The sequence below is a fragment of the Dreissena polymorpha genome, chromosome 2, assembly GCF_020536995.1.
Source record: "Dreissena polymorpha isolate Duluth1 chromosome 2, UMN_Dpol_1.0, whole genome shotgun sequence".
In the NCBI taxonomy this organism is placed as follows: Eukaryota; Metazoa; Mollusca; class Bivalvia; order Myida; family Dreissenidae; genus Dreissena; species Dreissena polymorpha.
The window spans coordinates 1,865,978-1,938,066 of record NC_068356.1 but is presented as its reverse complement, the minus strand read 5'-3'; the positions used below and the strand labels follow the sequence as shown (position 1 = coordinate 1,938,066).

Here is a 72,089-nt window from a genome sequence, read left to right as displayed (position 1 = left end):
GGCATGATGTCTTTCCAGTATTTACATTTTCATCGGTTAGATAAACAATTTTTGTCTGCTCTAAAAAGATAAAGTATCATAACTTCGCTGCATTGATTCAACTTGGTGTACCGCGCATTGTTAAAATGCAGGAGTGTAATATGTCAATAACTAAATGCAAGGACAGATCATTTTAGCTATCAGTAATCTGAAGTTAACGTGTACCTCTCTGTAAGAGTAAACTTCTTAAGAAAGAAAAAATAAACATATTTAACATCGTGTTTCAAAAGTAAATATATATATATATATATATATATATATATATATATATATATATATATATATATATATATATATATATATATATATATATATATATATAAATATATATGTATATGTATGTATATAAATATATATGTATATGTATGTATGTATATATACATACATACATATACATATAAACAAATTAAGAAGCAAAAAACACATATGATTTAAAAGTGCAATATATGTAATACTATTACTGACGGAACTATCTTATCTTATCCACAGAATGAGGTCTAATACCACCACTACCACCACCCTCCTGAAACAAACAAAAAATAAAACAGCATCGTCAGTTTGAATTAAATGTTTATGCGTGGTACTATGTCCGAAACAATATTAACAACACAGGTGTCTCATAACTCTGGAAATTTAAGGCATAAGGTTATCCGGAGAACATTAGAGAACAGGTACAGGAGCACGTTGGTTATAAATGATATAGAAAGGAAAACATCGACTGTTCTGATTAAACAAAATTGATTGATTAACAATGTACACAAATCGTTATTTAACATACGGTTAAACTGTTTGTGTTTATTTTTTCGTATTAATGAAGGTTAGAATCTTGTTTGACACAAATGCAAAGAACATGGGGTAGAGTTGCCACAAATTGACTGACCCCTGGTTTTCCAGATCGAATCAATACTTGACACTACTATATTTTCATCAGCTCATTGGAATTTGTAATTAATTTTTTTATTACATGGTATGCTCGAATTATTAATGCCATAAAGAAATTGACTTCGTTTTTCAATCATATGTAAAGGCTTAAAGGCTCATAAAAGGTGACGATCCGTAATTATTACCGATTTTTAAATAGATTTTGCATATTTTATTTATGAAGGTTATCAAAAAACAATGTATATATGCTATTGGACATTACCATAAAAAATGAGCAATACAACTTGTTTTGAGCTCAAAATACAGTGTCCTCCAAGTCAATTGTGTTTACAAACAATCAGTTTATTTACATCACTGTTTACTCGGGGAAGAGCCACGCTCCGGTGACTTAGGTCACCAAAAATATATCGTTGATTTCAACGTTTTCCGGTATCACTCACCAAGTAGGTCTCTTCTTAATGGTTAAAACGTTTGTATTGATCTAATACCTTACTTTCTGCTGGTTAAAAGTTGTTTAAAATAGAATTTAAATAGAATTTTCTTTCAACTATTTTTAGCATACGTCTCCACTTTAAGGCTACACACCACGTTAGTTGCACAGTTGTATATATTCTTCCAATTATGAAACGGGTATATTTTCCATACTTCTTGACAACGTTGCGCCTAAGCTGTGTTATTATCATTTTTTATCCAAGAGTAACTGAAATCCGGTAAAAAAATAGGCCAGTCTTTATGCATAATAATTGGATTTGTCACCTTTTATGAGCCTTAAATACAATTTGTATTATTTATTTTATGATTAATTTAGAATGTCATTTTTAATAGTTGATATTATATTTTTGTCTATCCTTGACTTTTCTTTCTCATAAAGATTATTTTAGAAATCACGTGTTTATTTATATCGATTTAATCTGCGAAGATAAGGAGGAGAAATATCGTGGGAAGCACAAAGGCTCACCATAAGCAGAGGAGATATAAACTCAGGAAACATCAACACACTCGTTGGTTTTATGTTCCTTTCTAAACACTCATCAACATTATTTGACTTTTGGAATTTACATAAGGATTAAAGGGAGTGTATCCGTATGAAGTGATTCCAAGATATCGTTTAAAAAAATACTGTCACATTATTCTTGTTTCCAACATGTAATGTGTCCAATACAATTATTGCATTAAAATGAATACATTTAATCCTTAATCAGCCTCTGTGATGGGAAAACATGTACGTTTTGCTAATAAGTGCACTGACATGCATATTTGTATTCACATGTAAAGAAAAGGTAGAGCTAAATCTGAGGGGAAATAAATTTATGTATCGGAAAAAAATTATTTTACTAAGACCGTCCTGTTTCTCTTTGAACATGTATGTTCATATTTGTTTGTACTGATCATTCGTCTAAATGTATAGCAGTACCGGTCTGTTTTTGTCTATCTGTTAATGGATGTCTGCCTGTTTATTAAGTTTGTCTATTCCATTTTTATGAGCTTGTAAGGTAAAGTTTGTCGTTTTATTTTAAACATTTGCACCACATATTCTTTGTATCAGCACATATATCTTTCCAGCAAAAGAGAAACGATATGAAAAAGAAACGCATGAGAGGCAAATATATGCATATTAAGGCTATTCGCTTGTTCAGACATTCCAGCTGAACACATAGATGGGATAAAAAGTTTAAATGTTTTTTTAAAATATCATATTGTCCCGAGCTGTTTATTATACAAAGGCTCTACAGGCAAAGCAGTCCCAGTCTTATTATTGATTTTCTATATGCGATGTTTGGTAACATATTATATATTAAATGGAACATATTTCGAAAACTGTCAATCGGCTGTATCAGCTTAATTGTACAACTCTCCTTACTTTACTTACATATCTGTACTTACGCATCTGTTTCATTCGTTATGTGGGATTTGGCCTTTTTTTGGTACCGCTATTTTAATCACGTTCATGAATTTGCTTCACTTTCGGTTTGTATGCAAGGTAATTTTATCCGTGATATACCCAGTTGGAAACATAATTATACCATACTAAACGAACCGTCACCTAGTCTTTCGAATATTACAACAACAGACGTTTGGTTTGAATTATTATGACGTACCCTTTGGGTCAAAAGTACATAAACGCCAACAGCTAAAAATAAATATCACCGCGGTGACATAATTGTCACCGCGGTGACAATTGTGTCACTGCTGTAATAAATTTATCACTGCGGTGATATATTTGTAACTGCGGTGATACTTTGTCTGACCCAAAGAGCTTGATAAGAGTTAAACTAAATTGACAAATGAAATAACGTCTTGCAAAACGGCAAATCGGCGAATATTTTAATGGAAGCTTTATTTGTAGTAACTTATAAATTGTCACTTTATGTTTAAATAACTATAACTTCATAAAAAATGTAATCTAGGTGACAATTTAGGAAACCTTATCATTTTCCGTTGTCTTTTATTTATTATTTTGTTTGTGTTTTTGTTTTCAAGATCTTTGTATGAACAATAATACATTTGTAGACCACACTCGTAAAAAAATAAAGTTTGACATGATTTTGATATATGAGAGTCGGTTTGTCACTGGGAAAATGATTGGTTGAAAACTGAGCCAAACAAATAAATGAAACAGCAGGCATAAAAATATACCAACAGTCATTATTTGTCAACGCTGTGACAAAATTGTTACCGCAGTGACAAAAAAGATATCATCGTGGTGACAAAATTGTTAACCCGGTGACACACCACGGTGATATCTATTTTTAGCTGTTGGCGTATTTGTACTTTTGACACAAATGGTACCGCATAAATTATTGCAATCATCAACAAATGAAGTTTGTAGCAACAAAGCTACGTGCAATAAATCAAAGAGACACGCATTTAGTGTTTATTGCTAAAACATCGCTAGTATTACTACGTAATATATTGCAAAATGTTTTTTTATATATTGATATAATGATGCAGCCAAATTCAATTCCAAGTGAAACAATTTTACGATTAAGATTTGAATTGAATGTCTTGCTCATTAAAATTAAACCGAATGTTTATGTCATTGTAAGCAAGTGAATATTGTACATGTTTAGTAAATACCCCCACTCTGGATCCAACCGGCTTTTTATTGCATAAGGAAGCCTCTGGTATAACGTAGGCGCCATTTTGTTTTCGGACTTCTTTCAAGCAAAATGGCCGCGCCCATCGACAGTTGTAAATTAAAGGAAAACAAAGTGCAAATCATGCCCAATACTTAGGAACGCGATACATAAAGTATGCAGTGCAGTTAGGCTATAGATTGCCTCGATTTAAGACCAAAGTTATGAACGCTCTGTCCTGAATTGGAGAGGAACAAGGACAATTTGGATATCTAAGTTCTGTAGTAGCGGCACCTTGTAATAGCTATAACTTTGTTTTTTAACTTCTAACCATGGTTTGAGTTGTCGTCAGCAGTATTTCTATGAAACTAACAATACAGATTTGTGTTTCATAGCTATAGTGCTTACGACATAAAACACACACAATCATCTTCGAAGTCAAGTTTCTTGGAGCAAGTTTGTGGTAAGCATTTATCCAATATTGTTAATACTTTTTGTCAACACAGCTAGATGCACATTAACTTTTCATGGCCAGTTTCCAAGACTTGCCATTCAACCATCTCAAGTATTCTAATTGTCTGGTCAAAAGTACAAGTCCGTGGTCATCGTATGTTGTAAAACTAACATAATATCATGTGTTTAAACTTTGTTTTTTTAAGTATTCATTACATTTTCATAAATTAACACACATTTTAAAATTGTTTGGGCAATTAATTATGTTTTGTAAGCTTCTTAGACAACCCTATTGCCGAGCTGGACGACACAAGAGTTGAAATTTAATGTCCCTGTCCAACCAGATTGGTTTAACTTGGAAGTAAATTAGTTAAGGTACTGTAATTCAGTGCATCTCAATTATTCTTATGAAAAAAAGCAAAGAATTTAGGTTATTTTTACAGGTCTTCTTTGGAACCAAATATTGCCCATTAAAAAAATCAGCTCAATATTAGTGGTGTCAAAAAGTTGGTCTATCCAATAATACAACCCCAGTAATCCAGCTAGGATTTGAAAAGGGCGGGGGGCTTATTATTCAAAAGGGCACTTTCGACGCGCAGTATTTTGTCAAAAGGGCACTTTTGACGCGCAGTATTTTGTGAAAAGGGCACGTACGAGCGCGCGGGTGTTTCTGAAATGCTTCCTATTGCATGTTAATTTATATGTTATAAATAATTGTATTATTCCCATTAATATTAAACCATTCAAATATAATGTCTACAATGAGGATTAAAGTAATAACAATGTAATAAGAGATTTATGAATAATCATATGTAAAAAAAAAATAAAAAAAAAAATTATTTTTTTTGGGGGGGAGGGGGTGGGGGCAGGGCGAAGGTTCGGGAGGGTAGGGCTCGGCGCCCTTCGATTAAGGCCTAGCTCGAACACTGCAACCCCTACTAGGATATTGTTTAATCAAATTTAATATAAAAATAGCGTACGTGTTCATTTAGCTACAATGACATAACATTTTCATATTACTGAGTACTCCTCAGAACAAAATTTGTCAATGATTTTGTAGCAGCACAAATGAAACTAAAAAACACACTTGATTACATGTACTTTCTTTTGATACAAATGCATTCTTACTAGTACGTTAAACTGACATGTGATATTTGCACTGATCCGAGAATTAAAATGTGAACACGTGTAAAATAATATGAGTTAACTTAGAAAAAATAGTTGCTATTGTTCTTTTAGTTTTTCCTTTAAATCTTTTGAGTTAATAAATGTTGCACCGAGTTACTTATTTAGTTTTAAAGGTATTTAGAAATTATCTAAGTTAAATTATTAATGCAATATTTTGTGAACTATGCATAAACTTTTTAAGAAAGCCGCCCATGCAATGTAAAAGCAATACAATGGAAGAAAACAGCTTATTTTTAGTATAAATATGTAATATTTTCTAAACTCTAAGAGAAAATTTACAAAGGGAATTTAAATTACTGATATTGTTATGACATTTGGGTTTCTAATAACAAATTAATCAGCCCTCTGTCCACTATTGTTTATTGGAAAATCCAGACAGAATCTATAAGAACCCCAGAATGAAACTTAAAGCGTGTAACAAGTCCATTTACCCGAATAGACTACATTAGTACATGTATTGTTAAACTTGGTTGTGAGAGTATTACATAAAAAAATATCAGAGAATAATAGAATAAATAAACCAATAAATATTTGTAAAAAAACAACAACTGTATTTTAAATTTACAGTCATTTCTTTGTTCTTTACAAAATTAATATCAACCTCTTGTAAATTTTACAATTACGGGACACATTATCTTCAAGAGAAATTCCAATACATCACCATATCATCTCAGATTTAAGGCAGATAATCTATTGTTTTTTTAACAGCTTGCGAGTAACTCACAGTCTGTTCTGGTTTTATGCTGTTTGCTTCCCATCAGTATCTAACGAATGGAGATGAAGCCTTAAAAACTTGAATTTAATATAAATAATAGTGAATAAAATTTATACAGTACCTAATTAGTAGCAATAGGCCTTATATGGTATACTTGTGGTAGAAATAATGCATTTTGTATAATACAACACACCTGTCGATAATACCCGAAAGGGGAGTTAGACAGTATATATAGATAGATACATTACTTAATCAATATAGCTTCCCATACAGTTCAATACAATGTTCAATTTAATACACAATGCAAAGTTGGAATATGACATCAAGCTTGGAATAATCTTTTCAATAATGTATAATATGCTGTTATAATTTGAAAGTGAAATAGACACTTGCATATAAAAACTGATTTTACATAAAAACTAATTGTTAAATTTGATTTTGTAGATACTCAAAAAATGATACAGTTTATAAATGCAGTCAAAATGATAAAATATGCAATTACTATAAATAATAAAGTAAGAGAAACGCGCTTTGGTACTAAAAAACGAATGAATATTACAATAATACATTCTGAATATGTAATTAACAGTTTTGTCTAAGAAAATCACCAATTCTTTTCATATCAATGTACATGATTCTGGCATTGTTTGTGCAACTGTAAATAATATTCTATGCAGTGAAGTAAATTTTTCATTTTGAGAGCATAAATTGTTGAATTTGGCACAGTAAATTGATATAAAATGTCCATCTAAGTCAAATTAAGTTTTAGATTTATGTTAGAAGATTCTAGAAAACCAGCCCAGGTACTCACAAAATTTAAAGGTATTAATTACGTTTATGAAATTAACATTAATATGTGTTCCTTTGTAAAAAAAACTTATTTTTTTATGAACTGTTGAAACATTTAAATCTAAGTATGATCTCGGATACTGGAAATTTTAATCATTGAAGTTTTTAACACAAAGTGAATATCATTTCAACATTTATGAGTTTCTTGATGATGTACGTCCTGTATTTAATCTTACACACAATTACCGGTGTATATTTTTGTTAGTAATGATTTCTGTGATAATTGTGAATAAGTAACATTTATATTTACCGTTTGCATTTATTGATTCATTGGAACAATATAGACATACATTGCGCTTTGATGGTTATGTTCATTTAAGCCCAAAAAGTATGGTAATTAAAACTTAAATAATACAGAAAGAAAGCACTATAAAACTGTTCTACTTTAAGAGATGTTAATTTTTTATATTATATTTAATCATTCTAGAAGCACATACCAGTATATATTTAAAATATTATCAGAAAAATGTCAAAATATAGTGCTACATTTATTAGTAAAACAAGCAAATCCTGTTGCATAGAGCTGTTTATTGTTTTTGTAACGATTTTCAATATACATATAGTGTGATAATAGCATTTCTTATATAATATGCAATATAAAATTGCAAAGATATTAAATATAAATATCATGTTTTTACCAGGCATTTATTTTCTTACAATGGATAAAGAAGTAGCGATATTGATAGATGCAAAATAGAATAACATTGTCCACTTTTTACCTAAATTAGTTGGACTACACATAGTGTAACACATATGTATGCATTAAGGAAGTCATCATAATCAGAACTGATTAGTACCCAACATAAACATTATGAATACACTATAAACACCTTGATATTGACCTGATTGCAAAAAAAACACATTAAAATGTGACATCCGTCAATTTTTTTTATAGTTTTTAAATACTCCACTTAACATGACATTGTCTTTCGCATTAAAATACATCTTTTTTAGACTATTTTCACAAAACGTGACCAGGAAACATCAGGTATTTCTTATTCAATTTCAAGAAAATTAATTTTGGATTGATCAAATGTGAAAGGTCAAGCAACTGTGTCATGTTTAAGGATAAAACATAGCATGTACTTGATTGAAAGATGTTGCCCAATTCTAGCAGGGACCTATACATACCTGTTTGTATAGTCCCTGTTCTTATTATATACTTTAAATTGCATGTTTATATAATGTATGTAATAGTGAATAAAAACAAACAAGTACCTTAAACATAGTTGTGAATAAATTCTTTAATGGTTCAGAGTGAAAATGGTTCTAATTGGCATCTCTCAGTCATTTAACCAGCCATACAATTACTACAACAACTATTTTGGTTCCCTGAAAACAAGACACTGCTGTTACTGTAGCCAAAATGATTAACCAAATGTAAGCGCAAGCATGTGGAATTGTTTTGAATGCATGAGAACATTTCAATGTCCATTCCTTTCCTGTTTTTCAAAATGTCACCGTTGTTATAATAACACAGTCAAGGTACTTGCAGGTTTACCGTTGCAACCTGCTCTACAGATTTCTTGCATGTACTTTTCAAGTGTTGTAGGTGGTTGCATATGAATAACTCTTGCAATCGAAGGCGCGTTTAGACCCATAACTAAGGCAACTGTTTCAAGCACTAAACAAACATTTGGATTTTTCTTTCTAAGCTCAGAAATAATGTGAGCTTTCATACTGTCCTTGTAGTTTTTGAGAAATTGTGCTACAATTCAATCTTCTGGTTGTGTACTGGATTCAGGACATTATGCACGATTTCCTAGTTCATAGCAAAGTAGTTAAAAGCAATAGCCTAGAGATTCCAAATTATCACAGTACATAATTTATGGTGACTATAAACTCAATATGTTGCTCTTTTAATTCAGGCAGCTCTTCATGCATTATCATATCATACTTTTCATATTTGTGAATATTTGGCATTCTTTCTTATTTTTCCGTAAAAAAAAATCTAGGGCAGTCAGGGTTGGCTAATACTTTTGTCGTGTTCTTGAATTGGAGGCTTTCAATAAGGTTTTCTATAGCATTTGGTGTTGCTGTCGCTGTAAGTGCCAAGTGAGGTATTTTGGGAAGCAAAAATGTCAGGTCTCCAAGTCTGTTGAACGCTTTGCAGAAATCTGAACCCCTGTAAAAACAAGACACATTACAAATATGATGTTGTTCTGTCGTAATTCCAGCAATCCATATTTAATTTATTTTATAACACGGTTTTTGAATGAACTGGAAAATGCAATCAGAAAATTCAACTTTTTTCATTCTTTAAACAAGAAATGTGTCCATAGTTACTCAGAAATCTATGAATAATAAACAGTCAGATATATTTATGAATAGTCGCTAGGTGTGGAATTAGCAAATTGCTTATTGTCATCACAGGAGTTTGAAATTCTATCAATATAGCTAATCTAATGGCTAAATAAAAATATATACCCCTATATAGTATGAAGACTTTAGTCTTTATACTATATAGAGGTATAAAAAAATATTTAGCCATTAGATTAGCAATATTGATAGAATTTCAAACTCCTGTGTTGTCATTCAACACAATATAACAATCGTGGTAAAGATCGCGAAAACATCTTACTACCTGAAAAATAATGCTTTTTCCTGAGCCAGTTAGAAGAACTGCGATCGTATCTTTCAAATCATAAAGACTCTTTAGGGCTTTCAATTGGTAGTCGCTAAAACTAAACTCTATCTTCAGCTTGCTCGTCGCATATTCTAGATCAGACTTGAAATCCATTTTAACTCTGAAATGTTAACAATACCATGCAATATACCGTTTGCCGTAAAAGTCAACTTATCATTTATTATGTAATTATATATAATTCAATTGCTTGTTTTTGCATAAAAAAATAATAAGAAAATGATTTGGAATGGTAATAATGCGTTTACCCTCTATGTATTGCATCACTATTTTTATGCGTAGTATATCGCCTTATAACGCAGGCGGATCACGCGTTGGGTGTATCAAAGCCAAGATGGCTGGTAGTTAGGTACGAGTCTACTCTTTACGGAGAATCCGGAGATGGACGAAGTGTTACGATTGTAAATACCCCGAAATTCGATAAACTCTAGACGATAGGAGCAACCTATGTAGATATATAACCAGGCACAAAGTCCAATGGAGATAGATAACAGGTATGTAACTGTAATGCTCATCGTTGATTTGTTAATCTATAGATCAGCATACAACAGATGGTTTTTGTTATATTTACATTTTTTTCAAACTTAAATGTTATAGTAATTCTATAAACACAATGTGTTCATATTTCAATAAACCAATTATTTTCTTGAATATAAAAGTTCATTTTTAACAAACATTTGGTGTGAGTCGAAAGTATTGCGCTTTGGGGAGGAACGTCGAGAATGTCACCAATATATCCTCCGGAAAAAGTATTTGGGCAGATGGATGAATTATCACGGACTACATTATAAAGCGGTAAAATAGTTTGTTCTTTTACATTATTTAAATAAAATGTACACGTTCACGCCCGGACGATTAAACATACTTTATCTCATAATAAATTCGTGTTGTATGGTTGTTAACAAGTTACGCTTCGTTATAGATTTTTTTAAATAAAATTTATGTAAAATTAATGTTAACACTATTTATATGTGATTAAATTAGTACCATACGGTAATATATAATTAACCTAAAATTCGTAAGGACGATATGCTAATAAAATATGAATATATCACGGTTTTGTACACAATACTGGTATATAATGTTTAATAATATACCCTTTATAGCCATTCAGTATATTTGATATTATTCACATTAAATATACATATCGTTGATTTGGAAATGATCTTTGTAAATCGGACCTTACGACACGGAATATGTGGGACGCACGAAGCATTGAAGCGAAAATTTCATTCAATGAAAATAGAAAGCGCGACAACTCATATAAAAAAACTGAAACATTTCAAAGTTGTTAACCGTATTTTGGTAATGTTAGTATTATATAACTATTTATATCATCCTATCAGCTGCCGTCATTCATACCACCTGACCGGCTAATATTTTATCGTACATTTTACGGGCGTATTTCTGATATATTCCACTTTGGAAGGTCCGATTTTAAAACATTGTAGAAGAGCAAACATAAATCATACACTATAAAACGTTTATTTTGATTATGTCTTTGATTCTAATATATTTATATAGTATTGCAATTAAGCAAATGACATATTTGAATAATTTATGCATAATATATCTGATCTTGACCCAGTTCGCTTGGAAAGTGATATAAAACCAATATGTCCGACGCAACCGGTGGGATATTTTTAAAATGTGTTCAGGAATTGTGTTTGATATATCACGCAAAATTAATAAGTCGACACGATATAATTTTAATTTTCATGCGTATGCCTTGAAACTTTACTTACGAAGTTCAACATATCAGTGTATTTTAAAAATAAATATGCCTTTCTACTTTCGATTCCTACGGCAACAACATCATTTCAAATCTTAATCTGTTAAAGCAACCGGGAATCAAATGGACGATGCTAACAATTCTTAGTCAGAAAGTAAAGGTTATTTTATAAATGGATACAATTGAAAAGTCCCATAGCATTTCATTACCAAGTCTCCCGTTGACACGTAAGCAACCACAGCAACATAACAAACGTGTAATTGTATTCAGATTTACCGGCCCGATTTTCGACGATTTTCTATTTCAGATACCAACCGTATGTCTTTTAAACTAAAGGTTGTCATAATTGGAACCTTGTGTGATGTTAAAAGAACATATTTCGCAATAACAACGACTGACCTGTGTGTCCACCAGTATGTTACAATTGCTGATAAATATGTAGCAAAAGCAGAACCGGTTGTCAATTTACTTGGGACAATTGATAACAAGTCCGTATTTCTGTATGGTAAATGGCTGACAAATCTGGGAGCATGCATATCGCACAGGTTAACTCGTCATACTCTGTGTTGCACTGACTGACAAGTATGCCAAGTCTGTTACTTTGTATGTTACCATTACAGATCTATCCCCTATTCGGAATGTAACAATGAAAGACAAGTAAGTCATCCTGTAATTTGCAATACTGACCGGCCTTCCAACCTGCATGGTAAACATTACTGACCATAATGTCACCTTGCATGTTGTGATGACTGTCTAGTGTGTCATACTAGATGTTACAAAGTGTAGCATGTGACGTTTTATGTTAAAATGACTGACAACTCATTCGCTGTGTATTTTCCAAAGGCTGACTAACATGTCAACCTGCATTGTACAATGGCTTGAAATTAAATGTTACAGATGCTGCGTATACTGATAAACTGTGTGTTGCAATGGTATACAAGTATGTCAACTTTCATGTAAAATGAAAAATCTGCCACTCTGTATGTTAAAATAACAGACCCTTGTGTCATTCTTCATGAACATAGCCCATCTATCAATCTCCATGTCAAAATGGCTGACACGTTTGCCAATACGCATGTTAAATTGGCTACCAGTCTGTAATCATTCATGGTAAAATGACAAACCAGTGTGTCAAACAAAAAGCTACATTGGCAGACAAATCTGTCACTTTTTATATATTTTAATTGAATTTAAAATATACATGATACAATTAATTGTATATCATTTATTCTTGAAACTATTGGATTTGAAAAAAAAACTGGAACAAACTAACTCTTGAAATAATTTTTTTATGCTTCTAGACGAAAAAAACGTTTCCAAATTATAATGGATTATTTCAAAGTTTATCGGGGGCTTGCTCCATATATTACAATATAAAACTAGCTAAAACAAAAAAGAACAATGGTCAGTAATTAAAGAATTTGTTAGTAAACAAAACTAATGACTATACATAAATTGTATCACTGTCACAAAAAGGTTAGGATGAGTATATCATAATTGTTTTGCTTCTTTGACTAGGTTTCTCTCGGCATGCAATTTTTTTATATGTTTGTTACTTTCATTTCTCTCCATTTTTATAAAGAAAATAAATTTAAGGCATACACAAAGACACCTACCAATTTATACGTTGGTTTATGACTATAACATGCTGAATACAATTTTGGTATACTTACTTAAATATACTTAACTTCAAACTTCAAAATGAAAAATTGTGTGATAACTTATGATACGTATTGCAATAGTAAAGCACAGTTTTGTAAGATTATCTGAACCTCTTATTCCGAAGACAATTAAAATGAAAATTAAACTTATCCCTTTAAGGAAAAAATTACTTGAGAGGAATATATCACAATGCTAACGGATTGTTTAATGGCATCTTAAAAGATCAATATCACAAACACGTAAAATGCAGCTTAACAGATACGTGTTCTAGTAGAAACATTCAGGCCAAAGGTGGTCGGAAATAAAATAATAAAATGAACTCCTGAATTGATAAAGATGAACATTTTAGAATGTTCATGTATTGCAGTAACTGAAACGTCATCTACTAAAACGATTCAAATATAACTCAAGCATAAAATACTTTTTCAACTTCAGGTTATAGCAGTGATACCAACGATGAGTTATCACCACATAATTCAGGCACATACTCTTTGGTAGAAGATCGGTCATCAATAACACAATCTGGTGACCGAAGTTTGGATGTTGTTTACACCACCGAGGAAACAGCCCAGAACGGCTATAGTACAGGGTCATCATTTGTAGAACCCTGTGATCTGGAAGAAGATGGAGGGAGACGTGTTTGCAGAGGCAATTGCAGGGCTGAAAACAATTCCTCCATAATTGGCATTGCCATTCATCTTCCGATCATTTTTGCTGCAGGTTTGTGTTGATTTGATGAATTATTTGTAATAAACAGCCAAATTGGGTCATTTAATTCAATTGACACCTTTATATACATGACAAATGCCTTACTTTTATTGGAACTGGTTTGATAGACATGACTTGCTTATTACAATTATATCCATGAAAACCATCCATATTTAAGGAAACCATATTTTATGTTTTACAAGCTTATCATGGTTGTGATATTAGGAATACATACTTGGTGCGAATCAATAGCAATAAATAATGATAATGTGTATAATCAGTGTGATACTTACACAAGTCATGCTCATGGGTTTTGTTTTGATGAAAGCACTACACGTGCACTACCCATTGTATGCATTATTCCTTCAAGGAACATGAGTGCATATAAATTCCCAAACACCATGACATTTGTGATATGCTTGTTGCATGCATGGGGACGGACTGAATTTAATAAAATTCCCCTGAATAATTACCATCACACAAGATGAAACTTCATAGCTGCTTATATAATAATTCCAAATGAACATGATACCTCCATGCATAAGACGTATATGAATATTTCGTCAATACTAAATTTATGTTTACATGGATATACCCCAAAAATATTTATGTGACCAAGCTTTTTTTCTCTGGTTAATTAAAGTTAGTATAAACAGTCCAATCTATATTTTATTTTCAGAAACAGCGCTGACACTAACAATTCGATATTGAAAACTGAGTGTCATGTTACTAATATAGATCAATTGCAGTAATAATTAAACCTCACAATACGTAATTTTTCTCTTTCAGATGCTAAAGTACCAACTCCAAACCTGGTGTATCCTGTGTAAGTTACATGTTTTGTTAATGTGTATTATGACATATATTTTTTTATAAAACTAACATGGAATTAATATATATGGAATACGATTAACTTTTGTGTTCTTAAAAATATATGGAAATAAAAGTTATATTAACACTTACTATACTAAACGCAATAACAGTCTTCTTATCTGTTAATACTCTGCGTTTCATACTTATATGGACACATCGATGTGTATCTATGTACATATTTGTAAATAACAAAAAAATGTACTGAACAGAAACTAAAATGAAATTGTTTCGGTTTATTTTAGGTTGAATCATGTGGATATAAATATGGTTTCATCCAATGAGCAAGGTAAAATAATTTGTGTTTCTGGGTTGAACTGTGTGCATATCAAAACTGATCAAGTGCTAGTATTTCTGCGTACATGCTATGATATATTTAAATGAAATTATCATACTGAAAAATGTATTTAATAACTAATTGATACTCCGGGACAATATTTAAATGTTTAAAATAATGAAACATCTTTGATAACATTATAAAAGCATCGAAACTTCTACTACCACCACCGTTACCATTACTATTTATCATTCTACAACTTCCTTTTGTACTGCTTCTTAAGCTACTGCTTCCATTTCGTCTATTACTACAAGTTCTTCTACTAGTACTACTACTTGTACTACTACTAATACAACTACTATTAGTTCTACTACTACTACTATTACTACTTCTATTACTAATAATACTACTACTTCCGCTGCTACTAGTACTTCTACTTCTGCTGCTTCTATTAATATATGAATTATAATCATTTTAAATAATGTGTACTTTTAAGGCTTTTGTTTTGAATTCGTGGTTTATATTTAAAGAACAGTGTTAAATCAAAAATCAAATTAATCATTAGCTATTGACTCTTTAATTTAAAAGAACACATTAAATAAAGTTGAATGATTTTTCCTGATCGGCTGCAAACATCTGACAGTTGGCTTATGGAATTTTTGTTGAGACCATGTTCTTATGGGTATTGCAGAATTCGTTGAAGAGTTGCCAACGCCAAACACTACTATGGAATAGATTTCGCTAGCTAGTGCCCCAGCCCAACATTTACTTCCAACGGATACATTGCGGCATCTATTTATACACACAAAACTACGGTACCATGGGTATCACAGCAGCACCTAGATACTTTCATAATAATTAGTATTGCATAATCAAGTATACCTATAGGTGATCTGTGTACGTATTTTTCGTCAATTAATTTGCATCAGTGTTTTGTAAAACAGTTTAACTGAAACGATGTGCGAACAATGTATTTACTAAGCAATATGTTTATCTAAAAAGATGCCTTAAGCATTTGTAACATCGCGTGTAAAGTGAAATGATTGTGAAAACGAGCCTTGTTTTGAAATTTTTCTGTGTTCAATTTTGCATATTAGCATGCATTACATCCATGCTGTTTTTAATAATTAAATTTTGTTAGCCCATAATATGTTCATATTGGTGAATACTACGTTTGTGTTAAGATTGTGAGGTGTTTGTATAAATTGATAAGGATACATTTTGTTAAATCTACTAACACCTCTTTCTACAGGGTAATGTTGGATAATATTATATGGGAATGGAAGTTCATTTATATCATATAATACAAGGAAAACAACCATTTGCTTAAGCATGATTCAAAATCAATCTTGCAACTGAGTACATTGTTCTGCAAGATAGACCCACTAAAATGACATTGTGTTTTGCTTCAATGTCATTTGAACATGGACACATACAAATATATATATATGGAATGCTTCATAATTAGAACTAAGTTTGTTCAAAATATACTAGTTTATTTATGTAAGATAAACATGCATATCCCATTTTTGTACCGCAACTTCAATTTAACTGAAAGCGAACATAACATGGCGATGTTTTGTTTAACCTTAATACATGTTTGTCTTATATGTATCACTTAACTCACTGTTTGTATGTAAACACATACAATAAAGTGATTATGATTTTATATTTACTATTTTTAAGTTGCATACATAGTTATAATCTTGAAAATATGAAAATGTATGCGCAGTTTATATTCAAAACAAATATTGAATATTTTAATATTGTATTTTATTCTAAGTGATAACATTTTGGACAGTATAATAGTAGAAATAATTCCTAGCATGACTTATCAAGGCCTGACTAAAGACAACTTTTTTTTTTAATTTCAATATTATTTAAATTTAGATATGTTGTCTTTACAACGGCTTCTTTTTATACTTTAATTGCATACTTTTATCTCTACCTTTAGGATATTTGCAATCTTAACAAAACTGTTATCATCTATGTTTTTATGTTTTCTTTGTAGTTATTGTCTAAACATGATATATCCCTAGATCAGGAAACCCCGAATAAAATTTGATATAAATCCTATTTGGCTGAAGATTGAAACAATTTCGCCTTGTATGATCAATCTTTTCATATTTGGATTTTTCGACTGTGTTTTCAAACATAAGTGATGTTTATCTCTCTCATAAATTCCAAATTAGCAAACGATCGTAGACTTAAAACTCAAGGTTAATACATATAGAGGGCATTCCAAATTAAGTTCATTTGCTTCGGAAAAAAATAAGAAAGGGTTAAAGTCGGTCTTTTTTTTTAAGTTTGCGAGCGCGATCATATTAACTAATTATCCGAATTTAGGAACACAATTATTTGCACTAGCCAGTAAGGGAAGACACGCGATATCGTAAGTTTGTTCTGTTCTGTTGATTTTTCAGCAGGTTTTAGCTCTTATGATTAAAACGATTTTATAATCGTTTCATCCAGGACGTTGAAAATACGAATGATTTTACACTCGGTTTACATTCTCGCAACGGCTTCTCTAATTTTGATTGGGTGGGGGTGGGTGGGCTTAATAGCCAATACAATCTTATATTACTCACATCGGTTATAAATACGGTTTGCGCTTAATGTTCGGATGCCGGTCATGTCCTATTTGGAAAATTACGCCGACCTAAATGTCATTATAACCGTTTGACGAAACTAAAAACAGAGACATTGTAAACATTGATTTCGTGTGTAATTAATGTTCACCACATATAAATCGCATGTTTTCATTTACGAGCGAGATCTATGTAATCAATTCCATGAAAAAAATATACTGCAGCACACATTTCGTGGGAGCATGCGCATTTTGCAAGTGATTATTATGTATATAACATTTTCTAATGATATTTTCATTGCGCAATATTTGTTTAATCAATGACTTGAATTGCTGCACTGTCAATAAGACATGTTCATATTACACGGTCGTTCTAATCTGATGATGCTTAAGGGACCTTTTGATCGGATATTTGTCACGCGCAAGCTCTCAGAAACTAATGCATTAGCATCGTCGGATACCCACGTTCGACCCATTCCGCTCCTCTCCATTTATCGACCGTGGATTCATTGAATCCCTCACGATTTCATGCGGATTTTTTTTCCCAATGATACAACTCGTACCATAGAGACTTCTGGTTTGTTGTCAAAATAGCGTCGTCCGTAGAAATGGAATTTCTTCGTGCATGCGAATACTTTGAAATCGACAATTTTGACGACTTTCAGAGTATAATTGTTCCCTTTTATTATGCTACAGCAAAACACACATTTATTTTCTATGGCGGCCGCCATTATCAAGGCGAAGCATTGACACTTCCAAAGCGAAGAGTATTATTTTTGTAAACTGCGATTTCATTGGTCTTCTGAAAGGTTACAGTTAAGGTCTAAACGGCGTGTATTGCTTATATTGTCCCACGGCTAATGCTGGAGAGTAACGGAATGAATAAGTCGTGGGTATCCGACGATGATGCATTAGTAAATTTAAATAAAACAGTACGAGTATAGTTACTACTGGTGGACACGCTTAATGATTATATCGTTCTGGTCTAATGATTTGTAATAAATAATGCATTTGAGATTTAACAAGACATTATATCGTAAATTAAATTCGCAAATAAATCTTAGGTATGACATACATTTAGTCCATAAACAAATCCAATGCAGCTTCGCTGCTAAGCGAATATGCTATAAATACTAGAGTACTAAAGTAATCATACTGCTACTAGAGACAGAGATGTACAGAGTACTAATACTGCTTCTAGAGATATTTGTTTTATTTAATAATCTCTAAAAGGTGTTTATAGTTTATTTAAAAAATCGACGTTACTGCAATACGACGAAATATGTTATCGATCAGATCATTGAGCTTAATTTATTAATTGACAGCCAAATTAAAAGTATGATGTGCCCTTGTTAAGTGAATAGAAGCAATAGATGCAAACAAACTATTTGACAAGCGCTTTAAGTCTTTCAACAGATGACATCTTCATTTCTTAAGTCTGCATATAATAGTTGCTTCCACTGTGTCTGAAGTCTTGTTTGCTGATTTGGTTCCTTCCGTCTCAAAATGAAAGATTTGTTTTGCTATGATTAAAACCAAAAATCCTGTCAACATTAAATTGACAATGTTTCTTTCCCATCTCTGTAAACAAAATCAGCTATGGAATTATAAAGATCAGATGTTCAAAAATTGTCAACGGACTATCACTTTGCAAGCACATGTTCATAAAAATTCGTGTAAGTTGATGCCAGAGATTCAGTATTATGTATTGTGTTACTATTTTTTTGCGTTCAAATAAATAATGTGAAGTTTATAGAGCCATACATTACCTTATAAGTTTGTATATATCTACTGAATATATATATTACATTTTTCAAATGTTTTTGCTAGCGGCTAAGCCTAGACAGACAATGACTGACAAATAAATAAGCTCATATGATTACTGATCTAAATTATCTTTGTTTGTTCCACGTTTTATTAGAATGTATAAATAAAATATTGATTATAATTACGACATTGTTTTTTTGCATTCAAATCTTTAATATACAGCTTCAAACTAAGTGTATACAGTTAAGACTGTGAATAAAGAATTACTGTAAAATTGCTAGCTTTTTGTGATGACAGAATTTAAAGAAGGCAGCAAAATTATTTATGCAAAATAAGCAAACAATTATAAAATATTAGATCTAATAGCTTGGCAGATGTAAAACGCTTCATCCAGCAAAAAATAATATTAAATTATTTTGATGCATTAATTTTCTTTTGAAATAATGTTTTGTACAAAAAATGTCAAAATTTTAAGACTGCGCGGACTACACAGGCTAATCTTGAACGACACTTTACGCACATGCATCAAACCCCTTTTTTACAGAGCACGGCCAATATATAAAAACATGTGTTAAGTGTAAATTTCAAAATCACAAGGCTTTACCGAATCTGCACACTACTTGGGACAAAAAGCATAGCACGGCCCAAAAACAAAGGCAACCACAATTCAGATATGCACTGAGCGCAGCTCAATAGTTAAGCCAGACATAATTATCGATATAAAGTACAGTCGAAAAATCTTCGCAAAACTATATATTGCAGAAAGCTTGTAAATAGACATTTTCGACCAAATACGAAAATGGGATTTGGCGACTTTAACTTATAGGTACTGATATTTTTGCGATGCTTAAAGAGTGAGCCGACATGTTTATTCCGGGTAAAGTTTATATTTGTTTATAACAATCATTGTTAGTGTACAGATAAACCGTTCGCTACAAGCGTTTATGCCTGTATTGTCCTATTTATCGTCCTTCAAATGTATAATAGCTAATCACCGTTAAGATTGTATTGAATTATATTACTGTTTACTGTTGCTTGTGAAATCGATCTTAAGCGACGGATAGCTTTCCAGTGGTTTCATGCTTCCGAGACATCTTGCATAACCGAGAATACTATCTTTTGGTTATGTTTATCAACGCAACGTGGTCAATGGGGGTCAAGTGGTTTATAATATAATCTACATGATGCATTTTTCGCTATTACTGTAACATACCCCGGATCTAGATGTACGTGAGCAATGCAAAAAAGCAAACTATAATTCATCACGTGAGCGATACTGACAGACAACTTTCAACGCATCACGTGTGCAATAAACAAAGGCAAACAATGCACGCGTCACATGATCAATAGAGGGAGGCAAACTATCCACTTATAACGTGTTTAATACAGAAGGCAAGATATCCACGCGTAAAGTGAGCAAAAGAGAGAGGCAAACTATACTAGCGTCACGTGAGCAATCCAGAAAGGCAAACTATGCACGCGTCACGTGAGCAATACAAATTATCAACGCGTCAAGGGAGCAATAGAGAGAGGCAAAAAAATACTTGCGTCACTTAAGCAATCCAGAAAGGCAAACTATCCACGCGTCACGTGAGCAATACATACATGCAAACTATCCACGCATCACGTGAGCAATACAGAGAGGCAAACTATACCTCAGCAGCTTATTTATTACAGTAGCTAAATATGGAATACAGATGAACTAAATATCACGTATTGCTTCAAACAGATATTTATTATGATGCACATTCAGAACAGAGAATAAAGAGAACCATGTTCAAAACAATTTCAATATCTTTATAGAAAGAGCAAAAGGAAATAAATCATAAACGGTTTATATAAAAATCAAGTAACTATTTTTCCAACGAAGTCCATGGAAAACGCAATTAACTAAAATGTTTGGACATTCGGAGAACCATTAATGTTTGCTACATTATACATCCTAAAATATGCTATATACATATTTGCTTAAATTATTGTTCATATAATGGCAAACTTGTTTGATTTGTGTATGTCTTACTTCTAAATGTGTCAGTTTTAAGCGCGTTGATACTTTTGCAATGTGTATATAGCATAAGACAAGCCGTATAAATGATTTAATGAAAAAAAGTAATGTTCTTAGCTGAAAAATATATAAAAACATACAGTTATAACGCAGTATTATCAAGCCGCAATGCCACAGTATGTTCCACCCACAAAATATCTGAACATCGATAACGATTAAAAGAGAACATATTGTAAAATACAGTTTTTTATTTATTTCTGTAAGAAATGTTTTATATGATACATTTAACGTACTGGTCTTCACTGGGATAAAGCAACAAAAATCAATATTACATATTGTAAATTCCAGTGTTTATTTATTTCTGTAAGAACAGTTTTATATGATACATTTTAACGTACTGGTCTTCAATGGGATAAAGCAATAAAAACAGTCAATCTTAATACACATACCCCCCAGATTGATATATGAATATCTAACTTTAATTGCTCACTTAAAGCTCATCGTCATGCAAATGATAGAATGTTATAAAATACATAAACAACATTATTATAAAGAAAACATTTATATCAAGTTTCAATTTATCGATCGTCCTTATGCTGAAAAAACAAAATTGCTGCACAAATATGCATCAACAAAATCGCATACGTATAGAAAACATTTGTATCGCGTCAATGTCCCCCGTCGGCAATCAAAACCGACACAGGTTGCCGTCGATGTAGCAGTGGCAGCAGTAGCGACCGCAGTTAGCGCTCATGAACTGACGGTAGGCGGGGTCCAGACAATACTTCCGGTTGTACATCTCGCATCTCACTGTGACGTCACGTGGTCTGTCCACAGCACCTTTAGGGATCAGCTTATATGTTATTTATAATATGAGCAGCTTTCTGGGAAAAATGTGCTTAATGCATGTGCGTAAAGTGTCATCCCAGATTAGCCTGTGAGGACTGCACAGGCTAAACAGGGACAACACTTTCCGCCTAAAACGTTGTTTTTTGTCTAAAAAATAGACTATGTTAAACTAAACATTTCATAAAGACAGACAATGTCACCTCAGATGAGCCAGTGCGGACACTGTACACACATGCATTTAGCCCAGTTTTCCTTGTGCATAACTCATATATATTCTAAATTATATAATTGGGTATTTTCATTATTGACACAAAACATCCGCTCATACATCTAACATGGGTCGTCACTTGATGTGTCCAAGATGACTGTTTATATGGTACATAAGAGGAAGCATGATGTATATGTATACATAAAATATTTCATGATTGTCAGCTATGTGTCTGTGGACAATGAAAGAAAGGACTGTTCTTAATATTGACGAATTGCACACTCAAAGAAGTATTCATTCACGTGTTAAGAATGGAAACACTTTTATTATTGTAAGATGACTAATTCGAAATAGTGTTCGAATTATCATAGTTATTTTACATGTTAACACGTTATGACCGTTCTGATGGTAACACCATTGTGCTTTATGACACCATATATCAAATCATTGTTAATTAGCGAATAAACGATTAAATAAAGACTTTGTTTTTAATTAAATTCTATTTGCAAGCTCAATTTCTCTATAATCTTGCCAGTAGAAAAATAAATGTATTTTATTTTATTCAACACCTACATATTTGTTCAAATTGTGTAACAAAACAAAAACATCAATTGACATCAGGAGAAAAAACAAAATTACATCATTTATATTGAGCGCGTTGTATTTATGTTTTTAATTGTGCAAAGATACGAGAAGCATTCAGTTTGATGATACGGAACAATGCACGATGCATAGACATTGTTTGTTTATGTGCTAGATATTCATAAAGACTTCATTTTGCACTTTTTTTAGTGATTTCCGGGGACACATCTTTTTTCCATTTATAGATGTTCGAAATAACAGCCCCTTGTCGCTGCACACAGGAAATAAATAAATCAAAGGTAATTGAGTGTTACAACGCATATTTTTTTTAAACTCATATTTTTTGGCGTAGGACATTACCTTTCCAACAAATTATTGTGATGTATTAGAAAGTAGCTTCGTCATTGTGAAAAATATACTAAAAAGTATTCCGGAGTATGACCGGTTGTCTTTAAGCGTATTTCCGTACCCAGGGTAAATTGTAGTATGCTTAAGAGTACACGTGGTACATTTAAGTAGTATCTGCGCCGACAACGACCATTTGCGCTTAACGTTCTTGTGTAAACCCTTAAGAACGCTACAAACTACTCTCACCAATGCACGGCTACAAACTACTCTCACCACTGCGCGGCTACAATCTACTCTCACCACTGAACGGCTACGCACTACTCTCATCAATGCACGGCTACAAACTACTCTCACCAATGCGCGGCTACAAACTACTCTCACCGCTGCACGGCTACAAACAACACTCATCCATGCATGGCTACAAACTACTCTCACCAATGCACGGCTCACACGTTGTGGGACAGTTCCTCTCTCCCCATATCCGGTACTTTGTGACACACAACTCCAGCGCCTGGCCACCTTGCAAGTACTGCCCACATCTCTCATCCAGGTCCGGTGCGGTTGTGGTTGGGGGAGCTATAATTAGCCTCGTTCTGATCAAACTAAATATAGTGCATGTGCGTAAAGTGACATCCCAGGTTGGCTTGTGTAGCCGGCACAAGCTTATCTGTGACGATAATTTCCATGTGTATGGTAGTTTTTGTTTTAAGTAAGTATATTCTTGGCACAAGTCCAGTTCACGCGGAATGTGTTTTCCCTGATAAGCCTTTTGCTGACTACACAGGCTACTCTGGGACGATAATTTACGTTATTGCATTAAGACCCGTTTTCCCAGAAGGGGGCTGTAATAACAAGGTCGAGACAACATAATTACAAACATAGATCCAGCGCGCTGCCGATCCACTATATTCCTATGTACAAAAAAGGCGAAAACTACTCGATCTTATTATGTACAATTGACAACGTATGTCACTTATGTCACTCGTGACAGTTCGTATTATTTAAATGGTGTGTTTAGTAGGTGTCCGAAACACATTTTTGATAAACATTATCATTATTACACGATTGAAAATAATATGATTTTCCTGAAGGCCGTGGCGTGGTTGACACGGGTTCAAACCCCTAGGTCAGGGGTTTAAACCCAATTGTGGGAACGTTCTTTAGATATCCAACAAAAACACCAAGTACTGATTCTAGCCAGGACACGGACTCGAGAGCGTTGCAATTAGACAAAGGCTTTCGATTCAACCGAACTTTAATAAATATGTTTAAAGTAAATAAAGTAAAGTAACGTGACCGACATGTGCACCCAAATACCTACGTACCTCGGTCGGCGCATACCCCACAGGTGTCTTTACAGTTTACTTCGGCCCATTGTTTGTAAGTTCCGTAACAAATGTCATGTCCGTATGTCTGCTTGCAGTCCGGTAACAGGTCCGAGCAACCAACCGGATCTACCAATTGAGTTATATGTACGTACACTTGGTTATGTTATTTGTGCGACTATTTCGACTATCAGAGCCCGTATGCACCAACCTCTTCTTAGACTTAGACTCCTATGGTCGTGTTTATACTTAAAGATGAAGTGAACCTATATTTACACAATTCTTCATCTAGAACAATATTTTTATTGGATAAGTACTATTATTAGCAAGTATATAAATACCTGCAAGTATTGTTTTTGAGTCGAAGACCTTTCTTTATTCTGAAGTGTAAGAATTGGTTGGTAAATACGGACCCGGGTGATTTTTATCTTTAAAACCGGACGTCAATGCAGAATTAACATCATTTCGAGAAAAGCTGGAAGATTAATGTACTAGTCAAAATAATTCTGTAAAACAACCCGTAATTTACGATGTCATGAATGTTAAATGTACATATGCAAGGTGAATATGACAAACGTATCATAGCTGTGCATAGTAGATCTTACTTTTTTACAGAGTGGAAGGGGCAGTATGTTTGTTAAAAAGCACCGTATAATTACAGGCAAACTTCTAAATGTGTATGAAGTAGGCTCATTTATCTTTCGTTGATTTGTCACTATGTAATCAAATAGGATGAGAAAAGCGATATGCACGGACCAAAACAGTAACCCTGACCAGCACATACACGTTGGATTTAGATGGATATAGTACCTAGTTACAAAACTACGGCAATATATATATATATATATATATATATATATATATATATATATATATATATATATATATATATATATATATATATATATAGTTCTTTTTCCAAATTATGCAATACAAATATTGGTCATGTAACAAATATTCTACACACACATGTGCGTCTGTGATAGCCGGTTTGATGTTATACATGAATATAAAATTTGATATAAGAATGAGACATGAGTCGTAATATACACTACTTTCGACCGCGGAGAGAAACATACTGATTTACTGGTATGCAACCTATAATTCTTTGTTACCGATCAGGCATGGTCCGTGGTTACAGACTTCAATTAGTTTTGGCCGTTCCGGACACATGAAGTCAGCTACTCGTATATCGGAGGTGGCACTTTGAAAACATTGGTATTCCGTAATCTGCATACCTTCACTGCACGACTTTGAACACTGTAGAAAGATGACAGTAAGGTTAATGGTGAATAAAGTCAAGATTAGCATTATATTTGATAGATTAAAATGTTCCAGTTAATAATTAATTTGACAGTGAACATACAGACTTGAGAACAACCCAATCTAGCCGTGTCTCTCTCATATCCCATTCTTTATGTCTTATTCTCACAGCCCACCATAGCTGTCTGTCTCACATCCCATATTCCTCGTGTCGCTCCCACATCAAACCCTACATTCGGCTCCCACACACCACACTCCACTTGTGTCTCTACAACATCCGAATATTGCCCTTTCTCTAGTTCATCCTACCTAAAAAATATATTTACCACATCTCATTCTATCTCCCTCCCTATTACATCGTAGTCTACCTAACTCCGTACCATATCTCATTCTACATGTGTCCCTACCATATATAAATTAACCTACCTCCCTACCACACCCACTCTACCTACCTCTCTACCATATCCCACCCTAACTTCATCCCTACCATATCGCATCCTACCTATCGCATTACCAAATCTCACTCAATCTACCTCCCTACCAAATCCCACCCCACCTACCTCCCTAACCAATCCCACTCTACCTACCTCCCTACCACATCCCACCCTATCTACCTCCCTATCACATACATCTCTAACAACCTCCCTACAACATTCCACCCTACTGACCTCCATACCACATTCCAACCTTCCTTCTTTCGTACCACATCTCACTCTACCTGTGTCTCTCAATCATCCTACCTGAGACACTCTCATTTTCCTCCATATCCCACATGGCTCCAGATGACACGTGATGTTGGAATCTGGTTTGGTAAACCCGAGGCAGCGATCATCGCTCAGCACCTTAAATGACACGAGCGCATACGTATTCCACAAATATATTACAAGTGTTTACACAGCTATTATTGCAAAATCTTGTGCATAAACACTCTACCACATCTCACCCTACCTACCTCCCTACCACATCCCACTCTATAAATACCTGGTCTTTTTCATCTAATCTGTTTTCATTTATACAGTCTCAACTCACCAATATTCGACAAAACTTTCGTCTTTCACCTGGACGTGAATAAGTCAATCTTCATTCAATCTTTTCAATGACATTGTCTTGAATGACTTGGGATTGAATCAACAGGTCTTATCTTACGTGGAATTAATTACATGGTCTTGACTGATCTGGTATAGAATTACCTGGATTGGACTGACCTTGTATTGAATGATCATGATCATGATCGTGACATACCAGGTATTAATTCACTCGGTCAACTCTTACGTGGTATGAAATCATATGGTCTTTACTGACCTGGTATTAAATCACATTGTCTTGACTAACTTTGTCTTGAATCTCATGGCATTGAAATACCTGGTGTGGAATCATGTGGCCTTGATATTTCTACGCCATTCTATACACACTTCAGTCAACCTTCAATCTAAATCTGTAATGGCTGATCAGGGACTATAACCACGATCACACTGAAGTCAATACTTTGTCACAATTTTGATTTGTCACATAAGTTTGTTCCATGTGGTGTTCACAGAAGTATATTTGAGTTTTGAGTCGAACTGAACCCATATTCGTATAGCTAAGATTTAAGATTTGTCTTTAGCTGACTGACATACTCAATATTCAGCTTAGTTAAAAATCAAGTGTTGTCTCTGTGTTGAGCAAAAAATGAGGCGCGCTATGTAAAAATGGGTTCAATCCATGTGCGTACAGTGTCGTCCCAGATTAGCCTATGCAGTCCATACAGGCTAATCAGGGACGGCACTTTCCGCCGTAATTCGATTTTTGCTGAGAAGAGACTTTCTTTGAATGAAAGCAGAAAGTGTCGTTCCTGATTAATCTGTGACATCACTTAACGCACATGCATTAAACCCCCTTTTCACATAGCACGGCCCAAATATAGTATGTCCAGGGCCTTGTATCAAGAACATTATTAATTTTTAGCTGAACACAAGGGACGAGTTTTGAATTTCCACTCAGCTGAGCACTGCGAAGACACGGACAATCTCAAGTCTCAGCCACGGTCCGACTCAAATATCCTTTATCAGAATCAGCTTTGAGTTAAACTAAAAACTCAAAATGACATGTGTGAATATTAAGTTGAGAATACTTCTTATACTCATCCCAAAAATAAAATAAAAATTAAAAGTTATGTCAGAATATTGTCCTTAGTATGTTAGTGATACTAATTTATGGTGTTACACCAACTCAAGACTTGCTTTTTATGCATACTCTTGAAACTGTTCAGCTTTTACCCACTTGCGTCATGACTAAATGATTTATTTGGTCTGATCCACGCGAGTTTGTAATCACATTATTAAATATTGACTCATATGATTTTGATGCGTAATTCGATAGAATAAAGGCGCACACAACTTGGAACACTGTTCATTGATTTGGTCATAACCCAATTGAGTCATTTCTTACTTGATCTTGTCCGTCGGCAAGCTGCATACAATACACGTTTTGCAGCTTAAATCCCTGCCCACATCGTGCAGAACAGTATCCCCAGCCAGACGCCACCCATCTGTATATAAAACACGGTGTATCACACGAATGTCACCCATCTGTATATAAACGCGGTGTATCATAAGATTTTCACCCATCTGTATATAAAACATGGTGTATCAAACGAATATCACCCATCTGTATATAAAACACGGTGTATCATACGAATGTCACCCATCTGTATATAAAACACGGTGTATCACACGAATGTCACCCATCTGTATATAAAACACGGTGTATCACACGAATGTCACCCATTTGTATATAAACACGGTGTATCATAAGAATTTCACCCATCTGTATATAAAACATGGTGTTTCAAACGAATGTCACCCATCTGTATATAAAACACGGTGTATCATACGAATGTCACCCATCTGTATATAAAACACGGTGTATCACACGAATGTCACCCATTTGTATATAAACACGGTGTATCATAAGAATTTCACCCATCTGTATATAAAACATGGTGTTTCAAACGAATGTCACCCATCTGTATATAAAACACGGTGTATCATACGAATGTCACCCATCTGTATATAAAACACGGTGTATCACACGAATGTCACCCATTTGTATATAAACACGGTGTATCATAAGAATTTCACCCATCTGTATATAAAACATGGTGTTTCAAACGAATGTCACCCATCTGTATATAAAACACGGTGTATCATACGAATGTCACCCATCTGTATATAAAACACGGTGTATCACACGAATGTCACCCATTTGTATATAAACACGGTGTATCATAAGAATTTCACCCATCTGTATATAAAACATGGTGTTTCAAACGAATGTCACCCATCTGTACATAAAACACGGTGTATCATACGAATGTCACCCATCGGTTTATAAAACACGGTGTATCACACGAATGTCACCCATCTGTATATAAAACACGGTGTATCACACGAATGTCACCCATCTGTATATAAAACACGGTGTATCATACGAATGTCACCCATCGGTTTATAAAACACGGTGTATCATCCAAATGCCACCTATCTGTATAAAAAAAAAACAGTGTATCATAAGAATGTCACGTGTCTGTATATAAAACATGGTGTATCAAACGAATGTCACCCATCTGTATATAAAACGCGGTATAGTTTCAGATTAAAAATGTTGCCATATAGGCTATAGACGACGTAATGTTGAAATGATATGCCTTTTTATTGTTATAAAATACATGTTTATTCAACAGTAAGAAAACCTGCCACGGGGATAAAAAATCCGAACATATAATGTAGTGACCGATACAATTGCCTGATGTTATCCTAAAGCTAACTGAAATTATAGAAAGTATCTCTAAGCGTCATGTAAACTTGTGCTTGATATGCCTACTGGCCTTTATACTGCTACTTTATATGGATGGTGGATTATTTGTTTGACCTTTAACTTTATATTAACTTCAACATTCATTTGCTTTAAAAATGTCAATATGCCCATGAATTTAATGAATACATTTCAAATCAATGTTACGTAAGAATAATGGCCGTAAGTTATTAATCCAACTCAGAGTTGCTATGGCTTTTTAACGGTATTAAACTAAATCGCCATACTACACGCGCCTTCCATTACGTCACTGCATTGAATCAATCGTTCAGTTAAAGGATGCAAGCGACTAAGCATTTGTGGAAATCATGACGTGCTTGTGTGTTTAAGATGGATAATGATAATATGATTTGAATTAAAGTTTTTGTTATATTTGGCTTGAATGAAAACGCTGAGATAGCATTGTAGATTTATTTAATGACGTAGAATGCACTCGAATATGGAAGGGAAAGACCGCCAATATTATTCATCACCAAGAAATGTTGCAATTGTTGAATATTCAGCTCATATGTTTAACAGAGAATTTTTAAAAGAGAGAGAGAGAGAGAGAGAGAGATAGAGAGTAGAGAATAGAGAGAGAGAGAGAGAGAGAGAGAGATAGAGAGAGAGCGAGATAGATAGAGAGATAGAGAGAGATAGAGAGGAGAGATCCGATATCTGTATAGTAATAGATAGATGAGCACGTTCTATCGCGCTCGTCTCTCTCTCGCTCGCCCATCGCGCTTCTCTCTCATCTCTCTCCTCTTCTCTCCTCTCCTGCTCTCTCTCTACTCTCTCTCTCCTCTCTCTTCTCTCTCCTCTCTCCTCGCTCCTCTCGCCTCTCTCTCTCTCTTTCTGTCCTTCTTTTCTTCTCTCTCTCTCTCTCTCTCTCTCTCTCTGCTCTCCTCTCTTCTTTTTTCTTTCTTTCTTTCTTTCTTCTTCTCTCTCTCTCTCTCTCTCTCTCTCTCTCTCTTCTCTCTCTCTCTCTCTCTTCTCTCTCTCTCTCTCTCTCGCTCTCTCTCTCTCTCTCTCTCTCTCTCTCTTTCTCTCTTTCTTTCTTTCTTCTTTTTTTTTCTTTCTCTCTCTCTCTCTCTCTTCTCTCCTCTCTCTCTCTCTCTCTCTCTCTCTCTCTCTCTCTCTCTCTCTCTCTCTCTCTCTCTCTCTCTCTCTCCTACTCTCTCTCTCTCTCTCCTCTCTCGAGAGATGTTAAGCTACCGGATCACTGTGCTGTCTGCGAATACGCGACAGATTCAACAAATGTCGCTAGTACAGTGTTCCGTCAGTCTCTCCCACATACACGTACCTGCGACAGCGACGACAGCGTACACAACATTGGATGATTTACAATGATTTAGGCACTTAATGGATTTAAAATGTTGATGTAGGTGATTTCTGTGTCAAGAGATACCTACCTATATATATAAAATATCAGAATATATATATAAAATATCAGAAAAAAAATGTTTGGTCACAATGATGAAAAATGTTTTTTTTTAGATATTGATAGTGTTAACCCATTTATTCCTAGTTGACTCTTCCATCCTTCTAAGTTGGTTCAATTTATTTTCAAAATTATTGATGTCTAGTATATTTATTTCTATATTTACAATATTTCTTACAGAAATTCCTTTAAGCAATCAGCGCAGATCCTGATGAGACGCCGCATCATGCGTCTGGACCGCAATAGGCGCAGAATTTAAAGAGAAATTTCTTCGATAAATTTGACATTCCTTTCGTCATTTGAACAAATAATGTCGATAAACAATGAATAACGTCAACTGTTTTAACATGGAAATGGAAAATATATCGTGAACGCAGCGTGAAAATTTCCAATTCATAATTTAGGTAGACAAAAATGAAGGCATCACAATAAATATGATGATGTATATCGATGTATATTGAATCAGTCAAATCATTGTTAACTTCTACCATTACTTAATTTTAATAATTATTATCATCCATGTCACCACACTTGTGTATTTTTGCATTTGGCTTAGAAGCAATTGTAATGCTTAATAGCTAATAAATGTTGTTGTTGTTTGTATATCCATAGACAAACTTGGTAGAGCATTAGTCGCTAGTGGTTTGCGTGGGTTCTACTTGCCTTCGTAACATTAGAATGCTAATTAAATTTTAATTGAGGCATTTAGCGATATTTTGTCTCGTTAACCTGCATTTGTTTTGAATTGTTAATGACTACTTTGTGGTGTTACCTGGAAAGATCACAACTTATTATGATACTACTTACTACACAGGGTTCGATTTATTTAATTTTATCTGTCTTGCCTATTACCTTTAACAATTAAATATTATGATTAACAATTATGATCTGCATTAAGCAAGTGTTTTATCGTGTTTTAAAGTTACAAATCACATTTGATTATTTTATGTACAAGGATGTTTGTTTTTCTATATTTAATATTGTGGTCTTTGAATATGTATTTTTATGAAGGAATACGCCTTCAAACCATAAATCAATAACTCAATAATTCATGTTGCTGTGAATAAAAAACAACTACGCGGAACCGCTCATGCGAGAATCGAACGAGAATTAAAAGAGCTACAAGCCTGTGATATGCATGACCGTTTGTCGGCTGGATGTTGATTACTAAATGAATGTCATTGTTTAAAGTGCTCAATAACGTCATTGTAGTTGACATGCCTATGAGCGCTTTCGAAAGCAGCAATTAACTGTTTACTTGTTTCACTCAAATTAACAGGTATGGTGGTGCTATTGTGATAAAGCTTATACTATGCATAAACCTCACCTCACGGGGCAGGGTGCAGTGTCGCAACGAGATAGCTCATCATTGGGCTTAGTAGCGATATCACAACGATAGTCTTCAACTGTGGTGCCACTGATGTCAAAACACTGGTAGGTTTTCTTACTGCTGGATAACCCTGCAATAATATAACCTTACAAAGTGTACACATACATTCAGACAAGTATAGCCAATCATGGGTAATGTGTAGGTTAAACGGCTTTTAATTCTGCTTTATCGACAAGTTATAAAGCGGTAGTTTACCTTGGATCCAAACGTTGAGCCTAAAAAACGAGTCTCATTTGGAGTACCAATTCCGTTTTAATGGTACATAACCAACGTGTTCTCCAGATCGAGCATCATTCTCGTGAAATAGAGAATCATTTTCTTGTTCGCATGATTCAATCTTATGTTTCTAAATGCAAGATGTTGTATGAGAAATCACACTGAACAATTTATAACCTTGCTTAGTTTTTATGCGATTGCACATGAAACACACATGGACAGCGTCGTCTCTACGCTGAGGCACACCGAGGCAGTTGCCTCGGCTAAAATTTGCAGAGCAATGTTAAGATTACAAGGAAAAATAAGGAAAATCTATTTCAAAAAATAAAATCTATATAAGAAATTGAGGCAATTTACTGAATTTTAGGCACGATGATATTCACAAACAAATATTATCATTAAGTACAATTGGTTCATGTTGAGGCAGATAATTGTAGCGTCCACGATACCGATAATTTAGGTATAAAATGTGGTTTAAATGGCCTAAAAAACGCACCAGAGACAGGGAAAATCGTTAAGCAACGAGAGAAGAAAATAGCTGACAACTCTAAAAGTAATTTGAAGGTATTTTGGAACAATGTAAACAGGAGAACTTAAACTAAAGTATCAGTTACAGACTTATATTAAGATGAAAATAAAATAGACATGACAACAAACGATAGTGAAAAAGCAAGGGTTTTAGCGGCCTTTTTTACATCGGTCTTTACCTTAGATGAGGATATTACACAACCAGATATTAGTGCTCCTCAAGATGTGCCATGTTTGGATTTTTTAACAATTACTCCTCAAATTGTTGAGAAAAGGTTGAAAAATTAAAATATTAGTAAATCCCCGGGGTTAAACTGCACCCTAGATTACTTCATGATATACGTACAGTTTCGGCTAAGCCATTGTCAATTATCTTTAATAAATCATGGACTAAAGGTGAATTGCCAGACGAGTGGAAATGTGCGAATATAACTGCTTCGTTTAAAAAGGGTGATCGCAAAGATTATAGAAAGTATAGGCCTGTTAGTCTGACTTGTATTGTATGTAAAGTTATGGAGAATATTGTAATGGAAGAAATGGTGAAACATATGAAAGTGAATGGGTTATTTGGTGACAAGCAATATGGTATTATTTCGGGTCGTTCGACTGTTTTGCAACTTTTATAAATTCCGTGTAGGTGGACTGAAATTTTAGATAAAGGGGGAGGAATAGATGTGGCCTATTGTGATTTCATGAAGGCATTTGATAAAGTTAATCATGCAAAGTTCATTCACAAACCGAAAATGTATAATTATGGTTAAAAATATATAGACTGGATACAGGCTTTTTAAAGCAACCGAAAACAACGTGTCTTAGTAAATGGAATTGAAGACTGTTGCGAGTGGTATGCCGCAAAGATCTGTGCTCGGGCCGATATGTTTTTTAATCTATATAATCAAATGAAAGTGAAATATTTCTATTTGCAGACGATACTAAAATCTTTAGGCAAATAATGAATTTAAATAATTGTGAATTGCTTAAAGCAGATATATTTGAAATGAAAGAATGGTCAGATTAATGGAAGTTAAACTGTCACCCATACAAATGTACAGTGATGAGAATTGGTAAAAATAAAACTAGTGACTTTGAATACAAGTTAGACAAAAACGTGAAACCTATGGCAAAGTGTACTTAAGAGAAAGATATAGGAGTTGTCATGATAAGCAACTAAAATTTGAGAAACATATAAATGAAAGAGTCAATAAAGCAAATTCAATCGTTGGAGTAATTAGGCGAACGTGTGAATATATATAAGAACTTTTTATGAGCAGAGATTAAAGAATCTGAAATTACCTACTCTTGCTTATAGAAGTTTACGAGGAGACCTCATTGAAGCATATAACATAATTACTATGAAATACGACCCAATCGTTTCAAACTTATTCGAGAAAAACACTAGTCAATCAACAAGGGGGCATGAGCATAAACTTTTTTAAATGGCGATCAAGACTGGATGTTATGAATATTCGTTTTGTAACCGGATTGTGGACATATGGAACAAATTACCCGAACATGTAATATCCGCAAAGACGGTACACGCTTTAGAAAGACGATAAGATAAATTCCTAAGCAATCAACTCATAAAATATCAATACACGGAGTGTCTAACTGGAGGTATTCAGATAAATTTAAATGATGAAAAAAAACGAGGGGGGGGGTGTGCAGGACCCCCCTATAATGACCTAAAAAAAATGCCTCAGCTAAAATTTGGGTCTGGCTACGCCACTGATGGATACAAGACATATTCAACCATCGTTACATTGAATATTTTAACAGTATGTAACATGTTTAATATAATATTACTTTCTTAGTGTAGACAGTCAATGAACCTCCTTTATCACTAGCCTAATGATCTAATAATTATATTGACAATTTCTCAAATATGACGCAATCAATGACGTCACTGATACGCACCGCCACAGGTGATGGAGCAGGGGCTCGTGCGTGCTCCCCACGTGTATCGGGGGATGTCATCGCGTCTTCCCATGTGGTAGGCGCACGCCACCGCGAAGTGGCTCGTCTCATTGGAAAGAGAGCCGATCCTGACTCGTGCCTATGGAAATTGAAGACGATTATATGTATTGTTTTTTTTTTATGAAATGTACATTAATAAACTATTTTAATAGGTAGACACCACGTAAATGTGTAATTGATATGTAATAGAATAGAATTAGGCGTATCGTGGATGTATAACTGGCCCACATTATTGACTAAGAGAAGTGTCGCCAGGAATTATATAATTTCAAATTTGATACTCCTAAAAAAATCGTGAACTGTCAAATTCGTAGACTAAATTGTATGATCCCTTGCTTTTTAAATACAATGATAAAACCATGCGACGAAAACTACGGGCGATGTGACTTATTTTAGAGGAAACCACACAGGTGAATGGAATGTAACCTTCGTGCCACAAAATAGATTGTTCCGTGACCTTACTTGCCTGAATGACCAAGTTGTCATTTACGGGCCCTGCTATTTCTATTATCTCCGGAAGGCGGGTGTATAAAATCCGAAGGTCGCGGATGATCACCAGCGTCTGGGTGGGGCAGTTTTCTCCGTCGAATATCACCTCGTTGTTCGCTGTGATACCTGCAAACAATATTATACCTTTACACAGCTAAATACTGATTGATTATGTGTCAAATACTCTAACGATCAGTTAACGGTCTGTTAATTTTACTATGACAATTAATGACACCAAGGAAAATGTCCATCCAACGTTTTCAACGTATTTTAAAATACCTTTTTTGTAAATAATTACCATATGGCAGTTTAAAAATTACACTGTAGTTTGAGCAAATTAATCAATTAAAAAAAGTAAAGGCTCCTTAGCCAAATTGGCGTTTTGATAATGAACTCAACCCCGAATCCCATGTGGATGCTATAATTCTCAATGAATATTGCATCGCTCCTTTTATTCCATATCCATATTCTACTCACCAAGAACCATATCAGTATTATTCTGTTCCACCCGCACGGCCGTGCTGTGAATAGGAATTCTCGCAACGGCCCGGTAACCTGGGAACATAGAGAAGGAAAGAAAGAAAGAACAACGATCCTTCACGGTAACAACATAGACGAGAAAATCACCTAAAATAAACTACATAGAGAACGAATGGGAATCACCTTACTCAACGATATGGTTTAACTAATGCACTTGTCTTTGACCGCAATTTAAGCTGACTCACCATTCAGGAAGTATCGGGTTGGGTTCAAGAATGCGTACGTCTCTTTCCTGCACGTGGTGGCGTTCCCGCCACACTCCCCACACACGTCATACTTGATCTCCGATCCCATTACGCCATCACAGCCGAATTGCTGAAGCAATACAAAATATATGTGCCGCGTTCTGGGACAACTTAGCTTTATGATTGTGTCATCTCACATTAGCCTGTGCAGCTCACAGGCTTATCAGAAACGACACTTTCCGATTTTTTTCTTTAAAAGGTAGTCTCTTCTAAGCAAAATGCCAAGTTACGGCTTAAAGTGTCGTCCCTGAATAGCCTGTGTGGATTACACAGTCTAATCTGGGACGACAATTGGCGAATATGCATTACGCCCATATTTCTCTAAACGCAGTTCATATATGTTTGTATTCGTTTGTGTTTATTGATTGCCAGAAATATACATTAAGATGTGCATAAGACGCGTGTAAATTGAACATGTGGGTGAACATGTATGAATATCATGTTTCATGTTTGCGTTTATTTTTGCGATGACTGAAACAATAAATGGTAAATAAATGTATGCTAACAAATATATATGTACTATGCATACATCCTTCAAGTACATACACAGGAATAACTCTGAATGTAACATGCTAGTATGTAATACACTTTGATTAAATATAAATTGTGCAAAAAAGAAAAGAAAATGGAAGACCGCGTTGGGCTGAGTCTGGTCCAATAGTAGTAAAGTTGTTAATGCCGTTAAGTTAAAAAATGTCGTAAAGTGGAAAATGACGTTAAACGGAAAATGACGAAAGTGGACTTTATCAGCTGATCAGACAATACCCATTAATGTGACAATAGTGAAACATATAAGCATATTAATTAACTAATGAGTACATTTAATTAAGTTCATGCACTTTCTCAACAGTTGTCGTAATGAACTCTATGGGCGGGATTACACGAAAATAAAGAGACAAGTACAAGGCACTGCTGCCTCACCCAGGTCTTTTATGGTGTCATTGATGAACATCGCTTTGGGAAAACTGGGCTTAATCCATATGAGTATAGTGTCATCCCAGATAAGCATGTGCAGTCCGCAATTAAGGATGAAACTTTCCGCGTATACTGGATTTCACTAAGAAAGGACTTCCTTTTAAAGGAAAAATAAACATACGGGCGAAATGTTTCGTCCCTGATAAGCATGTGCGGACTGCACAGCCTATTCTTAGAGGATACTTTACACACTTGCATTAAGTCCGGTTTTATCAAAGCGCGACAACAAGAGTCGTGTACCTGACACTGCTGCCTCACACAGGCCCTGTACGGTGTTAGGTCTGGGGTAAAGCAGGTCTGGAGGTCGTTTACCCGGTAGAAGCAGGTGAAGTTGCATCCGTATTTACCTGCAGGGAGGGTCGTTTTAGTTTTAAACATAATTGAGCCGTGCTCAGTGAAAATGGGCTTAATGCATGTGCGTTAAGTGTCGTCCCAGATTAGCCTGAACAGTCCGCACAGGCTTATCAGGGACGACACTTTCCGCGTTATATTTTTTGCTCCAAAAACGTCTCTTTTTAGCAAAAATCCAGTTTAGGCGCCAAATGTCGTCCCTGATTAGCACTGACACTTTAGGAACATGCTTTAAATCCATTTTTCACAGAGCACGGCCCATATATTTAAGCTCAATTTCATCGAAGGCTTATTGGAACACTATCGAGGCTATCCCCTGGGTAGAACCAGTACTTGGCGTATTTTCGGGAAATCTAAAGAACGCTTCAAACCACCGGTTGGTAGCGTGTGGCTATGATATTAATTACTGAAAACATCATTTTGAATGATAAATAATCATATTATAACGAAAAATTAACTTTTTTGAAAAAAAAAAATTTCACTATCAAATATATATATATATATAACAAGGTATGCAACTCAACATCAGCCCAAAACGGGGTGCATCGCTTTGAACAGCCATATCTTCATCAATTGTGCAGCGATTTTCACGATCTCGGTCTTATTCAACGCAGAAATGAATTTCCTTTCTGGAAATGTATATGTCTTGCAATATTTTTACAAATGCTGGGTCAACTTTTAAGAAATAACACGATACACAACACGCATGACCCAGTTGACAGTGATCATGCATTCTTTATGAATGAAATCTCCAGTTGTAAAGACACACCTCCGCATTGGACCAATGAAATCACTCGTATGTTTAAAATGTCAGTTAGTTGAAATGTATGTAAACAAAGGTGTCAAACGGCGCTGGACAGTTAGTCTTGATGCAGAATGTAACGACAAGAACGGTAATAATGTTTTTTTCATACGTTTTATTGAATTATCGTATCGAACTACATGAACTTTGTAGGGAAGTTGCCCTTTACTCCGTGAAGATTTCAGTCTTAAAGACAGCATGATCACTGTCAACTGGGTCATGCGAGTTGTGTATCGTGTTATTTCTTAAAAGTTGACCCAGCATTTGTAAAAATATTGCATGACTTATCTTTCGCCAAATAACGATTTTTACACATTCAAAGCACAACGCTGAGTATATCATTAACTTGATATTACATCCGAAAATCACTCTGTCTGTAGTCCAATATTGTAAATTGCAATTGAGAAAAGTGCGAGTCTTTTTTATTATAAACGCGACTTATTTTACATGTACTGTATATAGACATTTGAATTGTCAATTTATCACATAGTCCTTATTTCTTGCAATGTGCATTGTTTATAATCCGTGCATATACTTTTGACATTTTATAATGTACAAAAAGCCATACAAATATCGCACAATTCATAAATAATCTGCAATATTTGCTTTCCGATTTAATTCAAATTAGGTAATAGAATGTTTTCCATTCGTATTTATGTATATGTTACATTATTTTCTTGTACAATAAGGGCATTTACCATAGACAAATAAAACATTGTGTATGTTTAAACATATGTTTGTATGCAGAAATCTGCAAATGTAATCGAGTTTACCAACGGCTATTATTTGATAAACTGCTCCGGTACATTTGAATAGCAGTAATGTAGAGTACATGACGTAGCGTGTGACGAAGACGAAAGTTTATCGAGTTCATAAACTCATTTGAATATAGTGATAGGGTTGCATAAGGGTCTTTATTCATCTTTGCTAAAATAATTATTAAAGACCCTAAATGCAAAATCGTGAATTATTGAGTTAAATGGAATATTTATAGATTTTAAAGGATTGTTAAAGGTAAGATACTAGTTCGATCGTGTTTTTGTTTTTGTTTGTACTTTAGTCGTTCCCTATTCTCGGAGAAATGATTTTAACATGGGCGCCATTGATGCATCGGATCATACACGGCATACCCAAAAATGAATATAAAAAAACGTTCTGTGCCTCCTTAAGTTCGTCGTCCGAAGTCGGAAAACGTATCGCCCTGTAAAATAACTGAAATAAAATGTCAGTCGCTGCAATTGTCTGTTTACTCGTCGACATTGTCAAGGTCGTCGATGGTTTGCTTTTATAATGTCGCGCGACTCGGCCGTTTTGTGTAAGTTACCTCCCGGTTACTTGTACTAACCCACCTAGAGAAGCAGGTTATGTTTAAATTGGGTTTTAAAGGGGCCTTTTCACGTTTTGGTAAATTGACAAAATTGTAAAAATTTGTTTCAGATTCGCAAAGTTTCGTTTAAGTTATGATATTTGTGAGGAAACAGTAATACTTAACATTAACCATGCTCTAAAATAGCCAATATATGCATCTTTTGACGATTTAAAAACCTGAAAATTATAAAGCGTTGCAACGCAAAACGATTGAATTATTTGGAGAGTTCTGTTGTTTTCGTTATTTATTGTGAAAGTAAGAGGGTTACTTATATTAAGTATTGAATACTTTCTACATTGCGTGAGCGCGGATGGTCGAGTGGTCTAAATGGTTTATACTTTTACTACAGGACTCCTGGGGTCAGTGGTGGGTTACTTCTTTTTCTTTTTAAAATTGTATTATCGGGTTTTCACTGGAGCTTTTTATTTCTAATGTTTACAATTATCAATATAAAGCATTAAATTACAAACTTTAAAACATGCACAAATCTGTGAAAAGGCCTCTTTAACCGATCGGTATAACTTACCAAATTTTATACAAACGCTTACCGACCAGTAACCAACAAGTTATCGACTTTTAACCATCGGTATGTGGTTAACTGTTTATGCAATCGGACGCTGTGGTTATGATGGTGGTAGTAGAACAAATAGTAGTAACTGTACTACAATAGGTTATTAATGTCTGTGATTTCATTTATTTTTGTAGAAAAATTATAATAGAGACTATTCGCAACTCTTAATCCCTTGTGTTAAAATAACAAATGACTATTATTCGAACTTGTACAGCATGAGTAGTAGCATGTTGACAACATATTTGAGGTCACATTAATTCTAATCAAATTGCAGAAACCCAATTTGAAATAGGCTTTTGAATTATCGTCATGATGTAGTGGTCAGTAGTAGTTACTACTAAGGTAGCAGCTGCGATAGTCATGATGTAGTTGTCAGTGGTAGTTACTACTAAGGTAGCAGTTTCGATAGTCATGATGTAGTGGTCAGTGGTAGTTACTACTAAGGTAGCAGCTGCGATAGTCATGATGCAGTGGTAGTAACTACTAAGGTAGCAGCTGCGATAGTCATGATGTAGTGGTCAGTGGTAGTTACTACTAAGGTAGCAACTGCGATAGTCATGATGTAGTGGTCAGTGGTAGTTACTACTAAGGTAGCAGTTGCGATAGTCATGATGTAGTGGTCAGTGGTAGTTACTACTAAGGTAGCAGCTGCGATAGTCATGATGTAGTGGTCTGTGGTAGTTACTACTAAGGTAGCAGTTGCGATAGTCATGATGCAGTGGTAGTTACTACTAAGGTAGCAGCTGCGATAGTCATGATGTAGTGGTCAGTGGTAGTTACTACTAAGGTAGCAGCTGCGATATCATGATGTAGTTGTCAGGGGTAGTACCAGCTAAGGTAGCAGCTGCGATAGTCATGATGTAGTTGTCAGGGGTAGTACCAGCTAAGGCAGCTGCGACATTCATGATGAAGATCAGGGGTAGTACCAGCTAAGGTAGCAGCTGCGATAGTCATGATGTAGTTGTCAGGGGTAAAACCAGCTAATAAGGTAGCAGCTGCGATAGTCATGATGTAGTGGTCAGTGGTAGTTACTACTAAGATAGCAGCTGCAATAGTCATGATGTAGTTGTCGGGGTAGTACCAGCTAAGGTAGCAGCTGCGATAATCATGATGTAGTGGTAAGTGGTAGTTACTACTAAGGTAGCAGTTGCGATAGTCGTGATGTAGTGGTCAGTGGTAGTTACTACTAAGGTAGCAGCTGCAATAGTCATGATGTAGTTGTCAGGGGTAGTACCAGCTAAGGTAGCAGCTGCGATAATCATGATGTAGTGGTAAGTGGTAGTTACTACTAAGGTAGCAGCTGCGATAGTCGTGATGTAGAGGTCAGGTTTATTACCAGCTAAGGTAGCAGCTGCGATATTCATGATGTAGTTGTCAGGGGTAGTACCAGCTAAGGTAGCAGCTGCGATATTCATAATGTAGAGGTCAGTGGGAAGTTACTACTAAGGTAGCAGCTGCGATAGTCATTATGCAGTGGTAGTTACTACTAAGGTAGCAGCTGCGATAGTCATGATGTAGTGGTCAGTGGTAGTTACTACTAAGGTAGCAGCTGCGATAGTCATGATGTAGTGGTCAGTGGTAGTTACTACTAAGGTAGCAGCTGCGATATTCATGATGTAGTGGTCAGTGGTAGTTACTACTAAGGTAGCAGCTGCGATAGTCATGATGTAGTGGTCAGTGGTAGTTACTACTAAGGTAGCAACTGCGATAGTCATGATGTAGTGGTCAGTGGTAGTTACTACTAAGGTAGCAGCTGCGATAGTCATGATGTAGTGGTCAGTGGTAGTTACTACTAAGGTAGCAGCTGCGATAGTCATGATGTAGTGGTCAGTGGTAGTTACTACTAAGGTAACAGCTGCGATATTCATGATGTAGTGGTCAGTGGTAGTTACTACTAAGGTAGCAGTTTCGATAGTCATGATGTAGTGGTCAGTGGTAGTTACTACTAAGGTAGCAGCTGCGATAGTCATGATGCAGTGGTAGTAACTACTAAGGTAGCAGCTGCGATAGTCATGATGTAGTGGTCAGTGGTAGTTACTACTAAGGTAGCAACTGCGATAGTCATGATGTAGTGGTCAGTGGTAGTTACTACTAAGGTAGCAGTTGCGATAGTCATGATGTAGTGGTCAGTGGTAGTTACTACTAAGGTAGCAGCTGCGATAGTCATGATGTAGTGGTCTGTGGTAGTTACTACTAAGGTAGCAGTTGCGATAGTCATGATGCAGTGGTAGTTACTACTAAGGTAGCAGCTGCGATAGTCATGATGTAGTGGTCAGTGGTAGTTACTACTAAGGTAGCAGCTGCGATATCATGATGTAGTTGTCAGGGGTAGTACCAGCTAAGGTAGCAGCTGCGATAGTCATGATGTAGTTGTCAGGGGTAGTACCAGCTAAGGCAGCTGCGACATTCATGATGAAGATCAGGGGTAGTACCAGCTAAGGTAGCAGCTGCGATAGTCATGATGTAGTTGTCAGGGGTAAAACCAGCTAATAAGGTAGCAGCTGCGATAGTCATGATGTAGTGGTCAGTGGTAGTTACTACTAAGATAGCAGCTGCAATAGTCATGATGTAGTTGTCGGGGTAGTACCAGCTAAGGTAGCAGCTGCGATAATCATGATGTAGTGGTAAGTGGTAGTTACTACTAAGGTAGCAGTTGCGATAGTCGTGATGTAGTGGTCAGTGGTAGTTACTACTAAGGTAGCAGCTGCAATAGTCATGATGTAGTTGTCAGGGGTAGTACCAGCTAAGGTAGCAGCTGCGATAATCATGATGTAGTGGTAAGTGGTAGTTACTACTAAGGTAGCAGCTGCGATAGTCGTGATGTAGAGGTCAGGTTTATTACCAGCTAAGGTAGCAGCTGCGATATTCATGATGTAGTTGTCAGGGGTAGTACCAGCTAAGGTAGCAGCTGCGATATTCATAATGTAGAGGTCAGTGGGAAGTTACTACTAAGGTAGCAGCTGCGATAGTCATTATGCAGTGGTAGTTACTACTAAGGTAGCAGCTGCGATAGTCATGATGTAGTGGTCAGTGGTAGTTACTACTAAGGTAGCAGCTGCGATAGTCATGATGTAGTGGTCAGTGGTAGTTACTACTAAGGTAGCAGCTGCGATATTCATGATGTAGTGGTCAGTGGTAGTTACTACTAAGGTAGCAGCTGCGATAGTCATGATGTAGTGGTCAGTGGTAGTTACTACTAAGGTAGCAACTGCGATAGTCATGATGTAGTGGTCAGTGGTAGTTACTACTAAGGTAGCAGCTTCGATAGTCATGATGTAGTGGTCAGTGGTAGTTACTACTAAGGTAGCAGCTGCGATAGTCATGATGTAGTGGTCAGTGGTAGTTACTACTAAGGTAACAGCTGCGATATTCATGATGTAGTGGTCAGTGGTAGTTACTACTAAGGTAGCAGCTGCGATAGTCATTATGTAGTGGTCAGTGGTAGTTACTACTACGGTAGCAGCTGCGATAGTCAAGATGTAGTGGTCAGTGGTAGTTACAAGTAAGGTAGCAGATGCTGTTTGGAACCAAGACTGAATACAGTGTACACGAAATGTAACATACCTTTATCTAGCGCGTCGCACGTTGTGTTCAGGCTTTTATAATCGGGGCATTTCTACAAACGTTCGAAAATAATAATAATACTAATAAAATAAGCAACAAATTATAATAATTTATGAAGTCATTTTTAAAAAATGTTCCAACAGGTAAGTTTATTGCGACAAATATCTAAAAACTAAGTAAAATTACTAGATTTCGAGATTTTGGTACGTTAAGTGTAACTCTTTTAGCAATGGATTTCTTCAATGCAACACAGAATTTTTCTATGATATAATATAATATAGCCGTTATGCCTTTTGAACACGATGTTATACATTAGTTTCACAAAACAAGACACAGGTATTTTCCTTATTTTCTTGTTGATTAAGAGGAATTTATATCAGGTACCACAAGAATTAAAGAGCTTAACTTACCGTTACACAAAATGCACCACACATCTATCGCCCCTAGTAGGGCGGCGTTTGAACGAAAGAAAGTGAACATAATATACCCTTACCTGAAACACAGAGTTATTGCCCTACCTGCATATTACAAAGCAGGTATGTCTTCCGTGGCCCTTCGCAGTCCTTCCCGCCGTATCTGGGTCTGGTAAAACCGGTATAACAATGTTTACCTTACGTAGGAAAACAGTACAAAAACATGTATATTGAACATGTTCAAACTTTCTTTTTTTGAAATATTCAAAAAAATAGTTCGTATGTATGAACCATTTAATCATAGATGGCTTCCATATTGTACTCGCATCGCAGTATCAGCTTGTGAACGAATTATACAGTTTCAGATACTAGCTTGCTATAGTTCGTTCAGTTACAGCGAACGTTCACCAATGAATGTTTGTTTCGTACGAAACCTTTTGAACGATAAGTTCGCCGCGAACGTTTTAAGAGCGGCATTCATTGATAACAAATCGAATATGAAAGATGATTTAAGAAATATTTTGTATTGTTCAACATACAGCAAGGAATTGAGAAGTTATTGATAAGAATTTTTTTTATTTGGCATGGTGTTTCAGTTTTCAATTACATATGTGCATTCAGTCTTCGAATTAGACTATAAGCCTGAAGTCCGAGTCGATTCTTGGGACGGTCGGTCGATAATAAATGCATTTTAAATAGCCCGATCGGTCGATTAAATATTTGAGCGTAAAATTGTCAACAAAGTGAAAAAAATACATCAATACGGTCAGCCACTTTGTGTTAAAGATATAATCAATGGAAATGTCGGTACAATTCGTAAGACAATCAACACGTCTGTGTTCCACTCTTACATAGACTCCGGAGATGGACGATTTTATTGGCAGTTTTTGATTGGTTAGCGGATAGCGCGGACATGATCGATAACTGACAAAAAATCTTCGCTACTTTCCGAAAATCGTACGAGTCAGCGAAAAGTTGCAAATAAAAAATTGATCGATTAGCAAAATAAAGCACTGCATTTGCATATAGTTAAGCAATATACTAACAAAATTATATATTTATTACGTATTTGCTAGGTAAATGGTTTTCAATTTCTGGAATCTAACAATATGCACATTTTATTTTATGTGCAAAACACATACATTTTTTCGGCCTGTCGTGTTCGGATACAGTATTTTTGTCGACTTTAATTTATTTTCGACGTTCTTTATGAACATTTTTATAGTATGACGAATACACATGCGGTGATACGAATGGTATGATATATAAAATTTCGCATTGTATTCACCAGAAATTCCAACTAGAAAGACTAAAAATGTACCATTAGTTAGGGCTCGGGGCGCTTACAAAACTATCAGATTTTTTTTTTATGATTAAGGACAAATGTCGTGAAAAAAATGACCATTTAGGACACCTGTCCGGAGGAAATTGTGACCAATGATGCAATCTGAAACACTGAGATATGGAGATGTCCGCGAAGCATGCCTTTGCTGTTGTTATCAAACATGAATAATACATGTTGTACTCATTAGAAGTAGTTGTTTCTGATTGGAAAAGGATATTTTTGTGTTCCTGGCCAAAAAAGTCATAACTTTTATGTTAACCTTTTCGGGCTATTGAAAATGTATTCGGGCTATTATTTTTTTATCTGATTAGCCCGAAGGGCTATTGGTCTTAAATATTTAGCGTTAAGACTGTGTGCATTACTGTAATTTCATTATGAAACAACATACCCGTCCAAAATTTTGGATTTGTACTCGAACTTCTTCCGAATGCATTCGCTACCGATCGCGAACGTTCGTAAAAAAACGACCGTTCAGTAACCGAACGTTCGCCTTTGCGAACTGTTCCGAACGTTTAACAAGAGCACCGCCTTGCGGGTGCAGACCGCTCATCTATTTTCTTTTTAAAGGTGAAGGGACTCTCATTTTCAATCACAAAGGAGGGAGGAGTGGAGTGAAGAGGGGTGTATAGTGTGGGGTTGTGGACATTTATTACATTATCTTCCAAAAAAGCGAAAAAAAAAAAAAAAAAAATCGGGGGGGGGGGGGGGGGTTGGGGGGGGCGATGGGAGGGGGGGGGGTTTGGGTGCGATGGTTGGACGGTATTTCAAACATAACAGTTTTAAAAAAAAATGGGAGGGGGGGGGGGGTATAGTGTGAGGGTGTGGTGGTAATTTGTGAGATGATCTTAAAAAAAAAAAAAAAAAAAAAAAAAAAAATTGGGGGGGGGGTGGGGTGGGGGGGGGGTGGGGGGGGTATAGTGTGAGGGTGTGGTGGTCATTTGTGAGATGATGTTAAAAAAAAAAAAAAAAAATTAGGGGGGGGGGAGGGGGGGGGGGGGGAGGGGGGGAGGGGGGGGGAGGGGGGGAGGGCACGGGGGATGGTTTGGGTGGAGTCTATTGTGGTATGTCAGGTAAGAGTAGTTTCATCAAAGTATCAATCAAATCTAATCATAAATAAAGAAGTTATGGCAATTTTAGCAAAATTTAATAATTTGACCTTGAGAGTCAAGGTCATTCAAAGGTCAAAGTAAAATTCAAGTTGCCAGGTACAGTAACCTCATGATAGCATGTAAGTATTTGAAGTTTGAAAGCAATAGCCTTGATACTTAAGAAGTAAAGTGGATCGAAACACAAAATTTAACCATATATTAAAAGTTACTAAGTCAAAAAAGGGCCATAATTCCGTAACAATGACAACCAGAGTTATAAAACTTGTCCTTTTACTGTACCCTTATGATAGTTTGTGAGTGTTCCAAGTATGAAAGCAATATCTATGATACTTTAGGGGTAAAGTGGACCAAAACATAAATCTTAACCAAATTTTCAATTTTCTAAGTATAAAGGGCCCATAATTCCGTCCAAATGCCAGTCAGAGTTACATTACTTTGCCTGCACGGTCCCCTTATGATAGTTCATAAATCTTGCAAGTATGAAAGCAATAGCTTTGATACTGTAGGAATAAAGTGGACCTAAACACAAAACTTAATCAAATTTTCAATTTTCTAAGTATAAAAAGGGCACATAATTCTGTCAAAATGCCAGTCAGAGTTACATTACTTTGCCTGCACAGTCCCCTTATGATAGTTAGTAAGTGTTGCAAGTATGAAAGCAATAGCTTTGATGCTTAAGGAATAAAATGGACCTAAACACAAAACTTAACCAAAATTGTCAATTTTCTAAGTATAAAAAGGGCACATAATTCTGTCAAAATGCATGCCAGAGTTATCTAACTTTGCCTGCCCAGTCCCCTCATGATAGTAAGTAAGTGTACCAAGTTTGAATGCAATAGCATTGATACTTACTGAGAAAAGTGGAACTAAACGCAAAACTTAACCAAAATTTTCAATTTTTTAAGTATATAAAGGGCACATAATTCTGTCAAAATGCACGCCAGAGTTATCTAACTTTGCCTGCCCAGTCCCCTCATGATAGTAAGTAAGTGTACCAAGTTTGAATGCAATACCATTGATACTTTCTGAGAAAAGTGGACCTAAACGCAAAACTTAACCGGACGCCGACGCCAACGCCAACGCCAACGCCAACGCCAACGCCAACGCCGACGCCAAGGTGATGACAATAGCTCATAATTTTTTTTCAAAAAATAGATGAGCTAAAAATGTTCACCTTAACTGAACGTATGACTGGATAAAATGTGTTTAAATTGCACACAGATTATTTATGTAGATTAAATGACGCTCGATTAGTAATTGTCGGTTCAGGTAATACATAAAAGTACACCGGGTACTCTTTAGTAAACTACAACAAACCCGGGTGCGGAAAATATACTAAAAAGTATGGCGGAGTATTTGCGTACGCGGGATATATTGTAGTATCCTAAAGAGGAGCTTTAGTACTAGATGTACTAGAGTCAACAATGTTCAATTGTGTCTCACTTTGGGTCCGTGCACGTCCTTGTTTGCATAAAAATGCCTCCCCCGCATGTGCGACTGCACGTGGTGCTCACCCATGGGCTCCATCCCCCTGGGATAGGGTCTGTCTGAAGGGAAGCGTTCATCGCAACTGACTGACCGCGCATGCACCACTGGAATACAACGGTACTTCCGGTATATTTATTAAGAGACATAGCTGTGTAGCTCTCATGTAACAAAATATTTTGTTTTATGTATGCTAGAATGTCAAATGTCAAGCAGAGATCTTAGTGAAGATTATGTATAATCAGAGATATTGTTTTAACACAGCTGTCAAGTTTTGTAACGAAATTGTGTTTTATTCAAACATAAAAACATTGTATAGAAAACAAAATAATAAACATTCAATAGCGCATTACATACGTTAATCCCTAGTTTAAACAGTGTATTACAGTTACTGTAAGCAACCTGAAAGCAAAGCTACACAAAGACAAGTCGCTGTACAATAACTTACGGTACTTTAGTCGAAATATCAAATGTAGGAGTCTGATTACGTTTTACTGACAGTTGGCGAAAACATGTATTCAGTTCTTCTCAGGTACTTATGTAATGAAAAATATTACACTGTAATAAAAATCTAAATGTGAAACGAGGCAAAAGCCGACAGAACGACCTTGTACCGATATATCATGTTGATCGGCCGACACCTTTATAAACGAGTACTTAATATATACATTTTTCAAGTTTGCTGTTGGCGAAATTGATGGGCAAATTGAGTGCTTCACAACATCTTCTTCTACAAGCTTGCTTCACATATACTTATCTACGTTGGAATTTTAATTCTGGAAGACGGGCGCTGATTAAACTAATTTTGTCCTCGTATAAATGTATTTGGATGAAATGCAGCTCAGAAAAACATCGGCGACATACGTAATAGCTATTAGATCACATAAGGTTTATTTATTATTTAGTTGTATATGGCACATTCTGGAATAAAGCAAAGTTTTATCATTGGGGGCTTATCAACCCCAATGATATAATAAAACAGGGGACGATGATGACACAAAAAATATGAAGGTATAGACTAGAACAGGGCAAGAAGTTGACATTAAGATAACGAGTCGTGTTTGATGTATTACCGTTCGGGTGTTGTTACAGTCCGTCCCGTCCATCAGAGGCTGGGGGTAATAGTAGTTGCCCAGATCGGTGTGGCAGGCTATCGCTTTGCAGGGGTCATGTCCTGGGTTCTGCGAAAGTCATCAAAAAAGCGGAACAAAGTTTAGCATCTAAAACACATAGCATAGCATCGATATTTTTCAAACTAATGATTTTTCGAAGCTGAATACGTGTCTATCTATGTTCATTATAAACGCCATGAAGCAATGCTCAGTTTGACTGAAAAAAAGAACTGGTGGTCCTCCGATAAAAAGCGCTGCGTATTTAAGGATGGTTTTTTAATAACATGTAGTTTATCAGGGAACAAGGCTTGTTTAAAAACAAGTATACAGTAGTACAAAAATGTCATAGATTCCTACGCAACAATCTTGTCAATCAAGACTGGACATAAGGTCAATCAAAGACTTACGTAGAAGAAGTAGGCGTGGTCACCAAGCATAAGACGGCACTGATCGTCCGCTGTGTACACCATGCCGGGAAGAGGCAGCGGGACGAGCTCGTCTCCACTCACTGGAGCGTTTTCCAGGCACCCAAGATTGTACCTGCAAGGAAGAGGGAAGTCAAAGTATTCCAGTTATACACAGAATGTCAGATTGTTCCATCAATACCGAAGGAAGTCACACACAAAAATGAATCTGCAGTACAAAGGGGTAAACTCAATATTCTATCTTCTCAACGGACGGACATACTCAGTGCTTTACCAGTAAAACAGACGGACGCATAATGTGGATTTAGTCGGTCACTGGTCAACATAATACCTACCTGTTGTTGTAGAGTTCCTTGGCGCTGCAATTGGACCACCGGAAGGCGTCCACTCCAGAATTGCCGTACGCGGACATGAGGGCGGGGGGACAGTGGTTATTGCTTGTATTGTCATGGCTCATGCCGATACTGCGATGTAACAAATATATTCGTTTGTTTTGAGTAAGAAAGCAGAAAACACTTCTTGTCCAGCGTTTAGTGGAACGTTGTAAACTGTGCTTCGTGTTCCAATTTCAATTATTACTATCATTATAAGTGTCATTATTATTATTATTATTATTATTATTATTATTAGTAGTAGTAGTAGTAGTAGTAGTAGTAGTAGTAGTAGTAGTAGTAGTAGTAGTATAAGAAGTAGTAGTAATTGTAATAGTAGTAGTAGTAGAAGTAGTAGTAGTAGTAGTAGTAGTAGTAGTAGTAGTAGTAGTAGTAGTAGTAGTAGTAGTAGTAGTAGTAGTACATGTTGTAGTAGTAGTAGTAGTAGTAGTAGTAGTAGTAGTAGTAGTAGTAGTAGTAGTAGTAGTAGTAGTAGTAGTAGTAATAATAATAATAATAGAAGTAGTAGTAGTAGTAGGGTATAGTTTGTCTTCGATATTTACGTTTTTTCATCGAAATTCAATAAATTAATACCAATGTTTCCATGCTACATGCAAATGACACGATACGGAGAAAATTCAAGAGCCCATTAAGCGATAACAAACACATCTCTCGACTGTGCAAATAAGACTATGTACTACGTGACATAGCTCTACTACGTATGCTGCACTTACAGGTGGCCTATTTCATGCGCCAGGGTGAGACCGAATACGGGCCCAGTATCTTCCACGACGGCACACTTCTTTCGTATTTTACACGCACCAGAGAGGAACGCAAGGCCGTTCGTGGACTTCCCGTTGTCATTGGCGCCATATTCAATATCATTTCTAAATTTGGAAATACAAGAGAAACGTATGCACTCGTTGTTTGTTTAGTGAATGGGGGGGGGGACTTTATGGTATGTTCATGCAGATCTAAACACACTGTTATATTGTACAACACATGTCAATTCCATGCACTACGGAAACCAACTAAGGACTTGCGTTCTAAAAAGTTTTCTTTTTCATTTTAAGTACGGAAAATCATTGTTTACGTTTAATTTTATTTAATTTCTACTTTATAAAATATCAATTAGTTACACCAAGGCCTTAACAAACGTAAATAGGGTGACTAAAGAAAATATCCAAACCGTGTTAAAAGGATAGTAACGTCAGTTTTGTTCAGCGTGTGATGCTTGCTCTGCCACTCACAGAAACTATTCTTTGTCTTCTCAGCGTCCACTGTGTCACTCACATCAAACCCCTGCAAATACATTATATAAGTAGCTGCTACGTCATACATTCTATAAATAGCATCACATACATATTGCGAGGGCTGAACGGAAAACTGTCGTATCTCCTATTTTATTTAATATGAGTTACAACAGTCTTCCGTTCACCCCTCGATTTCTTTGTCTTCTCAGCGTCCGGTGTGTCATTCAAGGCCAACACCTGCAAAGCATCGTGTGAATTAGCTATTACATCAAACATTCTATATATAGCATATCAGACACATTCTGCGAATAGCTTCGACGTCATACATTCTATAAATAGCAGGTTCTCTGTATTCTCAGCGAAGCTGTGTCACTAACACAAAACCCCTGCAAATACATTCTTTAAAATCATAATGCTATTAATAGCAGCTTAAACACTTTCTGTGAATAGCCATAAGCAATCAAATTGAATAAATACCATTTTAGTTTCGCACCGCAAAAGTGAAACACCCACGGCGATAAAAACTTCGCAAAATCGTATATGTTAGCTAATTTATGCACAAAGTGTTAAAGGTGAGCTATTGTGCTCAGTATAATTAAATCCGTCCGTCTGTCTTCGTGCGTCATGCGGTTTCCGGGGTACGAGTTCCAGTTTACTTCGCTACTATACGAGAAGCCTCTTTTGTAGCTCAAATCGAATGAACATATTTCCGGTTGTTAATTTTGGCAATATCTAGGCCAAGTTCGATTTAGTACAATATTCATAAAAATAGGTTGACACTCCAAACGCCACATTTATTGATCAATCTTGGTCAAATAGTTAATATTGACACGACCAAGACTTTATTTTAACAATATATTACCCAAGTTTGATTTGGTACAATTTTCATAAAAAGTTGGTTAACACTCCATACGCCACATTTATTGATCAATCTTGGTCAAAAAGTTAATATTGACAAAGCCATGTCCGAGTTCGAACCTGGGTCATTTTTGTCCAAAAGCTAGGCCACCGTTTTAAATTTGATAACAAAATGAGCCGTGTTCTATGAAAAAAGGCCTTTTAATACACGTGCGTACAGTGACGTCCCAGATTAGCCTGTGCAGTCCGCACAGGCTAATCAGGGACGACACTTTCCGCCTAGACTGGATTTCTGCAAAGATTAGACTTTCTTGAAACGAAAAATATCATAAGAGCGGAAAGTGTCGTCCAATATTAGGCTGTGTGGGCTGCACAGGCTAATCTGGAACGACACTTTACGCGCATGCATTAAACCCCTTTTTCACAGAGCACTGCTGAAATTTATATAGTCAAGTTTTAGCTCGTAACCACTATAGAGCCCAAGTGTTTGGCTAAATATTGATGACACTTTGTTAACAAAAAATTATCTTAGCAATACTTATAACATTACATGTAGGCCGATTTGAAAACTTTCTACACGCTTCCGAAATCTAGATCTAAACTTTGAAAAACATGTTAACACTAGACGACATATTAATGACTCGGTCTCGATGAAACTATGTCAGAATTATTATCTTAACACTAGCTTATCAAGCAAATTTGAATCTAGATCACGTGTGTTTACACTATAGTCACTCGATAAAATCTTTTCAAAAATGTTTCATTTCACTGGAAAGCACAAACTTAACGTAACGAAACTTGTTTAGATTGTAAGTCTTGACGATATCTAGCCGTACTTCAGATCTGGGTCCTGCATATCTGAATAGTGTTTATGCGCTTTAAATATTAATGCTAGGTTTACATCTGGCCACGATTACCACGATGTCCCCGATTCCAGAGCATCGTGGCGAACGTAACAGAGCGTGGAGTCGAATCGGGGTGATCGTGGGGGAGCGTAACGGAACGTGGTTGAATCGGGGACATCGTTGGCATCGGGACAGATTTTAAATCAAACTTAAATTTCACCACGATTGCCCCGATTCATTTTCTAATCTCATATCGTAGGTCAAATCGCAGGAGATCGCAACAAAGCGGCTGTGTCGTGGGAGATCTTAACAGGACGTAACGGAACGTGGTGGAGCGTGGAAGCCAATCGTGTTGATCGCAACAAAGCGTAACAGAACGTGATGAAAATCGTGGGCTCGATCGTAGCAACAAAACGTGCTGATTTCGTAAGGAAGCGTAACAGAACGTGGAGTATACCATTTAATCGTAGAGCTCCCCGACTTTTTAGCCCCTGGCTAATCGGGGAGATCGTGGCCAGGTGTAAACTTAGCATAAAGCAAAACTTTCTTACCAATATAGTTGTGACATGTGGGAATCAATATTGTTGAAAAATATATCAGAAGTTCGAATCTGCGTCTAGTTTGTTTAACATACGCCAGCAAGTGAAGTCTTCGGCAAGTGGTGTGTCTTGATAACAGGTGAGCGCTTGAGAGCCAACAAGGTCCTCTCGTTTCAATAGCGACTTTTTGAGAAACAACGGACACAGTGACATGGATTGGACGATTGAACGATCACGAGTTTGATCAACGATAATTTCTTTTACGGTACACCATACAACATTTACTTATATTGGACGACCCCAATTATATCTGACTTTACGATTGTAATCAATAAAAATGGCTTTAACGGGCCTCCATACCAAAGGTACTTACATCGGGGGAGTTGAACACAATGATCTCTGACAATAAGAGTTTCATCAAGGTGCCAATGGAACGGTCTGCGAACAACTGCGACGCCTGAAACAAATAATAAAATGTACATTTAAATCTCGTGAAAACATGTTAATAGAAGACTCGTTGATAGAATTCCATAAATGTTCAGCTAACACTCTCTTACGAAATTATGAATATTCTACATATTTAATCTATGGGAAACTTAACTTTAACTCATTTGAAAACAAACTAGTATTTGACAATTAAAAATATTATATCAACGCGACCCTATCGATTTACGTACCATAACATTGCAATTCACGACTGATATTAACGTATCTCGTAATAGGAACGCAGACATAAAATTTAACGAACTTATACAAAACTCGTTATTGAAACGACAGTTATAATTAGATTCGTACAAATAACTTAATTAACAACCATATACGACTATTTTATCGTCAAAAAGAAAACAACATTGCTTTGAATAAGAACACAATTTGATCGAGAATACAAACAGCTGTTACTCTTATGGGTACTTACCAATATAATTTTCAATCACTTACGATGTTAAAGCCAGTGAAGAGGTACTGGAGAATGTTTTCGTTGTGGAATCTCGCCATGGGAGGGTCGACCACGATCCCCGCCTCTATGTACCTGTAGCATGAGAGGCACGAGATCACAACAAATAACTGGCAATTTACAAACAACTGGCAATTTACAAACAACTGGCAATTTACAAACAACTGGCAGTTTACAAACAACTGGCAATTTACAAACAACTGGCAATTTACAAACAACTGGAAATTTACAAACAACTGGGAATTTACAAACAACTGGCAAATTTACAAACAACTGGAAATTTACAAACAACTGGAAATTTACAAACAACTGGACATTTACAAACAACTGGCAATTTACAGATAACTGGCAATTTACAAACAACAGGCAATATACAAACAACTGGGAATGTACAAACAACTGTCAATATATAAACAACATGGCAATGTACAAACAACTGGATATGTTCACACTTATTGTTAAAGAAAAAACTCGTTTATCAATAGAAAATCATAGGCGCTCGATGTCAATGACAATGTTTTTATTTATTTATTTGTTTTTTTAGTTACCCGTTGTTTATTATAATGCATACACATACTAAATTAATAAAAATCTTCCGACAAAACGTCTTCTTAAAAAAAGATAGTTCGACTATGTATGTATAGATATTGACAAGGTAAATCACTCGCCATTTTCTAAAGCAACGGAAGTGCGTCATTATGCATAATTAATTGCTGTCACCCCGCTCGCTTATTGAAATGCGCGCGCAGGCCGGGAACCTCGCTCTTTATACACAATAACAGCCACTAAACACTATGGGCGCCAGATTTGATTTTTGACGTGCTGATTTTTTTTCTGGAAATCACCATGGCAGACGAAATCAAGTTAAACAATTCGTAAGGAATGATTCATGTGTATGCAATTTACAATATATTTTGTTGGTTTCCCCATTGAGTGAAACAATAGTTACAAGGATTTATCACATCGTCTGTGGATATTTCTGTTGAAACTGAAAGTAGATAAAGAAAGAGCGAGGTCCCCGGCCTGCGCGCGCATTTCAATAAGCGAGCGGGGTGACAGCGATTTAATTATGCATAATGACGCACTTCCGTTGCTCTAGAAAATGGCGAGTGATTTACCTTGTCAATATCTTAAGAAGACGTTTTGTCGGAAGAGTTTTATTAATTTAGTATGCGTATGCATTATAATAAACAACGGGTATCTAAAAACAAATTACTAAATAAATAAATAAAACATTGTCATTGACATCGAGCGCCTATGTAGAAAATACAAAACTATGACTTTAAGGTTTGACAGAACAGAATTTCGACTTAAGCATATATATAGCTTATCGTCATAAACATAAATATGCAAAAACAGCATGCGTTTCAATAAATACAAAACATGCATCCTTTCGAATAAATATCAATTTTAAAGGAATGAAATACAACATGTTTTAGTGAGGATGTCACATGGATGAGGTTACTACATAGTGATCACATAATGTAAACATGTAGTTTAATAATTACAACACGTATATTATTATTGTAAGCTTATTGTCTTTGTGAAAAATATATAATTTATTCTACATATATCAGACATTTTCTCGCATTTCAAAGCCTTGTAAACAAAACATGGTTAATTTTCTTAACACTTTTTTATTTGAACTATTAAGTAGTTCGATAAACTTAAACATATTTGGGCGAAATCTATAATACTTTCGAATTAATGTCTTCCAAAAATCTGCATAGTAAGGACATGTAAGAACAAAGTGGTATTTATCCTCTATATCATTAAGGTTGCATAAAACACATTTACGTTGATCTCTAACAATGTTCTGGTGTCTACCCGTTTTAATAAATAATATGTGAGACGACAAACGTAATTTAGCAAATAGTAATTTAGTAATAAAGCTTTGACGGATGTGTCTGGTTTAATAACCGTATTAAACAAGTCCAACAATTTTTTTCTAAAGTTGTACAAGCCATATTGCGGCAAAATAACAATTCATTCTAGTAACAAAAAATGAAAATAGTAAAACTATGACACGTATTGTGTAATGTTAAATGTAATAAATATTGTTGAACAAACCGCCGCAAAGTGTCTATACGTATGTCATATGTTTCACACAGGCTGAATTGCGGTGAATGATTGTTTAACGTGTGACACTGTCAAAACATAATCAATTTTATAATATGCCGGTCCTTATTGGACTATTATTATTCATACACCCCAAATATGAACCATTATTGTGTGTTTAACTTGATAAACTATTTGGAAATACAGCATTTTGCATGGTGAAAACCTCCGTTGTCCTTACACGGACTTTTATGACAAATACTCTGTATACTATACATATCTACAAGGCACACAACTGACACATTTCCTGCAGAACACCATGGTCTTTACCGAAACATTAGCCCTGTGGCCTCACCTGGTCTTCATTCCGTTGATCTGGTGCCTCCCTTGCGCTTGAGAAGTGGGATGGAGTATTTCGGTAACGTCGTCTGCAAACGACAAACATCGACTAAAGATGAGGAATGTTTGGTATTATGTTCTCTTTATTTCATTATTAAATCACTCGTACACTAACGGGTTTATTTTTTTATCAAGAAAGTGTTCATATAATAAATTAGGGAATTGTTATCGCTACACTTCGATTTGCAATCAGCACACACAATCAACAGCAAGAGGCATACACATATGAAAACCGTGATTAAAATGCGTATTTACTGTAGTATTAAGTCACCATTAAATAAAAAGCCACCAAAATTTTATTTTTAACGATATTTGAATGGACAGTGCAATGTGTTAACTATGTGTAATGTGTGATGTGTCCTGTGTTCATAATATGCATAGTCCTACCTTCCGTCTTGCACACGTGCTTGTCACCCTGGTAACGGTAGATCACGTGATTGGGCAACGTTGACGTTGACGTCTGATCCGATGTCCGCTTCATGGGGTAGATGAACAAGCTCGTGTTGCCAAAACTGAGCAAGCCTTTCTGTTATGAGAACATAATTTCTTTATTTCAAACTTGGAATACAATCATGTTTGTATATGGATGCCTTTGACCTTACAATATATGTTTAAAGAAGGTGATTCGTGTTTTCATAACTGAGCATCTATTTTTGTGAAGAAACACTATTTTGTTTTCAAAATAATTTCACAAGAAAATAAAATGTAATATTGTTTTTATTGTATTCATTTTCTTCAATTTGTAGGATTGGTAAACAATTTATTAAAGTGAATGAATATTATTAAAATGAATGAATATTAGTTTTACAAAATCGATATTATTGATCACAATGCTTGAAAAGTTATCGGTATTGCAAAAATAAGAGGACAATATCACTTACTTTTAACTGGTACTTGCATTTTATTTACGCCCGTTCCCTTAAAGCTAAAGCTTATTGCACTGAAATCAGTCTGAACATATTGATTTTTAGCTCAGTTGAATGGAAAGTCCAATCTCTTTGAATATATTTTCAAATATTTATCCTTTGAAGAACCAATACGCGTTTTACTTTACAAGATCTTAAGAACGCTCCTGAGACGGGGTTTAAACTGGGACATCTAAGAGCGACGCCTTGTCTGCTACTTCATTATGACCTCAAATCAATAAAACAAGCTCCCTATGTCATCGACCCACACGGCCTTACCAGCCCTTCACAGACGCTGGCCGCCACCCAGGAGTCGTTGTGGTCGCTGGTTGTTCCGGTGTAGTAGCATGTGACGTCATGCTCCACGCAGGGGCTCACCGTGGAGTGGCCGCTACCGTTTACGTGACGGATGATGCAGCCTGCATAATTTGCATACTTTGTTATTTTTTATTTCATAAATATATAAAACGACCTTGATCAAGATAACTGATAGATTAAATGACACGACGCATATTTACTTTCTAAGATTACCACTGAAAACTACTTAACTAATATATTAGACTACCATAAGGATTAATAATACAATCCGGTACTAGAAGCGATTGAAATCGATTGAAGCGTACCGCACAAAGAAGACTGTTATAAACTTAGTCAATTCGTGCAAAACGTTCGCGAACGAAACCAAAGGCAAACATGGAAAACAAATCAGTCATATAATTAGTTAATGGCAGTTCACGAGTGCCAGCGCAATGCTATGAAGCTATCAATAATTTAGCCGCACTTTGAGAAATCCGGTCTTAATGCATACATGTGCGTAAAGTGTCGTCCCAGATTAGCTTGTGCAGTTCGCACAGTCTATTTAGGGAAGCTGCTTTCCTCATTGATGGATTAAGTTGATTTAAATAGTTACTTTTAAACAAACATCTAGTCTAGGTGGAGAGAGTCATCCATAATTAGCCTGTACGAACAGCACAGGCTAATCAGGGACGACACTTTACGCGCATGCATTAAGCTCCGTTGTCCAAGAGTCTGACTCATGTAAATTACGCGATGAAATCATGTTCGTATTCTTTCGCAGAGAGATCGCGAACGTTTCGTTGCCGAGAGACACTCGGTACTGCAGTGTTGGCGGCCGCTCCCGGAACTGCCTGACGTCGACCTCGGAAGGTTCCGTTCCGTTCAAGAGATGCACGACAACCGAGTGGTAGTCTGACACTGAAAACATGAACAATATATTCACATGCGGATCAGTAATAATTTTATATGAGCTGATGGGGTTTTGAATAGGCCGATGGGCAAATATTAAACTGACGAAATTGAATGTTATTTATAGGCTATGATGTATGTATTAGAGCTATGTTATTGCGTTATATACGACAATTTGAACGCGAACGAACATTAAAATACCATTTCAAAAAGTGCAATGGGTAGCAATTATTTGAAATTATGTGTTTGAAAACCCGATATTTTGTAACAAAAAGCAATGTGTTCAGTAGTGTGGAATAAAAAAATAAAACATTGGAAGTTTGAGAGGAGAGAATTTATTAAAAAAAGATTATTAGAATGTACTCGGTTTTTGAAGTAAATGTATACACAGCTATCGCAAGCATAACTAGTATGATACTACTGGTTATGTCATAACATAGAATGTGTATACATATAAGATTCAATTCAATTTCTGCAAAATCAATTAAATAACAAAACACTGTAGCTGAAACGTAATGTTTCAACAACACACATTTATTTTACATACAGTCCGTGGAGGCATCCGTCCCAAAGATGGCAATTCTCTCCAGAGTGTCTAACACAGGTCTTGTGTTCGCTACTGTATACACCTGGAATTGTAAACGATAAAGATATGGATCTTGAAAGAACATGTTAATGCATGAACGAAAATGAAAATATATGAATGCAAAAAAAATCAACAATTTGTTTAGAGCTTTTTCTAAAAAAGACCTTTATAAGTAAATTAAACAAACTGAAACAAGTCATACCCGTAACGACGAGAAAGTGACCAAACAAGACATCCAAATGGATATCATGGCTATCCCCACGTAAGTCCACAAAATGTTGGTAAAGGAGGTAATGGCTTCACGTTGTGAACATGTATTCTTATAACAGCTAAATCACTGCAACACTAACGATACCACTTTTTGCATACGAAACGCTATGCACATCACTATACTTTTTATGTTTTGACTGAAAGGTTGAGCGTTAACTTTATAGCGTTCCGTGGTCTGTCATTTGTTCCCGATTCCTTATTGACAAACCATGTTAAAGGGGCTTATCCTCAGGTAGCACATACAAGTTATTGATGAACATTGAAATTTACTGTAATAGAAAAAAAGAACACAAAGATATGGGACCAAACGGACGAACACATGAAACGAATGCAACACAAGAGACGGATAAGACGCTACATTGCAACGCAATGTTGCGATAACGTGACTTTGCGAATCAATCTGACGCAACCATCAAACCCGACGTTACTATAAACGTGACTCTTTGATCAACCCGACTCTTCCATGCAACCCGTCGCTACGATTAGCGTGACTCTTCCATGCAACCCGTCGCTACGATGCAACCCGACGTTACTATAAACGTGACTCTACGATCAATCCGACTATTCCATTCAATCCGACTCTACGATGCAACCCGACGTTACTATTAACTTGACTCTACGATCAACCCGACTTTTCGATTCAACCCGACGTTACGATGCAACCCGACGTTACTAGAAACGTGTTTCTACGATCAACCCGACTCTTCCATGAAGCCCGACGCTACGATACAACCCGACGTTACAAGAAACGTGACTCTAAAATAAACCCGACGTAACTTAACATGACTCTTCAATTCAACCCGGCGCTACGTTGCAAACCGACGCTGACGCTACGATGAACGTTATGCAATTAAAACTGCAACGTTTTCGTTTCCACATAAACGTTGCAGTGCTATTGGATAATTTTGATATGAAATGTAGTGCCTTTAATTTGAACAACTAACTGAATCAACAACAATTTCGCATTTGAATCTGGGCCATGGCTGTATTTGGGCTTTAGTCTGGTCCACATGGAACCAACATTCGTATAGGGCGCAGTATTGTAATGCAGCAATTAACAAGTTCACAATTTATCAGTTTAATGAGGGACAACCTGGCGATTAGATAGCAGTTTATTTTCTGGCTGCGATAACATTTGTTTTGTCACATTATATACCGAAATCCGGGTTGAACCGCGCCTCGACGTCTTTAGAAAGACATATGAAAGAAAAATTATGTTTTAATTTGATAAGCTTTATTTGCACACAAAGCTGCATGATTTATGGTTAAAATATGATTGTTTGCAATTTATATCTGTTGCGCCGATCTCATTTTTCAACAATGTAAGCATATTTGGCTGCACGTAAGCCAAACTTTTTTTAAACACAGCTGACATAAAATCCAAAAAGGGAAAAAAATAACGAGATTTATGGGGCATTTTCACGTTTTGGTATATTGATTTAATTGAGAGAAAAAAACCTGTTTTAGATTTGCAAATGTTCGTTGTATTTATGATAGTTGTGAGGAAACAGTGATACTGAACATTTACCATGCTCTAAAATATCAATTATATGCATCTTTTGACGATTTAAAAACCTGAAAATTATAAAGCACTGCAACGCGAAACGATTGAGTAATTTCGAGAGTTCTGTTGTTGTCGTTATATTTTTGACACTTCGAGAATTTCCTATATAGAGTACAAAATACATTATTTATTGTATGAACACGAATGGTCGAATGGTCTAAGTGTAAGACTTTTACTACCGGGGTCAGTGGTTCGAGCCCATTTGAGGCTTACTTTTTATTCTTTCTTAAATTTTATTGTTGATTTTACTGGTGCATTTTAGATCTCATGTTTATTATTAATACAAAGCATTTAACGACAAACTTTAATATATGCCAAAATCTGTGAAAAAGCCCCTTTAACGTCCCACGTTTGTGCCTGTGCAGCACACAAGGTGTCGAAAAATAAGCAATTTAAAAGTTACACCACACACAAACACATTGGAAAGCTGGGATTGTTTTGATTAAGCCTTAGAGCTCACTTAGCGTCTTGAAATTGTCTTATTAAATTTGTTTTTTTTTAACATAAACTTTTGATCGTGCTTGTACAAAATTAACATGGCATTATGTGTGTGTTTTCCATATTTGTGCATGTGTACAGTTGTACATATTGTTTTTAGTTGCGCGTTGAAACGTTTAATTTTATAACTTTGCACAAGTTGAGACTTTGACATAGACACAAATCTTCTGGCGTGTTTGCAGTTGAATAAAACAACACCTATACTGGAAATAAACGTAAGAAAAGAAATATAGATTCAAGAAAAGGTAAAACAAAATGCAAATAAGTAATTGAAATGAGTACTATGGAATATTCTATACCTTTAACAAAATAGTTGCTTAAACGTAGCATAGTTCAAATGGTGCAATGCAATATTGTATTGCTGTTACAAAATGCTTGCTTAAAATATTTTAATTGGGTACATTCAGGGGACATGCGTACACAGGAGCGTACCGGGTTCAATTGAGGTTATTTGGAACTTACATCCTTTTTTGTGTTTTTCTTGAAGGGGTAGCGGGTATTTTCACACGGTAGGACACTTTGTATTTATACTTCTTTTAAATGAATGCGCCCTTTTGGCTCTATGGTGCTAGCCTCGTGTTTTTTTTCAAGATCGTAGACGGCAGGATAAAAAGTTATTAAAAGAAAACCATCCACAAATCTGTTGTCTCCTTAAGTGACGTTCGAGACATTGGATCTACAAATACCCTTTTATGTTATAATACATAGTTTTGAAGCACGTGTATAGAATAATTTAATATATATATTAATCACGAGTATTGTATTTTCCCGACGCCGTTTTATCCCGGAAAACTAATGTATTGCATAAAAAGTTGGTTTGATCCCCCTTTTTGGAACTGACTTTCAAACGACACACACTGCTCACACCTATGTTAGAAGGTTTTACACGAAATAACTGTCGTGAATGAATTCCGAATTGGTGCGAATGTTTTGGAGAACTTTTTTCCTTTAGAGATCAAAAGTCCTCATTTATTAAAGAAATAATCGTTATATTATTAATTTTTATTATTATATGTTTTCTCACATACTTAACGCTAACATTTGGTATGCTAATGTAAGGCATTTGACGGTATTATTAATGTTTACACAGTGTAAGTTTTACCTGTATTGTCCAAATATGATCATACTTATGTTTGAATATGTCTAAAAACGAATACTATGCTTACTAAACGGAATACTATGCTTACTTAACGGAATACCATGCTTCCTAAACGGAATACCTTGCTTACTAAACGGAATACCTTGCTTGCTAAACGGAATACATGTACCATGCTTATTAAACGGAATACTATGCTTACTATTTCCAGGTATCAATACGACAGTTATAGACGCTGAGGCTGCTAAGATTAAAAAAAAAGAAGGCGTTACGAAGTCTGTACCGCTCTAAAAGGCAAAAAGTACATGCAAAGCAACCAATCAAACAACAAAGATTACGTTTAAGTTGCACGCCAGTTTAACACACAAAACAATGACATATACGTGCAATATTAGTGTTATGAAAAACAGACAATGGTAAAGCCGGTTCGATACTATTATAAGGTTGATGAGACCAAATACTACCATTATTGCGATTCGGAATGCCTGAAGCAATTTGGAATACCTGATGCTTGCTTAGAAAATGACGACGTTCTTATAAACAAGTTCAAAGTTAGTGAATATATCATACTCGCAAAAAGTGAACTTGTAGTGGATAGACAGATTTGTGAAAATTCAATACACGAAACGATTTCAGTAGAAGTGATCAATAAATGCATGTATTTTTTTATCGATTATACTGATGTGAATATACCTTATTTAAGACTGCTGTATTGAGCAAATAAAGTATTGGTTCACTGAGAAAGGTTATTTCGTTTGTTCCTAACGTTGTCTTTTAATCTTAAGTAATGTTAATATGTCAAATGCCTCAATAATTAATTCCGCCCCAAATGAATGTTTGTATCATGTATATAAGTGCTGAACATAATGCAAATACATCGCGGGAAGAAAAAACAAAACACAGATAATGGTTACTTTAATTTAAAACAAACAGGTGAGAAACTAGCATATTGACATATACGGAACAAAATGTGTAATTTAGTAGCAGCCATAGCAATTATGTCAGACTTGTCTATGCAGACTTTATAAAATAAAGAAAAACACAAAAACCATCAGCTGTACATGTTTTTGTTAAGTTCGTGTGTTGGTATTTGCTGTTTTAGTCCGGCTCTGTTTAAGGATTCTCTCAGGCATATTCTAAATTTAAACTCATGTTCTCCAAGAATGGCGCTCGGTATCCCAGTCCTACGCCAATTTTAAATTCCAAATTACATAAACTGCAACGACAGATTCGCTTATGAACGCCCAATGAACCTGCATCATCTTAAAAGATTAAAATATAACTGAAAAGGGTGATAGACATTATAATATCTCGTAAATCAGCCATCCCACAAACCATCCTCTTCAAAATAGGTGAATTGATTCAGTTTGTCGACAGCTTTTAAGTACAGCAATATTTTAATTCTACAGTAAGTAACGTGATTAAGAAACACGTATATTGCACCACGTAACATGCTATAGAAATATATAATATTGAAATATACATATAAACTGTCTTAATGATGGGTAGGTATTTCCTGTCAAGCTCTTGAACAAATGAAAGTGCTGTTTGTCATTTGGATGTTCTGTGCTTAAAAGGAAGTTACTTCCAAAAAGGAGGGGGGGGGGGGGGTTAAACTAATAATGTTTGGCAATCAATTACATTTGTATTAATCAGAGATTAAATCAGAGATTAAACGGCGTCAAGGACATGAAATACTTGTGATTTTAGTTCTATTTCACTGTGCACATGCGTCAAAACTGTGTACTATAAGAGAACATGATAGTTGTACATCCAATTCTCGGACGTAACGTAATTAGACAACATATGTTGAGGCGGTTTTATATTATTTTTATCCCGACGTCTACGATTTTGACACAAAAATGTTAGGGAAGCACAGGCACAGGTGAGCCAAAGGGGCGTAATTATTTAAAATAAATATAAATATAAAGTGGCTTACCGAGTGAAAACATATCCGCTACTCCTTAACGAAAAACACAAAAGCAACGACATCAGAGAAGTAAGTTCCAACTAACATCACTCAAAACCTGAATGCTCCCTTATACACATGCCCCCCTGACATTGCCATTATCCATAACTGTAACCTAATAATTTCTTGAACATTTATACAATGCACTATTAAAGAGCTGGAACAAAGTAATTGCTTAAACAAAGCAAAATTTTAATGGGTGCAAATCAATTTTTCATTGTTGTAACATAATATTTGATGCAACATAGGTCCGGTTCAGAAAGTCTTTACATCGTTTTTATAAAGCTATACGTGACAAAAAAGTATTGACTTTCATAAAATTTAACATTAACCATTTCCCTCAGAAATAGAATTCTGCCAGTTAAAGTATGTTTTTTTTGTACGTAGTTATCATTAAGTGCAGCTCTTTGCAGTTGTATTATTTTAACAGTTCATAGGGAAAATTAAAAAAAGAGTTTTGAAACGACAATCAAATCAATGTTGAAATAAATAATCCTCTGTAAATCCCAATTAAAGTGAAAATTGTGAAATTGTGAATACAAATGTAAAAATACAATTAAAAGTCTATTATAATTGTATAAATGAGGTTAAGGCATCTGTTTTCCCTGGTGAGAAGAAAGTATTTGATTAAGAAGGCATTGTGTTGGCCATCTATTTAGCATTGTATGCGGCATTTGAAATTTCAACAATGTATAAATGTTCTTTGTAGATGTTCTTGACCACTAACACATCGGAATGCGCAGAAAAAACAAGATTTTCTCGAAGTGATGTATCTAGTTTTTAACAATTTTTTATTCGTGTCAAGCTTTCATAAGGCGGTCTCCGATTTGAAATTGTTCATGCAGCACAATAATAGGACGAGTCTGCGATATTTTTGCTAATAATTTGCCTTATTTACAGTTACTCATAGTTATGAGTAAATTTATTATTCTCTATTCTCAAAATACTATTAAAATCTCATCATCTTTATAACCCATATCATCATCATTATCATTATCATACAAATAATAAACCAAAGACAAAATAGGAGTGAGTGCTTGTATTTGACAGGACTTTCGAATAAAACAAAGAGAGAATACAAATAATATGAAACATAAAATGAATACCCAAATATTCTCCAAAACGTTATATACCTCTCGAACTGTGTTTTAACTGAAAAGATACAATTACAAACATTTGAAAAAGCAATAACAATAATTCAATCAAAATAGGCACACTATGGCCTTCAACAACGGTCAACTGACCACTCAAGCCAACTGGCTTATCAACATCAGGCACACTCTGGCCTTTACAAACGGTCAAATGACCACACAAGCCAACTGGCTAATCAACATCAGGCACACTCTGGCCTTCACAAACGGTCAAATGACCACACAAGCCAAACGGCTAATCAACATCAGGCACACTCTGGCCTTCACAAACGGTCAAATGACCAATCGAATAATGCACCAATCTCTTGCACGACGGTCACATTACATTCACCTCTGTGTTGGGCTCAGAACGGACTATTGTTATGAAAGCGTCTCATTCATGTCATGATCATTCCAAGCGTTCATCATTGAGGTTACAGTATACTAAACAATCTCTTGCACGACGGTTACATTGCATTAACTGCATTAAAGAAAACCATCTCATAAAATGATATCTTATATCAGTCTTAATTAATTATTATAAAATTGATATGTTTTTTTATGTTAAGAAACCAACATACATAAATACGTCGAAACAATGCCTAACGTCACTCAATAAAAAATATGTACAATTGTTTACATTTGTGAAGTGCGTGGAATGATTACATCTGTGTAAATGGGCAATAAAATAGTTCCAAAGAGTTGCATTAAAACTCACAAGTTTTTGCACGATTTATCGTACATTTAAAAGTCATATTTCTTAATTAAATGCATGCGATCTTAAATATCCACACAAATATGCATTGTATGCGTTTGTTCGGTTTTAGCTATTTGGTAGACAAAATGGCGTGCTGAGCCTTATGCAGAGTTGTATGTGAGAGCAAGGAACGACAACTCTGCGTGGAGATAGATAATGCACAAGAGAATTAAACAGATATAATAAAACAATATTTACAAAATTAATGATAAACATTAAAACGGAAATAAAAAATATCATAATCATAATCCTTATAATAATAATAACATACTACATAAACAATACCTTTATGTTCTCCAATACTTAATATACCATTCGTACTGTCCAGTTACTGCACTGCAAAAAATAAGCTTGCAAATATTGTTAATTCCATGTGAACATGCTTTTTAAGAAAATAAGGTCAACTCACAAAAGCCAACCGGCTTTCACACATCAGATCAACTTGCTTTAAAAAACGGTCAACTGACCATACAAGCCAACTGGCTTACCAAATGAGGCCAAATGGCCGTAAACAAATTGGTCCAATGACCACAAGGAGCATACACACAAAACAAACACAGAACTTAATAATACTCAAAAGCATTTCCAAACCATTTATATAATAATATATTATAGTGTCTTTAAATGTGCTACGAACAACACATCATACATTTCAAATCACACATACATTAATAATGCCTTTTCACAAATCTAAATTTAGCGACACCGATAATCTGTCTTTCAAAGAATCTTTAACATATCCGTCCTTAGTGGAAACACTTTTTCATCTACCATGTTTTTGCCAAAGTCTATACACAGTCTTATTATTGGCACTTATAGATGCTCCACCAGCACGAAAAGAATGAAGTCCATATTTAGAAGAAACATAACCAAATAGACTTAACTTCTTCTTAAAACTATCATTTATAGTAGAATAACTTATATGCTTATTATTAGAAATCAATTTGAAACAGTGTTTAACATTACACAAATAAACTGGTCTAAACACATAATCAGTAGATGAACATGCAATATCTGCAACACACAAATACTTTTCAAACAATTTCACAGGACATGTGTCTGAATTAGTTTTTGCAATCAGAACAGTATAACCCTCTCTTAAAATGTCCGTTTTTGACTTTTCAACTTTAATATCACAATGCGTATCTAAAAATACAACATCTGATCTTTTAACAGACAAAATTTCACTTATCCTAAAAAACCAGAATAAGATAAGAAAAAGATTTTAACGTCTCTTAAATACCCCAAAGAACAATCGCTCTCAGAAACAAACGTGTGATAAAATTTCTTTAATATATCTGATGTTATAGGCTCTTTTTTAACTACCGGCTTTGCAATTCTCCGAATGCACCCAAATAAAATACATCATAATAATCCTAGTAATAATAATAACATACTACATAAACCATACCTTTATGTTCTTCAATACTTAATATACTATTCGAACTGTCCAGTTACTGCATTGCAAACAATAAACTTGCAAATATTGTTAATTCTATGAGACTTTCGTTCTAAGAAAGTTCGGTAACCTGACAACACAAGCCAACAGGCTTTCACACATCATATAGACTGGCTTTAAAAACGGTCAACTGACCATACAAGCCAACTGGCTTTCAAAATCAGGCCAATTGGCCTTAAACAACTTGGTCCAATGACCACAAGAGACATGCACAAATACCAAACACATTTTACTTATGTTCTCACAATCAATACGTATGTTCTGCTCTTAAAATTAAAACTACCGACTTGACATTTGTTTTTAGGTTCAATTCACCAACACAGACATACTTTAAGCTACTGATCGAACCCTGGCTCAAATTTCCATGGCAATAGCATAAGCTCAATTGATATACTAGAACACCGTATTAATTTTGATTTACTAATTTGAAAACAACAAAATGCTTAACACACTCAAATACAAAGCTATAGGTACTTGGTCGGCTGCAAAACTCGTCATTTTTTGGAATTTTAACCCATCAAACAAATCTCAAAGAAAACCGGTATTGATGCAAAGTTGAATTTCTGTGACTCTAAAAGGAATACATGTACCATCTGAGAATAATCCCTGTTGCTGAACCGTTACTTGTTTTTGTTCAATTAAACGCAAAACCTAGAAACTCATTCATTTTTACGTGCTTAACCATAACCATACTCTCTTTCTCTTCTAAATAATATGTATAGACCAACATCATTCGGTATTTATCAAACCTAAAATAATTTCATTCACTCAAAATTCGTTAATGTAGTATTATCCATTCACAAAATACTGTCAACTATTCCTCCTCCTCATCAATAACGTTAGCATCATCATCAACATTTATAACATCATCATCAATAAAATCATCATTATTAATCTTAACAAGTTATTTTCTAACACATAATTACACACAAAAAAACAACAAATTATACCTTTCGAGCTGCCCTCTTACTATAATGTTACACTATTCATTATTTATTCTTCGAACTGTCCAGCTTCTGAAAAAATAAACTTCGCAAACATGTGTAAATGCAATTTCAACATGTGTTTTGAGACATTTTAGTGAACTGACACGCAAGCAAACTGGCTTATACGCATCTGAAAAAATCTGCTTTCAACAAACTGTCAACGGACAACCCGAGCCAACCGGTTAATTTACATAAGCCAATCTGGCCCTTAATAACATACATTTAATGTTCTCCAATATATATAATATCCTTCGAACAGTACAATCTTAACATTAAATAAAAACAAAAATGTAAATGTAAACGCACGTTTTAACAAGTTTGGTTAACAAACTACACGCGCTAACTGGGTTTATCCACATCTGGTCAACTGGCTTTCACCAAAACGATAAGCAAATTACACATGTTAACTGGCATTCAAAAAACGGCCAAACACCATAAAAGCAAAATGTCTTTACACATCAAGCCAACAGGCCACCAAACAAGAACAAAAACTATCAAGAAAACAAAATGACTTATATTGCAAATAAATCCGGTCTACTTTTGTTATCATTACAGTACCTAATCTTTAAAAATGCATTTAAATATGACGAAACTAAATTTAACAAAACCGATAAATGACTTTCATCTAAGTTTAAAACAACAGTCTTATTGTCAACGCTCTTTTCAAACCAAATTTATACCACAGTTTATCCAAAATATCGTAAATTGATTAGCACATATGCATGCACCATTATTGACACCAACCTTGCAGGGAAAACTTAACGTCTTAAATTATTATGAAAAATATAATAACTCTTAATGTTTTAATTCAACTTAGAGAAATTTTGTAATTGTATACAACAATAACATATAAACTGTTTATTCAATATCCAGCGAACGAGATGTAATATATGCAAAACACAAACATGTTTCGAAAAAAGTTTACAAGACAAGTCTCCAGGCCCGTAACCAGGCCATGGGCCCAGGGGCCCGGGCCCCCCCCCCCAGCTGGCTGTCGAAATATGATTTTTTTTTATAATCGGCCCACTGCAATTTTTTCTCTCGTGCAAGGGCCCACAATATACTTTCCCTCAAAACAAAAGAGCAGCTATGTTTTATTGTCCCTGATAAACAAGGGGATTAACGCTCGCCAATCGAGATAAGCCTCTAGGCAATGTTTTCTTATCGCCTTGTACACACATCCCCGATCAGTCCCCCATTGTAATCATGAATGCTTCACCTATCGATGGTTGATGTAACATGTATTTTGATACGTGCAGTGAATGGAAGCAACTGCTACAGGAGTTCGTAGACTATGGTCTGATAATTGCCGTCGCAAGTTTTTTTCTTCGTTGAGAAGGCCATAGACGTATTTTTCCCTTCTAAAAGTTTTTTTTTTAAACCTTTTATTGGGAATTTTTAGGTCCCAATATATACTTTTTGCATTGAGAATAGGGCCCGGAATTTGAACCGGAACAAATAAACTGACAAAGGTATTAAAACTGAGTATTTATAATTTTTGAAAGGAAATCACTGAACAAGACTACGATGAGATAGTTAACATGTTTGTTTAAAAGAAAAACAGATTCATAAATTTGCCGAGAAACAGATAAGAATTTGGCAGAATTCAATATTTTAAATAATTGAGTACCGAGAATTGAGTAATATCAACCTATTAATGGCCCATTGGTAAAAATATGAAAATTGAAACAACAAATTGATCTCATTATATAAGTTAACCTGATCCAGTGTAGAAAAATATTGTATAATTAAATCATCTCTTTCCTTGAATTTGTTTGAAAACAGTCAAATATGTTAAATTGATTATATAAGACTTTCATTATTTCCCCCAAATATTAGACGTTTCGCGCATTTTTTTCCTCAAAAATGACAAGGTCTTTCCCAAAAAATCAGATTTTAAAAAAAAACTGACGTTATTGATTTGTGAAAAAAAAATGATGGAAGCAATACGAGAGTTGATGTGTATAATTGTCAGTTTAAACCTGTAAGTTTCGGAAATCTAAAGCTTTTAATATTGTTGTGAATTCACACCAATGTTTTAAGTTTAAGACTTCCGAAATGTACTGATTTACTTGTTATATTCCATTAATTCATATCACAAAATACGTTTTTTATAAGCATTAAAATTCACCTTGCAAAGTGCCAAATTAAAAAAAGTATATATATAGGGAGTGGGG

The 72,089-nt window shown here is 35.2% G+C and overlaps 2 protein-coding genes and 1 long non-coding RNA gene across 9 annotated transcripts; 1 reads left to right on the top strand and 2 right to left on the bottom strand.

Annotated features, from left to right (window-relative positions):
* Positions 1 to 9,283: 9,283 nt before the first annotated feature.
* LOC127865605 (uncharacterized) lies at positions 9,284 to 10,250 on the bottom strand. Its single transcript, XR_008042691.1, has 3 exons — positions 10,096 to 10,250; positions 9,788 to 9,950; positions 9,284 to 9,328 (listed from the first exon to the last, which is right to left on the bottom strand). It is a non-coding gene; the product is annotated as an uncharacterized LOC127865605 (long non-coding RNA).
* A 10-nt stretch (positions 10,251 to 10,260) lies between these two features.
* On the top strand, positions 10,261 to 16,765 carry LOC127865604 (uncharacterized). Of its 4 annotated transcripts, none has more exons than XR_008042690.1 (5): positions 10,261 to 10,341; positions 13,677 to 13,961; positions 14,739 to 14,775; positions 15,065 to 15,108; positions 15,788 to 16,765. XR_008042690.1 is itself a non-coding variant. In XM_052405473.1 (5 exons), the coding sequence occupies exons 1-5, from the start codon at positions 11,464 to 11,466 to the stop codon at positions 15,829 to 15,831; spliced, it is 435 nt and encodes a 144-aa protein (XP_052261433.1). In that variant the 5' UTR covers positions 11,421 to 11,463; the 3' UTR covers positions 15,832 to 16,765. The 4 variants fall into 4 exon arrangements, 2 of the variants coding, with proteins under 2 accessions (XP_052261433.1, XP_052261432.1); XR_008042689.1 differs by lacking the exon at positions 10,261 to 10,341 and adding an exon at positions 10,349 to 10,642; XM_052405473.1 differs by lacking the exon at positions 10,261 to 10,341 and adding an exon at positions 11,421 to 11,479 and having other exon boundaries at positions 15,065 to 15,106; positions 15,777 to 16,765.
* A 4,401-nt stretch (positions 16,766 to 21,166) lies between these two features.
* LOC127865603 (A disintegrin and metalloproteinase with thrombospondin motifs 20-like) lies at positions 21,167 to 61,603 on the bottom strand. 4 transcript variants are annotated; one of them, XM_052405469.1, is made up of 28 exons: positions 61,547 to 61,603; positions 60,145 to 60,226; positions 59,439 to 59,606; positions 58,671 to 58,810; positions 57,874 to 58,012; positions 57,443 to 57,515; positions 55,014 to 55,104; positions 54,448 to 54,531; positions 51,769 to 51,881; positions 51,314 to 51,466; positions 50,544 to 50,672; positions 50,191 to 50,323; positions 49,745 to 49,852; positions 48,630 to 48,778; positions 44,838 to 44,901; positions 44,320 to 44,371; positions 37,903 to 38,009; positions 36,628 to 36,757; positions 36,380 to 36,457; positions 35,880 to 36,028; positions 35,354 to 35,492; positions 32,633 to 32,765; positions 28,461 to 28,560; positions 26,771 to 26,872; positions 25,883 to 26,027; positions 24,768 to 24,896; positions 23,878 to 24,018; positions 21,167 to 22,295 (listed from the first exon to the last, which is right to left on the bottom strand). In XM_052405469.1, the coding sequence occupies exons 1-28, from the start codon at positions 61,586 to 61,588 to the stop codon at positions 22,144 to 22,146; spliced, it is 3,225 nt and encodes a 1,074-aa protein (XP_052261429.1). In that variant the 5' UTR covers positions 61,589 to 61,603; the 3' UTR covers positions 21,167 to 22,143. The 4 variants fall into 4 exon arrangements, with proteins under 4 accessions (XP_052261429.1, XP_052261428.1, XP_052261430.1 ...); XM_052405468.1 differs by lacking the exon at positions 61,547 to 61,603 and adding an exon at positions 60,386 to 61,454; XM_052405470.1 differs by lacking the exons at positions 24,768 to 24,896; positions 61,547 to 61,603 and adding an exon at positions 60,386 to 61,473.
* Positions 61,604 to 72,089: the final 10,486 nt, after the last annotated feature.

Excerpts from the sequence above, each read along its gene's own strand:
- LOC127865603 (XM_052405468.1), bottom strand. The coding sequence starts at position 60,433 with ATGATATCCATTTGGATGTCTTGTTTGGTCACTTTCTCGTCGTTACGG. Across the intron at positions 58,811-59,438 it reads TACGAACATGATTTCATCGC|GCTGCATCATCCGTCACGTA; the intron begins GTAATTTACATG and ends CAAATTATGCAG. Across the intron at positions 22,296-23,877 it reads AACGTGTGAGCCGTGCATTG|GTGCTGTGGACAGACCACGT; the intron begins GTGAGAGTAGTT and ends TGATCCCTAAAG.
- LOC127865604 (XM_052405472.1), top strand. The coding sequence starts at position 12,468 with ATGTTACAGATGCTGCGTATACTGATAAACTGTGTGTTGCAATGGTAT. Across the intron at positions 12,520-13,676 it reads TGTGTTGCAATGGTATACAA|GTTATAGCAGTGATACCAAC; the intron begins GTATGTCAACTT and ends TTTCAACTTCAG. Across the intron at positions 14,776-15,064 it reads CCAAACCTGGTGTATCCTGT|GTTGAATCATGTGGATATAA; the intron begins GTAAGTTACATG and ends GGTTTATTTTAG.